The sequence below is a fragment of the Gossypium hirsutum genome, chromosome A02 (assembly GCF_007990345.1).
Source record: "Gossypium hirsutum isolate 1008001.06 chromosome A02, Gossypium_hirsutum_v2.1, whole genome shotgun sequence".
NCBI classification, from domain to species: Eukaryota; Viridiplantae; Streptophyta; class Magnoliopsida; order Malvales; family Malvaceae; genus Gossypium; species Gossypium hirsutum.
In genome coordinates, this window is record NC_053425.1 from 12,863,178 (window position 1) to 12,935,266 (window position 72,089).

Consider the following 72,089-nt stretch of genomic DNA (forward strand, 5'->3'; position numbering starts at 1 on the left):
CGTTTTTCCTCATTTAACCTAAATAACGGAATATTCTTTTAAATCGCAATACGAGTTTTGAAAAAAGCTTATTCTCGGAGATACGAGGTGTTGTGCCCTAACTTACCGGGTATGACATTTTGTTACCTCGGGATAAGATTTTTGTTAACAAAGGCAATATTCGACATTTGGAAATTCGAGATATTGTGCCCCAACTTACTGGGTTTCGATTTTTCTCGTTTACACCAAATAGTCGAATATCCTTTTAAAAAGGGGTTAAAATACACGAATTTCTAAGTAAAAGACAAGCTCATTCTCAAAAGTTCGAGATGCCTTGTCCTAACTCACTGGATGTGACATGTTGTTGCCTCTAGACGAGAATGTCTTTAATGTTCAAATTTTTTTTTACAAAGAAGGATCGTATTTTAGATTCTTTCAAGTTTTCAAATCTTCGATACTAAGACACTAATTAATCAATTAGGTACCAATTTTAGGCGTATCGAGGGTGCTAATCCTTCCTCGTGCATAACCGACTCCCGAACCTATTTTCTTGATTTGCGTGGACCAAAAATCGTTGTTTAAATAAATCAAACTATTTATTAAAAACAACCACTTTATAAGGTGACCCGATCACACCTCATCAAAAAAAGATTGGTGGCGACTCCTCTATTCATTTTCGTTTCTAAAATCAAGTCGATTCCTGTTTTTCAAAAAAATTGTTACGACAAATTGTTAAGATTTTTTTTAAAAATGATCGATGCCTGCAAAAACTTTGACTTGACTTAAATTTTGCTTTAAATTCTTTGTAAAAGAAGCCCCACACATTGTCATGGACTTAGATTTTTCCCACGCGATCCGTGCGGCCTTAGGCAGTTTCTTCGCTCCAAAAACACCTAAGTCAGTCTAACTCGCAACAATTGAAGATTCAACAGAATTCCTCCAAGGCACCCACGAAGAACAGAGGAAGAACGAAATAAGAACGAGCTCGAAAGATGAACAAAAGCCTCAGAAAAGCAAGAACACTTGAGAGAAAAGTTTGAGTGAATACTCTCAAAATTCTATTAATAATTGAATGAATTACAATGAGGGGAAAAAGTCTCTATTTATAGTTGAGCCTCCCCAAAATCAACGGTACGAATCAAAGTACATTAATGGCTCAGATTAAAAGCTATCTAGAAATCAAATCTCTAAGATTACAAAATCGTATCTTCTAAAGATTACATTTATTGTCTAGGATTACATATCCTTGAAGATCACTTTCCATATTTGCCAAGCTTCGTAGATGAGCTTTCAATCTCTCCAAGTAATGGGCCAGTCTGATTGGGCCAAATGATCTCCATTGAATACAATGGAATGCATAGGTGCGTCATGGTTGTGGGCTCCCATGCGTAACCCATGACATTTTCTCCCACTTGTTCTAGTGACGCCCTCAACACGTCCTCCTCATGAAACTGGTCTATCTTTCCTTGGCATTGCCACAATGCCTTGGCTAATGGTACTTTCGTCCATCAACTTTGGCCAGTCTCTTTCTATATTTACAATTGAGGAACTCGAGAAGGCAACAAACAATTACCAAGAAAGCAAAATTTTAGGACAAGGAGGGCAAGGGACAGTGTACTAGGGAATATTAGTTGATAATTAAATAGTTGTCATTAAAAAGTCAATAATTGGAGATTCTAACCAAATTGAACAATTCATTAATGAAATAAGGGTGTTATACCAAATCAACCATAAGAATGTTGTCAAACTCCTCGGATGTTGTTTGGAAACACAAGTTCCACTGTTAATATATGAATATATCACCAATGGAACCAATTGAAATTAACACTTGTTTATAGAGTAAGTGTGAGTAATGAAAGTGTTTATAAATGTGAAATTTATAATAAACTACTTGAAATGAAAATTGCCACGTGTCAAAAAATTGTAATGTGAAAATGTTTATTTCTTTATTTAGTCAAAACCTTGTAATATAAAATATATATGATATGATATAAATAATATATTATAGTATATAAATAATAATTTATATTATATATTATATATAAATAATTTAAATTATAAGTCTTCTCTTATGAAGAAACTCTAAAACAAGCACTAAAATAGTAAAAAAAACACTTATTTATAATATAAGTGTTAGTTATGAAAGTAATTAGAAGTAGATTTATAGTATAACCTTGTAATATGTGCACTATTCATGCAAATCACTTCTGTCTAATTTTTTTTCTCAGGTAATAAAAAACGGGTAAAAAAGAAAGAAAGGAAAGAAAGTTGAAAAAAAGTAAAAAAAAAATGTATGTATATTTTTTTTGTGCGTTTAAAATATTATAAATTTGTATGAATTTTTTATATATTAAGATATGTTTGTGTATTTTTATTTTTAATTATTTCATCAATTTTTTTTACATCCAATATTTTACATAATTAGTTATATTAATTCAGTTTCGAACTCACTTTAATTAATGTATTTAAATTTTAAAGTATAGTTTAAAAAATATTTTAAATGATGGATTTAATTAGTTTTTTTAAAAGAATTATTTTGAATGATGATATATTTAAAGTAGATCATCTATATTTTTACATGGATTGATTTAATATTTCTATTTAACTAGCTCAAAACACTATAATAATAAATAATATATTTAGAATTATTGGTAAACAAAATGATTATGAATTAATTTAAAATACATATCTTATTTTCTATAATTAATAAAAAGTAGCTTAATGTCAAATTTTATATTGAACTTTGATAAATCTTTTAATGTGGTATCAGAACTTTTAAAATGTCAATTTTGGTACTTAAACTTTAACGTAGTTTATCAATATGGTATTTTTGACTAACGGTGTTAGTTTTTTACTTGTTAAGATGCGTGGTCCAATCATAAGGTGTCACATGACATTATTTGTCAGAATTTTTTAAATATTTACATTTATGTTATTTAGGGCCTAAATAAAAATTTTACATTTATGTTATTTTCTTTTCACTTTCTTAATCATAGTATTATTGAAACGTTACAAATTTTGTATTAAAATATTAACAAATAAATATAAAATACTAAAATTTATACTATAACTTAATTTGCGCATCACACGAGATAAAAAACTATTTACATATATGATAAGCTTTAATCAATTTATAAATAAATAATCTTGATTAATGTCTATACTGGTCAAGTCAATCCATACAGAAAATTAAAATTGTAAATTGAATGAAAATAGGTTGTAAAATTGATTAAAGTCTATAAATGCTGCTCAAGTAAACCCATACAAAAAATTAAGATTGTAATTGAATGAAAATAGGTTGTAAAATTGATTAAAGTCTATAAATGTTGATCAAGTCAACCCATACAACCAAACACAAAAACTTTTTCATATTAAAAAAATAGAATTATAGAAAATAAAAACTCTTTAAAATTTTTAAAAAATAAAATTCTAAAAAATTATAGAATTTAGTGTTATCTAAATCGAATCAAACCAGTTGAACCAGAAACTGGTTGGGGTATTGGTTCGGAGAGAGGTAAAAAATTGGTTGACCCTCCGATTTTTGATCTAGCTGGTTCGATTCGATTTTTATAAAATTGATTTTAAACTTTTTAAACTTTTTATTTTAAAGAGTTTTTTGTTCATATTTTTATTTAAAAATTTAATTTAAAAATTTTCTGTTTTTCTTCAAATATTAAAGGGTTTGGACCAAATTGAAAAAAAAATATATTGTAAATGTTGAGTGCTAAAAAAGTTTATAAATTTTAAAATTTGATTGACCCATGAACTGATACAGATTGGTTGACCTAGGCTAAAAAACCATTTGAATTGATAGTTGAATCGATTTTTATAATTTTATAATTTCTAATTTTTTATAATTTATTTATTTTGGACCGGTCAGGCCAGTCATTCTAAGAATAATTGGTTAAACAAATTTAAAATTTATTCAACCACCATTTCAATCATTTTTTTTAGCTCGGTTCGTTACTCGACTAATTTCTAGTTCGACTAGTCTGATATGATTTAAATAACATTAAATTTTAATTTTTTTATATTTTTATTTTTTTTAAAAATGAATTTTTATTTTTTTAAACTATAATTTTAAAACTTTCATCTTTTTTAATATTAAATTTGTTGGGAGGGGGGCTTTGTTCCAATTTGAGTATTAGGAAACTCAAATTTTTTTATTATTCAAAACATATCATTTGAGTATCGATTACACTATAAATTTTAGTAGTGCGAATCTGATCTCATACATCAAATCTTAAAAAGTAAATTTGAAACATTCATTTTTTATCTTGAAACTTGAAATAACCTATTACCATTACAAATTAAATTTCTTTAGGCAATGAACCATGAAAAAGAAGTTTTAAAGAAGTGTGAGAACTAGAGTTGTCCATGGGTCATGTAACAGCCCAAAAAATTGAGTGTTGTTTGTTGAATCTTGTCAATAGTTAAGTTTCTATATATGTGGTTAAGTATTTTGCTTGCGTGTTAGAGGTTAAGGGCTGAAACCTTACTTCGAAACTTTTGTTATTTTGTTTACTTGACCTCTATCCTTGGTCTTTTGACTTAAGTTAAATTCTATGTTAATAATGAGCTTGTTGGTTCACTGATTAAGCTTCTGTATACTTTTTGATTTTGTGTTCGAGTCTCTGCATAAAAGAGAAGGGAACATATTTATTTTTCTTTTGCTTTACAAGGGAAATTAGTTATTTTAAATTATTACAGTTCTTTCCTCTTCCTTCTTCGGTTCTTTTTCTTTCTTTCTATGTTCTTCTTTTCTTTTTCCTTTGTTTTTTTTTGTTTTCCTTTCTTCACTATAATTTTGCCTTTTACTCATCTCTGGGACTTGCTACGGGTTTAATCGGGAGGTTGTGTTTTTTTGTTGTTCAATTGCAAGATTTTTACTGCGAGAATCTCGAGAGGAGCATTCATCTAATGTTGTAGTGCTGATTAATTTTTGTTCATTCATTAGTTACGAGGTTATATCCGTTACTTCTATGTCAAACCCATACTAGGTTTGTAACAAAAATCTGATTTTTTTGTAAATTTCAAATGCTGAAAAACATGGCTGTCGGCACTACACAGTAGTGTGTCAGGTCGTATTACTCACTGCTTGTGAATTAGGGTCACACGGGCCAGGGACACGGGCGTGTGTCCAGGCCATGTAACTCACTATTTGTGAATTAATGTCACACTGGCATGTGTCTAGGCTGTGTGAGAGATATTTTAAGATTGGAGTCATACAAGCGTGTACTTAGCTATGTGTTAGACTGTGTAACTCACTATTTTGAGCTACACGGCCATGTAACAGGTCCTGTGTGACATTAAGAGGGCCAAACGAGCGTGTGCCAGGCCGTGTGGACCATACAGGCCAGACCCTTAGGCTGTGTGACCACACGGACCAGACCCTCACTCCGTGTGAATCCACATGAGCGTGTGCCAGGTCATGTGGACCACATGGGCCAAATACTCAGGCCTGTGAATCCACACAAGTGCATAGGCCAAAATACTTAAAACGTTCAAATCAAACGTAGGCCTTCCGTAGGGTTCGTATAATTTGCATTAAACTGTATAACTTAATATCCAATATTCTGAGGCTGAATAATTGATTATTTGTACGTATAATTAATGTGATAATTGTTAAATGATAATTATCTATATTATCCAATTATGAATTGTATTTGAATAATTGAATGTACATCATTGATATCTGATATATGTAATCTGCATCTGTATTGGGTGGGAATGGTATAAAGAAGGAAGTGTCGGCTGTTTAATGAATCGCGTACTGATCTAACAACTAACCTGTAATCACTCTGAAATGTATCATACTGACACTAATTAGTGTGTAGGGCTAGATGGGTACTTGATACCTTATATGGTGTGCTGGGATGGTCAGAGATCGTGTGTAGCGGATGGGGGTAGGAAACTGCATCTGATTCTGATCTATTCTGCATCTTATCTGAACTGTTACGATAATATTAAGTATCATCTATTTTTTATTTTTATCTGAATTTCGGAAATTACTGTTATATTTATATTGTTGTCTTGCCTTTACATTTGTTACACACATTGAGTTATAAACTCATTCTATTTGTTAATTGAATTGCAGGTAACTCATAAACTTAGAAGGTTCGGTGTGTCAGGAGCTCAGTCATCTCTCTTTTCTAGATATTTTATTGTTTGTTTAAATTTGAGCAAACATATGTTTTATTTCGGACTACGGTTTGTAAGCTCGAATTTTCGTGTTGGTTTAACTGGTTAAATGTTTTCTGTATGACGAATTTTAAAATGCTTAAAGTTGGTTTTCCCTTAAACATTTTGATGTAGCCTCCAAGCTTGGTCTTAACGTCTAAGCGGGGTATGAGGTGTTACAGGTCTGGTTGGGTTTGGGTTGGGCCAAGTAAATAATTAGGCCTGTTTTCTAGGCTCGACCTAGAAAATGGGCCTAAAATTTTACCCATACTTGGCTTAGATAAAAATGTTAAAACCCGAGCCTAACTCGAATAAAAATGTTAAAACCCAAGCTCTGCCCGTCCGTATTAAAATGTTTTCATAATTTTTATATAAAAGTAAAATATAAAAAATATAATACATCATATACACTAAAAACATTAAAATAAATGTTTCCCAACAAATGAAATTTTTTTAAAAAAATACTTAAATAATACAAAGATGTGCTACTTAGCAAACAAAGACCTCTAAAATAATAAAAAAATTAATAATAAAATAAGACTTATACAATATCCAAATAATAACAACAAAAAAATAGCAATATAACAACGAAATACTAGCAAAACAATGAAAAAACAGTGGCAAAATAATAAAAAAATAGCAATAATTTTTATTTTATTTTATTTTTACAAATTTAGGCACAATGAAAAATTGGTCTTATTTTTTTACCCACACCCATTTTTCAAACTTATATTTTTGTTTAAATTCTCTCATTTTTTGAACAGGTCAGGCTCCATGAACAAATCTAGTGGGATCACTTTATTTTTCTATTGATTTTCTCTTACTTAAAAATTGAATAAAAAATTCAAATTTTTATATAAATATTGTTTTTATTAATTTCTGTTTATTTTAAATCATTTTTAAAAATTTTTAAGGTTGTGCCACATGCTAGTGATCTTTTGAGGAAGTATATAAATATTGTTTTCATTTTAAAATTTTTAACTTTGAAAATTATTTCTGAAATATATATTGTTATTATTATTTTAATTTTAAATTATTTTTAAAAATCTCTAGCGTTCTGCCACATGTTAGTGGTAAGGAGGTTAATCCCTTGACAACCAATAAATTTAGCTTTTTGACTTTGTGTTTTTGTTATAGACGTAAACCATAAATTTGTACATAAATTACATTATTATCTCATTTTGGTATCTAAATTTTCTTTTTATCACAAGGGCACCTAAATTACAATTTTTTCCAAGTTGGTACTCTCATTAGTCAAACTGTTAGGTAATAGAGGATTAATCCACAAATTGATACTTAAACTGTGAATTTTTCACATTTTGTACTTAAATATATATATTTTTGGTTACAAGTGATACTTAAAGTATTTTTTTCCAAGTTGATACCTCTATTAATTTAATAGTTAGTTGAACCATTAAGTCTATTTAAAAAACCAATTAAAAACGGGCATGTGGCAAAAAGACAAAAAATATTATTTTCTCTTATATATTTTCTTTTTCTTTTATTTTTTCATTCTTGAGAACTAGACCGGTGGTTTAACTATTCAAGCCACCAATTCTTGATTTGATTAGTTCGATTTATTTGATCAAATAAATTATTAAAAATTCATAAAAATAAAAAAAAATTCAAAATAGAGAAAAACTAATTCAATTGGTTTTATTAGCTTTGTTCAACCGATTTATATCAGTTCGTGGGTTAATCAATTCAACTCCTATGTTTGGACTAGTACCCATGCCAATTCTAAGTCTAGTTTTGAAAACAATGATTTTGATTGATGAAATAATTTTTTCGATCCCGTCAAGTAGAGCAAGCAAACAATGATGTTAAAAAATAGAATTAATTACCAACCTCTCAACCTTTGGAGAGCAAAATTTGAGCATTGCTAGTATTACTAGTTCGACCATTGGTTCAATTCCAAAAACATTGATATTAATGTAAATTATTAGTTTACTATATATTAAGTAAATTTTATTGTAATAAAATATTTTAATTATATTTTCATTAAAATTAAAATTCATTATTGTTGTTAGTATAAAAATTATAAAAACATTTATTATATAAAATCAAGTGTGTTAAATAATTTTATTATAAAATATAACATATTATAAGTTAATTATGTTGATTTTAAAAATAATTAAATAGATGAAGTTGATTTTTAAAAGTTAAAAAAAACTAACAATTGAATTTTAAAAAAAAACTAGCAATTTGAAGAAAAAAAAAGAAAAAGAAAGAAAAAGAGTTCACAAAAAATATATTTAATGATTAATGTTAAAAATTTACTTTTCAAGGTAAAAAGATAAGGTCATTGACCGAGTAAATAACAGATATTGTTGTGAAACAATTCGTGTATGCAACAAGCAAGTAAATAAAGTAGAATCGAAAAAAAACCGAACACATAAAATTTACGTAGAAAAACTCCTTAAATGAGGATAAAAAACTACAAGTAAAAGAAAATTTCACTATAATAAAGGAGAGTACAAAGAATGGAGATAATTAAAGGAAAACCCGAAGCCCCAAAAGGATAAAACGTTCAAAACAAAGAACATAATTCTTTCAATCAAAATAATTTTGTTATATGAAACCTTGAGTAAATAAGACTTATTTATAAGCTGAAATTCATAACATATATGACTAGAATATCTCTAGGTTAATCAAAGTTTAAGTGGGAAACTAGAAAAAGAGTTTAGCTGAGAGAAGAAAGCCAAGAAACTTGTGGTGCACATTGCCACGTCGTTGAGACGAAGGGGTGTTACGTTGTCGAGACGAAGACTCTTTTATTGTCATGATGTCAGTGGTTTGTCAAGACGAAGAACACTTTCTCGTTACGATATCACACAATGTTTGATCTAAAAATGCAAGGCATAACTCCACAAATTTCCACATTTACTCATATTTGATTTAACTCCCTTACCAAGCCCTATCACGGGCCCAATTGAATCTTCATCGAATACTCACCAAGTCCAAGTAATGCTTGAACTTTAAAACCGATAGACTCTTTGTCGACATGTCGACCGGATTGTGTTCTGTATTCTGTGTCAACTTTATGAATTTGAACATCCCTTTGAATGATCACCTCTCGAACAAAGTGATAACAAATGTTTATGTGCTTTATCCTCTCGTGGTGTATCTGATCTTTGGTAAGATATATGACACTTTAACTATAACAATATATTACAGTTGCCTCTTTTTCACTTACCAATTCACTAAACAGGCCTCTTAACCAAATTTATTCTTTTACTACTCCAATAATTGGCATATATTTGTTGGAAAAAATTCAGTTTGAAAATGGTTTTCTTGCACAACGGAAAATTACAAATTTGAAAACTGACTCGGTTTGTGATATTTATAACAATAAATCTTAAACAAATTCATACCTGCATTTTCGGTTTAGCAAATGTTCGTTATTCCCAGCTTTCAACCAAACGACCTTCTTTGCTATTCTTTTACCTCGAACTACTTCGGGTGTAGGCTCAAAACCATTGAATCGAAACATAGAACTAGAAAAAAATCTCTCCTTTTTGGGGTGAAAACAAAAATTCTCTCTTCTTAATAAAAACCAGTAGAATTGTTATTCCAAAAAATATACATAATAATTGAGAATAAATTTTTTATATTTTCTGGCAGAATAAAAATCTCTCAAATTTGTGTAAATAGCTCTACTGGTGCGATGTATTTATAGGAAGGGAAGGTAGAACCCTTGTTGAGTTGTAGTGATTTATTTCAAATGGAAAAAAGAACATCCTACTTAGAATAGGACTAGGGTGGATGACACACCCTAGTATTCCTACTAGGTTTGCCACCCCTTTTATGTCCATTAGGGATTTTTGGGCTTCTCTAACATCGAGTCCAATTACGAGTACTTTTTGGACCTTTTTGACCTAGTACTTTATAATGCGATCCAACTTGATTTAGTTTTTCTATTTTCCAAAATAAACATTAATATTTATATACAAAACAATTTTCTCATCCCTATTTTACCTTGACAAAATTTTGACGATTTTACCTTTGGTAAAATTTAAATGATTTTACTTTTAGTAATATTTTGACGATTTTGCCCATGGTAAAATTTTGAGAAAATGTGTTCATTATTTCACAATTCAACATGTTCACAATGACCGAATGATTTATTTTAATTTTCAGGCTTCAAAACTATCCAAAAACATAAACTCATTCTTCCGATCATTTTTTAAGTAATCAATATAGGATTGTAAATGAATCATGTCAATTTTCATTTCCATTTCAATTTTTGGAAACCTACATTAATTTCTAAATAATTTCATTTCTTCATTTAAAAGAAAACCATAGTCATTCTTGAATGTTTCCCCTTTCACATTTTCTATTTATTCCATTCATTTCTATTCAAACACGTAATTCATTTTTGGTTTCAGCAAGCTAGCGAAGGGATCGATTGAATATATGTAGTTGAGGCTCAAATTATTTATTAAGTTTTGAAATTTCACCTATTAATTATATACTTATTTATTTGTGAATTCATTCTACTATAGTATAATGATTGAGCTCTCCCCAACAGCATACCATTACGAAAACAACTACTTGGTGCTCGTCCAATGACCTTGTTATAAATGTGTTACCCTAATAAGATATCCTTGATCTCTTTAGGATAATATTCATTCCCCCAATATGGTCCTATTTTGTCTCATGGTAACCATTACATCTTCTTTCATAAAAAGTCAATCACTACTGAATAGTGATCAAGTCATCCATCACAAAGATGGACGATCCGTGACCACGTTTACTTTTAATCAACCATGTAATGCCAATGTGAGGATATCATTTACCCATGTTTTGGGCTGTGAATTCCACTGTTGTGAATGACACTACATACTACAGAAATCATACACCTAACCAGTAGCTTTCGGTTCCTTATCTATTTGAACCCTGGCTTTTTCCTATATCGAAGTGTACAAGTCACACATACATAGTCCACCATCCACTCAGGATTTAGGTATGCCACACTATAAATGCCACAAGTGAGTAAATCTATAAACAGATCCAAGATCTATTCTACTTGAGTCTTGTCTAATTTATTATCAGTCTAGTTAGTCACATTTATGTCTCTATCTTCTGGGAGTCATTCATTCTGATGCCTAAGACAAGACATCTCCCTAATTGGACTTGATAGATGGCATATTAGTTTTTCAATCGATTTGCTCATTTATGATTAAACTAAAGATATATTTAGGTTTATCTACTAATATAAATTGTCTTTCCGTACTACGATTCGACCACGTAATACTACTTAGTATTATTTAAATACTAGACAACTAATTAGCAACATTTGCTTCCATTTTTCTTTGCGTGCAAAGTTCATGTGAGGACAATTATACAAAGTATATTAATGTAACCAATGAAGTTTTTTTATTAACATATTGTTCGAAAAACTTACAAGTGTATATTGATGAAAATACTACACTTAGAGAGCACCAGATCTAATAGTATTCCATTTTAGTAGTCGACAAGGCCAATGTAGCTTGAAGTGTAGCTTTCCAACTAATCACACTGATAAACCATAATTTATACATATTTTTATCCCATGCTTAGCACATTCATGGATGAATTCTCCTTAGATTTTTTGATTTCGATGCTCCAAATTCTTTAATTTCATGTTTTATACTTAGGTGAGGATAGGAGAATAAAAAGAGCGAGAAATAGGCCGAAAATGGAGAAAATAAACCCATATGGGAAATCAACATGGCCTGGACTTCTTCATACGGACGTGTCACATGGTCGTGCCCATTCGGCAGGATCAAAGCACGACTTACACGGGTAGACTACACGCCCATGCCTATTCAACAGCCTTGACCACAGGCTGGAGTAATTGCACATGGACGTGTCCCTACCGAGCCCAAGTATAGTCCTATTCAGAAAAGGCCACTTTTGAGGGCTCTTAGGAATTCTAAAGCCTATTTAAACACCTGAGGAGGCACTTAGAAGGAACACACAGAGTAGGAGGCAAGGAATTACTGAAGGAAAGCTGATTGGTCCATTTCAGAAGCCGGATTCATCGTCAAGACTAAAGATCTCCCTTTAATTTCCATTCAGGGGTTTTGGGTTTTCTTTATGTTTTGTATTCACTATTCTTCTGAGATGTTTTCTTTTATAATTATGAACTGAACCCCCTAATACCTAAGGGGAATGAAACCTAAGACGGATCTTGTTATTATTATTTGAATTGTATGATAAATATTTGACTTGTTCTTAATTCTTGTTTTAATATTTCAGGATATTGATTCAAGTTAATGCTCTTATTCAGTGGAAGAATAGACCCTGTCTAAGAGTAAATTTTTCATAACTAAGCAGAGTTGATTGCGCACCTAGAGATATGATGATAAGATTTTACCGGATTAGGGTGAAACCTAATAAGAGGATCCATAGATCGAGTTAATGCAACATTAGGGCATTAATTAGAAAGAGATTTCAATTAATCAACCTAGAGTTAGACGTTATTAGTCTCGAGAGAGATAATAATATAACTTAGGGATTTCTATGGATCAAGTTAAATGAATAAATAGTTTGATTCAGAGTCAAATAACAAGTGAAGTCTAGGTGGATTTTTCCTTAGCTATTGTCTTAATCAATCGAGTTTTCCCAAAAGCTTTTTCCCAATTTTCTCGTTGTGCACCCTTAGTTTAGTTAATTAGTCTAGATAAACAAATCCCTTAATTTTTAGGTTAGATAATAAAAAGAAAGTAATTACTAGTACTCTTGGTTTCTTTGGGTTTGACAATTCGATCTTGCTAAAGCTATACTACTATTTGATAGGTACACTTGCCTTCATCGTGATAATAGTTAGTTCCAAGACGATTAATTATAAATATTTAAAACTTGTCATGAATATCACGTATCAAGTTTTTGGCGCCATTACTGGGGATCTAAGATATTAGGAACACTCGATTTTTATTCCTTTAGCCATTTGACTTTATTTGCAATTTAAATTTTTATTTTCTTTTCTAATTTTTCTTTTATTCGTTCCTAGCAGGTTTTTATAGTGTATGACTAGACCATTACTGTTTGATAGTGAGATCGATCGTATAGTTCGCAGAAACTGAAGAGAAATAAGGCAAGGCTTACGATCACAGAGGAAGAGCAAGAGAACGATATTTCAACCACAATTGAGGAGATGACGGAAAACCAAGAAAATCTGCTACCTCCTGCGATTGCTGCTAATCAGAATCCTGCTCCACGTACTATGTATGATTATGCTAAACCTTCTTTAATAGGAACTGAATCGAGCATAGTTAGGCCTGTTGTTGCTGCAAATAATTTTGAACTAAAACCTAACACTATTCAAATGATCCAATAGTTTGTTCAGTTTGATGGTTTGCAGGATGAGGATCCCAACGCTAACTTGGCAAATTTCTTGGAGTTTTGCGACACTTTTAAAATCAATGGCGTTTCTAATGATGCCATTTGCCTTCGGTTGTTTCCCTTTTCATTGAGGAATAAGGCTAAACAGTGGTTGAACTCATTACCACGAGGGTCAATCACTACTTGGGAACAAATGACAGAAAATTTTTTATTAAAATATTTTCCGCTGGCTAAAACAACCAAAGTATGTAATGATATCTCCTCTTTTGTGCAGATGGATTTAAAAACACTCTATGATGCATGGGAGAGATACAAGGACCTTTTACGAAGATGCCCTCACCATGGGTTACCACTCTGGCTACAGGTTCAAACATTTCACAATGGACTGAATCCTTCGACTTGACAGATGATTGACGCAGCCGCTGGTGGAACTATCAATAATAAGACACCTGAGGATGCTTATGAATTTATAGAAGAGATGTCACTGAATAATTATCAGTGACAAGTTATGAGGACAAAACTAACGAAAACAGTTGGCATTTTTAACGTTCACCCAGTAATGCAGTGCGAAGCAAATGAAGGTGGATCCAGTAATTCAGAATACCCACCCTATGGCCATAACATGGAGAACGAGTAGTTAAATTACATGGGTAATAATCCTCGATCTCAAAATAATCCTTATAGTAATACACAATGTAGGTTGGAGGAACCACCCAAATTTCTCATGGGAAGGCCAAGGGAATCAGAGACCACCACCTCTAGGCTTCCAACAACTACCCTACCAACAAGAGAAAAAGCCGAACCTTGAGGAGATGCTAACAAAATTCATCTCGGTGTTAGAAACTGATTTTTAGAATACCGCGACAGCACTTAAGAACCAACAAGCATCAATCTAAGGGTTCGATACTCAGAGAGGTCAGCTCGCTAAATTGATATTTGAATGACCACAAGGTAGCCTGTCGAGTAACACTGAATTGAATGCAATTACCATTCAAGATAAGGAAGGGTAGTTGCACCTAAACCAGAACTGAGGCAAGAAATTATGGTAAGTAAAGGTAAAGGTGAGGTGGACCACAATGACCAGAAACCGGTAAGTAAAGAGTACAAACCTCGTATGCCATACCCCAACGTGACAAGGAAAGACCGCACAGACGAACAATTCGGTAAATTCCTTAAATTATTAAATAAGTTACATATTAACTTACCGTTTAATGAAGCTCTTTCACAGATGCCAAACACAGTCAAATTCCTAAAGGAGCTTTTAACGAATAAGCGGAAGTTAGATGAGGCGTCACATGTGGAGCTAAATGCTGTTTGCTCAGCCATACTACAGAATAAGTTGGCCAACAAATTAAAAGATCCAGGGAGTTTTACGATTCCCTGTTTAATTGGTAGCCTAGATGTTAATAATGCTTTGGCTAATTTAGGGGCTAGTATCAATGTCATGCCTTACAAAATGTTTAAGTAACTAGGTCTTGGGAAACCCAAACAAACTAGGATGAGTATTCAAGTAGCCGATAAAACAATCTTATTTCCTAGGGGGATTATTGAAGATGTACTCGTTAAACTTGAAAAATTTATATTTCCTGTTGATTTCATTGGTTTAGACATAGAGGAGGAGAGTAACGTTCCTTTAATTTTAGGGAGGCCCTTTTTAGCAACTGTTACAAAAATAATTGACGTTGTCACAGGTGAACTCACATTTCGTGTGGGAGACGAAATAATCATCCTTTAAGCTCGTAATTCGAGTAACACATCGAAAATTGAAGGTGGTGGTATAAATTATCCTACTAAAACTGACCATGTGGTGCAACGTACTTTGCAGGAATGGGTTCGAAGAACATACATGAGCCATGTTCAAGCAACAACAAAGGACCTATCTATGAAGAACGAGTGCTACGAATTGAGGAACTAGATGAATGGCGGACACATAAACCAAAAACACATGACAAACCAAAACCACGCGATGACAAGCTAAAATTTTCCCCAAATAAACTTAAAGTCGGAGACAAAGTGCTATTAGACGCAGTAGACCCTCGTATTACCACTTCTGAACTGAATGAAGAAATCCTTCTTGCGGTACTTAGCATTTTTCTATACGATACAGTCGAGGTAATTCATCCCAAATTCGGCACGTTCAAGGTAAATAGTACTCGTCTTAAACCTTATGTTTATAAAACTGATAGTAGGGATGAGGAGTGTAAACTCCTCGAACCACCATGATCACGTAACAAGAGAGGTAAGTCGAGCTTAAACTATAAATAAGCGCTTTTCAGGAGGCAACCCGAGCACTAACGATGTTAACCTCTTTAAAATTTTAGTTTTTAACATCTAATCACTAACTAAGTCATTGAAACATAGGTTATCTAATCCACACGGCCAGGCACACGGGCGTGCCTTAGGCCGTGCTAACACCAAGGGAGGAGACACGACCGTGGAATACGGCTGTGTAAAAATAGGGCAAAATTTTTCCCAACACGGATGCGATAAGTTGCTACGGCCGTGCGACATGGCCGTGGGCGAAACTGCCAAAACAACACGGGCGTGCGACACACCCGCGTCTTGAGTTGAACCTGAGAATTTAGCACGAGCGTATGACACGCCCGTGCCATTCACCCTTGGTGGACACTGTCAAACTAACACGGGCATGGGAGAAGCGAACGAAGAAGGACACGGTCGTGCGACACGGTCGTGTGCACCCACACGCCCAAGGAACACGGGCGCGGACCGAATGTCAAACGCGCCCAAATTTGAAAATCACGAAACACACGAGAAAAAATTAGGCACGATCGTGTGCCCCAAAATCTATATAAACCCCTCATTATTCATCATTCCCTTCCCCAAAATCCCTAACCCTAGCTACTACAACTTCACACGCCCTCCTCGCCACGCCCGTGCACAGACGACAACTCTCCTCCGACGACCCAAGCTCCTCCTTCCACCAACATATTGCATTTGTTTACTCTTTTCTCTCTATTTTCTTCTACTCATTTACTAATTTTATGATTCTTATGGTGTTACTTGGCTAATTTTTTATGAATATTCATTGTTCTCACTATAGAAATATGCTTTTAGTCTTTCCCATTTTTAGTCAATGCTTTCTAGTACATTCATTCCTTCTTGTGTTCCCATAGAGTCTATTTCATTAATTTCATGTTGAAAATAATCAAACTTTTCTTACGTCATTTGTTATATAAACTTCTATCATCTAGATTAAACCACTGAGTGTTTGACAGTTGGTTGGATTGGTTAGTTTAACTACATTTATGATTACTTCTTGAATTAGTTAGTTTATCGTATACACCTCGTTTGTATTGCAGATACATCATGCAGAATCGTGGTAAGAAAACCACTGTCCCCGCTTCCAAGAAAAAGAAAAGAGCAGCGTCATCCTCAGGTCCTACTGCGGAGATTAGGCACCCGTTCCTCTAAGTTCCCTTGGGACTCTAGGAGGAATTATATCAGATATTACGGGCCTGACCCCTAGGTGTGGGCCGCTGCATTGACTGGGCCACACTTAAACAGATTCAATTGGCTGACGTGGTCCGAGCCCTCCTGACGACTGACCTATGGGGGCTATTCTTTGAGATCATAGAGCCGACGTATCTCAAGTTCACATTGGAACTCTACTCGACGTTCCATCTTCAGACCGTCATGACTAACTTCGATGATCCTGGAACGGTCCAGTTCTGTCTCGGTGGTCTAGTCTGCCAGTTGAGCGTGCCCCACGGCTGTGTGTCCCAAAATCTATAAAAACCCCTCACTATTCATCATCCTCTTCCCCAAAATCCCTAACCCTAGCCACTGCAACTTCACACGCCCTCCTCACCATACCCATACGTAGATGATAGCTCTTCTCTGACGACCCAAACTCCTCCTTCCACCAATAAATTGCGTTTGTTTACTCTTTTCTCTCTATTTTCTTTATCTCTTTTACTAATTTTATGATTCTTATGGTGTTACTTGGCTAATTTTTTATGAATATTTATTGTTCTCACTATAGAAATATGCTTTTAGTCTTTGCCATTTTTAGTCAATGCTTTCTGGTACATTCATTCCTTCTTGTGTTCCCATAGAGTCTATTTCATTAATTTCATGTTGAAAATAATCATACTTTTCTTACGTCATTTGCTATATAAACTTCTATCATATAGATTAAACCACTGAGTGTTTGATAGTTGGTTGGATTGGTTAGTTTAATTACATTCGTGATTACTTCTTAAATTAGTTAGTTTATGGTATACTCCTCCTTTGTCTTGTAGATACATCATGTCCAACGAGATGAGATTTTTCTTTAAGTCGAGTATAAACCTGACATCTAAAAGTGTTTGAATAATTTCTTTGTGCATCCTGATTTGTACGATTCTTATGTCAGTAATCTTTCATGGAGAATTATTCCATATCAACATAACTCTACCTTCAACTGAACTGTATGTGGAGAACTAGTCTCTATTGGGACACATGTGATAAGAGCACCCTGAATTTAAGATCCATTTAGAAGTAAGCTTAAAGCTTTCACTCGTCGACACCAACAAGAAATCATCACCTCTATCGTCAACAACACTAGTATCAGCAAGTTCGTGTTTCTTCTTATCTCTCTCGTAATTTTTGGCATCCCTTTTACTCTTATTCTATAGTTTGTAATATTCTGACTTAATGTGCCCTTTTTCTTGTAGTAGCCACATTCTTTGTCATGATTTCTGGATATAGATCTCGCCCTAGACCTATTTCGATATGGCTTTTTAGATTGTTGTATACCCTTTGAACTAGAATTGAGGCTTGCTCGTTTAACTTTTTTTTGAGCCTAACTCGTTGTCGAGTTTATCCTTGCTTAGTAGATTCTTCTTCACATCCTCAAATGAGAGATGATCTCTCCCATAAATTAGAGTTTCCCTCAAAGTTTTTTAATAAAAGAATAATAAACATAACAATAATATAGCATGATCCTCGTCACTAATTTCTGCTTTAGGATTCTTTAGGTCATTTAAAAAGGTAACAAAATCACTAATATGAGCTCTAATAGACTCACCTTCGGCCATTCTGAATGTGCAGAGACGTTGTTTTAATATTAACATGTTGGCCAAGGATTTCATCATGTACAAGGCTTTCAGTTTCTTCCACAATGTAAACGTTTTTTTTCTCATTCAAAACCTCCTGTAACACATTATTTGTTAAACATAATTGAATTATGGATATAGATTTTTTATCTAACCTATCTCATTCTAACCGTTCCATGTCTGCGGGCTTCTTTTTTGTAAGGATCCTCTCAAGATCGTTCTAAATCAGTATTGCTGACATATAAACTTTCTATAGATTAAAATTTGAGATGCCGTCGAACTTATCAATATCAAACCTTGATACTGTCATTTTTGAACGGGTTAAATGTGGAAATCGAACTAGTTCTAATACCAATTTGTTGGGAAATAACTCGTTTAGGTAACGAACAAGTAAATAAAGTAAAAAAAAAAAGATCAAACACGTAAATTTTATGTATAAAAACTTCTTAAATGAGGATAAAAAGCCACGAGCAAAAGGAGATTTCACTAATAAAGGAGAGTACAAAAAATGGAGAGAATTAAAGGAAAACATGAAGCCCCAAACGAATAAACCCTTCAAAATAAAGAACAAAATTCTCTCAATCTAAATATTTTTGTTATATAAAACTTTAAGTAACTAAGGCCTATCTATATGCTAAAATTTGTAGCATATATGACTAGAATATCTCTAGGTTAATTAGAGTTTAAGTGAGAAACTAAAAATATAGTTTAATTGAGAGAAGAAAGTCAAGAAACTTGTGGTGCACATCGCCACGTTGTGACGTGACATTCACATCATCTGGATGAAGGGGTGTCGTGTTGTTGGGACAAAAACTCTCTTCTTGTCGTGACATCAACGTTTCGTCAAGACGAAGAACAACTCCTTATTACAACGTCATGCACTGTTTGATTTGAAAATGTGAAGCATAACTCCACGAGTATTAAGTTGATATATTTAATTGCTTAGATATATATTTTCATCAATTCAACGAATGATTATTTTGAATTGCACTACTAAAGTTCATATTGTAATTGTCACCCTCATTTGAGTAAATAAAAATTGATCTATATTATTAGAGTAACAAATTATTATTTTAATATTATTTCTGTAAATTTTCCCTCTTGACTCTTTAAAGTAGAGGAGAAAGAGTTGCTAACATCCACGTGAAAATACTGCAGATTCGTGGATTTTTATGTTAACCAATCAATCAGCTTTTAAGTAGAAGTAAACCCTTTAATTATTTGTACTATACTTCATAAAAAAAAAGTTGTGATATTTACTTGGACTAATCAATCACTTGGTATCCTTTTTCAAGTTGTATTTATTGACGTTGCTTTGATTTTTTATTTTGACAAATTCATGTTCCACATTCTTGATTAATGTAGATATAATATTTTAATAACTCTTGAAATCAAAATTAAAAAAATAAATATATTTACTCGATGACATATTTTTATTTAATATTTAATTTTAAATACAATTAAAAATTTTGATTCAGTTCTCTCAAATTCATGAATAAATATGAATAAAACAATGATAATCCTTTACTTAAATAGACGATAGACGATTAATGATTTGTTAAACTACAATCAATGTGAATAACCATCTCCTCAAAATTAGCCTTTAACTAAGTCTTCAATATAGAATAAAGTGGAAGAGATCTTATTGATATAAACTTCCTTAAAAGGTAGATCTCTTCAAATATGGAAACTTCGATCATATTGAAAGTCTTCATAATATTCTTGCTTAACTTGATTTTTCATATTTTATCATCAATAAAGTGTTGCTAAAAATCTTTAAGGACGTGTTAATAAAAGCTCCAACGGTTTTGGCGAAAAGACGTGAACCAAATATAACAAGTTACATTAACCGCGCAAGAGAAAGCTAAGTTGTAACTCAAGATACATTTGAACCATGAACTCACTCATTCTTGTAATTCATTCTTTTAATTACATGTTCTAATTTTGTTACATGTGACCCATGTACTCTCTCTCCTTTTACTTTATTATAGGTTCTAACTTTTTTTTTGTTTTCCAAGGAATTTATTGGAGTGAATCTAGTGACTAATCTCCATATTGATTACAAGTTCTAATTTTATTTGTGAACACAGAAAGTTTGTGGAAAGTGGATAAAACACCCAAAAATATATAGGGTAATAAGAAATAAATAAACAATAAATTACTTAATCTTGATGGTTAAGTAGTTAACATATTCCTTAAAGATCCTAGGTTTTATCCACTCTTCTCCCATTTTCGTTTCTTTTTATTTTTAGTAAATAAGGATGAAAATCACCCTAGAATAAATTTTAAATGAAGTAAAAACTCACCAAGAGTGGGCAGCAACCCAAATTGTTAAAGCATCTACTTTAACCTATGTATTTCCAAGTTCAAGCCATACCAATCTCAAATATTTTGCCTTCTAAATTCAGGAGCATGGGTAAATTATCATACAACCCCTCTAAAATTTGTTAACACTAAGTATTTAGTCCCTTTTTTTCCTAGTTACACAAAGATTGTATTTCTTTTTCCATTCCAACTATAATTTTTCCTTTTTTTTTCTCTATTTCTCTCCCTTTTTTTCTTTTTCATCAAATCTTTTGATAGTCCCTACAAATCTTGAAAACCGCTATTAATTCTTGTGTAAATGTCGTTTGAAGGACTCGATATAGGTAACATAATCAAATTGGAAATGTGAAGAATGTTGCTCGAGATCCCAAAGGCAGGTATGTGTTCTTTTACAAGCAAATCGGGGCAAAGCCATGCCTAGGATAGGGCCACACAGTCTTTCACATGGACATGTGGGTTTAAAATCAAAATTATATAGGGTTTTTCTATATATTTTTACCACCTTTTTACTTAATAAATGTATTTATCTTGATTAATTATTTTTGAAATAAGTAAAATTTACTTAATTAGTAATTCTAGACATGAATTTAGACAGTATGTGAAATTATGCTTAATTACATGATTTTCATGCATATTTTATATTAATTCATGTTAATTTATTAATGTATGTATTTTTCACTTATAGGAGTCCATTGGAGACATGATTTAAATAAATACAACATAGACATGTACAAGTTATCCATGTGGATGGCAAGACCATGTAATTTTGGACATGAGGTTGACTACTTGACCCAATAAAAAAGGTGATGAAAGGTGGACATGTCTGCTAAGTTTTTGGACTGAAGAATCGTCCAACAAGGGAACTAAGAGCCCAAATTCGACATTTAGAGGTGGCTACCCAAAATATGTTTTTGTATAATTAATTGAAGGTCCTTATAATTAGAAAATAATTAAAATTTAGCCCAACAACTTCTTTGTTGAAACCATCCACTCTATAGTTATTTTTAGCTTGAATTTGAAATTCAAATGGAGAAGACTTGGTCATCCCTTGTTCCTTGAAGCATGGTCGGCCACATGAGAGAGGGGAGGAAGGAAATTTAAACCTACTTTTAGTAAACTGAAACCTTTACCTTTACCTATAAATACCTTGCCATCCCTCACTTCTCAATCATCCCTCATCCTTCATCCCTCATCCTTCAACATTCATCTCTCACTCTCACTAGTTTCATCTCAATTCTTTTTCCCTTTTTCCCTTGCATAGTTGTCCATCTCTCCTCCATTATTTAGCCTTAAAAGCTTTGTCAAAAGCACTCCTTAGCTGGCTACCACTTAAACACTTAACAAAAGAAGCATCGAGCAGAACGGAGGAGCACATCCATCAGAATAGATCCAAAAGGTTGATAAACTGAATCAATCAGAATAGATTTGAAAGGTTGCTGAACTAGATAAATTTTACTATTTCCTCTTGTTATTTATTTTAATCATGTTTGTTTTGAGTTTATTGTTTTTGACATCAACAATGTTGTTTTAAATCCTATTTGCTAGGATGATTATGTTGATTCAATAAGATCTATTTTATTCATGTTTAACATGTTTAGGCCTCAGTCAATCATGTTTTCAATTAATATCATGATGCATTTCATTCATAAGTGATTGGGTGCACTTAGATTAGTTGAGCGATCCTAACCAGATGATGGCTAGTAGACGCATAATTGAAAAGTGCAATGCTTAATTTAGGTCATTAAACCCGACTAAGTTGAGGTTTGTAATATCTTTAGTTAGCTCTATTGCCTTGCATAGTTTTTAGGTAATTAAACTGTTGTAAACGTAAATGTCCTTGTGACCTTACATAAATGCTAAAAAACCCTTAGCTAATATGATCAGTAAAATGCATATTTAACTAAGTAAGAGACTCTGAAAGTACTTAATTTGGTTTCAAAACTTACTAAAGATCGAGTTGTCGTGGAAGTATTTTTGAACATTGTTAAGCATGATAAAGTAAATTGAATTGATTAATATAATTATCCTAGCCCATTTAATGTTGATTGTTTTTGTTGCTAAAGCCATTCATTCATACATTTAGGTAGATTGCATCTAGATTAGAATTGCATAGGGATCAATCTTTGCATATAATTAATTTACTTAGTTTAATCATCACCAGTCAAATTATTGAATTTTTACATCAAATTGTGAAGTTATAATTTTACAAATATTTGGTTAAGCTTATACAGTCCCTGTGGAGATGATAACTCATTTTACTTACTTATTACTTGAATGACTATGTACACTTGCACAAACCACATTACAGTGGGCCACACAAGCGTGTGGGCCACACATGTGGACCATAAGGCCCCTTAGACATCCATGTCCCCTTAAAACCCTAAGTTAGTTCGTGAACCACACGACCAAAACCTCTCCACACAACCTACCACACGGTCGTGTCTCCCCTCCACCTTGGTTTTGCAATTTCTATACGGCCTCAGTTTGTTACACGGATTAGCGACACGATCGTGTACCCTTTTCACACAGTCCAGGGAATTCCACATGGTCCATTCACACACTCGTGTGTCCTTTGTACCTCAAATTTTACAGTTTCAACCCAAAATTTCATGTTTTTTTTTGTTTGGTCCCTATATGATTTTTGAACTATTTTTATTGCTTTAAAATATTCAATTGAGCCCTTGATGGTATGAATTATGTTAGAAACCATGATTTGATGGACGAATTTAGTATGATATGTCTATTGTTTCAGAATTTTCAATCGCATGTATGGTATGCCTTATGACACTGTCAAACCGAACACCTAGAAACATGATTTTTGCTACTGAATTGATATGTCACAAGCACATTAATTACTACTGAATCAAATCGATAAAAGCATACTATTTGCTACAATATTGTTTTGTTAAAAGCATATTTAATTCTATTATACTAATATGATGGAATTGTCATATTGCATTGCATGGGGTGGAACGTTATGAATGAAGTATTGGCAATTTATCTGCATTTATTTTGCTATGTATCCACAACCATAAGCAGATTCCACCTTCGATGTTTTTGTTGTGCACCCATAACCATTTGACAGCTATCATATGCAAGTTTGTTGTGCATCCACGACCATTGGCAGATTTTACCTGTATTATTTTGTTGTGTATCCATAGCTATATGCAGATTCCATCTGTGGTGTTTTGTTGTGTGTCCACAACCATTGTTAGTTAATCTACAAATTATTGATGGTTAATCCAAAATTTGGTGTTTAGGGAACTCCTATTGTGGTGTGTAGCGGTAAGGTAGGATCTTTTCTGTTAAACCTAATATTGGATGGCATCTATGAAAGCATGTGTGTACAAACCTTGAATTTCTGGTAGGATATATTTATTACTACATATATGAATGAGTAATCTGTGAAACAATATTTTGATATTGCTTTGTGAATTCTTGATCCTAATGATGGCTAAATTGAAAACTGATATTCGAAACTGCTACTTAATTACGATTATGTTATGCATTATTATCTAATATGTCTTACCCACTGTTACACTGATTTTCTTGTGATTGAACTCACACTGAGCGTCATAGCTCACTCCCCTTAAATTTTCATCATTACAGATAATCCACCAAGTTAGAACGTAGGGGTGATATTCAAAGGTCTCAGCTTAGTTTTGTTAAAAATATTTTGTGATATATTATTTGATATTTTATTATTCAGATATTGTATTATTATTTTATTTCGAACAGTGACATGTGCAACACTCCAAACCCAACCTAGATACTATGGCCGAATCTGGAGATGATACGTAAAATAGTTGTAAATTCAAGTCTGCTTATTTCAAAACATAGTGAACCTTTGTTAATTAAAAGCCCGTTTTATTTCAAAACATTTAAACATAATTATTCAATTACAAACGTTGTTTATTTACATTTTCCAAATACATCAGATGCTTTGCAACGTCAATTCTTAAAACGTTATATTTTGGAAAACTGAGTTTCTTTTCTCGAAAATAGTTGATTTGCAAAAAAAAATATTCATTTTTGAGAAGTCATTTTATCGAGTGTCATGCCAAAAATTCAAAATAAAAGTCCAAATAAAAAATTACCTTAAATATCTAGAGAGTCTAAAATTTACAAAGCTCTCAAACAAGAAGTTTAAATAAGTCAAATTTAAGTAAATGGAGGTTACCAAAATGTGGAAATACCCGAGCTTCTGTTGCACCGATCTACTTAAGTCTGAGGGTTACCTAAAAGTGTCAAACAAATAGAAAGTGAGTTTTTATAACTCAGTGTGCAACTTAGGGTCCGTTTATTTGGGAGGAAAATATTTTCTAGAAAAGCTTTTCAGCCTTTTCCAGCATTTGTTTGGCTGAATATAATTTCCCAAGTAAGATGAATTACAAAACACGGGAAAACAATTTTCCGTAATTTTAGGAAAATGACTTACCATTTTTAGTTCGATAAGACATTTTCAGGAAAAGAAGCAACATGATCTCCCCTTTCCCTTCCCCTTCCCCTTCCCCTTCCCTTTTCCTTCCCCTTCCCCTTCCCCCATCCTTTTCGGTAAGAGTTTGCTTTGATCCGTGATAAATTCCCCTAAGTTTCTCATCAAAATTGAAAATTTTCAATCGTCTTATCTTTAAATTTTTTACATTTACTATCCCTAATTTGAATATATTTTGCTAAAATTTGATAATACATGTAACCTGGTCTGCTTTTCACAGTGTTTTGATTAGTTTCTACTTTTCAGTATGACTGATTACTTATTTCGGGTCATGTTCTTTCTGTTTGCAGGACATTTGGAACAATACATGGTATCCCAAAGCTAAAGATCACATAAATACAGAAAAAACATGGAATGTTGTTGATGCTACGGATAAAATTCTGGGAAGACTAGCATCAACAATTGCCGTGCATATTCATGGAAAGAATTTGGCCACTTATACTCCTAGTATAGATATGGGAGCATTTGTGATAGTGGTATGTGGCTTTTGTGGTCATTAGGTGTCTTTTTAAGACTAAATTTAGGAGTTGTTTTCTTTATAAGAACTCATTTATGTTGTTTTTTGCTAGTTTGGTGTTGAAACTTGAAAAGAGGTTGGACTATAGAGAAACTGTTGGCTGTTCTGAAATTTACATGTTACAATTGCTCATGTTCTTTGGGTTATAATCTGTTCTATGGTGCAAAATTAAAGCTTTTTTTGGTTGACTGTATTTGCTATTAATAGTGCAAGTCTATGGGTCTTGATCGGGGCTTTTGATGTTCTTTGTGTCTACATATAAGTAGTTGATTGAAACGAAACTCAAGCAAATCTGTGTGTAAGCTCATAGGTTTTGGAGTTATATGTTGTGTGTCATTTCTTTTTCCTTTTCTATGGTTGTTTCATAATGTGTTGAGTTTGTTTCTAGTCTTACCAATCACTCAACTGTTATGAAATGCTTTACATCATGGGAAATTCTTTATACTAGAAATTTTGAAGACATGAAATTTGAAGATGCTTCTATACGGTTGATTGAGTGCTTATTTCTATATATCTGGATAATAGTATGATGGCATTGTTTTTCATCATGATAAACTACTTGTCTGAGCAATTTCTTTTACAAGGACCCTAATATAAAAAGTGCTTGTTTTGTTGTTTCTTTGGAAGTTCCTTTCTTAAAAAATTGTGTGCCTTATTGTTAGACCCTAGAAAATGTAACAAAGTTGGATTGAGTGGTATAATTTTTCAGTTTTATTGTATGAACAAATTTTCTCTTCTAGAAACCTGTAGCTATTGGTATGGATCTGGTTGTCTATATATTTTGAAAAAAGATATGGTTGGTTCAAGGATCATAATTCACCTTATAGTAATTTGGCAATTTAGGGGAGGGAGCTTTGATATTACTTTCTGGTTTCTTACAATATATTTATTTTATGTTTTATAAATCCTAAAGTTTTTTTGTCTAATTTGACTCAATATGTAAATGCTGAAAAAGTTGCTGCATCTGGAAAGAAAAGGACACAAAAGCTCTACAGGAGGCATTCAGGAAGACCAGGTGGCATGAAAGTGGAAACATTCAACCAGCTGCAACAGAGAATTCCTGAAAGAATTATTGAGCATGCTGTTCGTGGTATGCTTCCTAAAGGAAGGTAAGTTCATTGGTTTCAAACTAAAGACTAATAATATGTAGATCTATGTTATCTTGACTTGGTTTCTGTATCAGACATAGATATGTGCTAGTTATGCTCAACCTTTTCTAAGTATTTTCCATATATTTGGAATGCTATATCTCTATATCCATGTTTGAATGTGTTATACATAGGTGTAGGACACAAGAGCTTTAGAGAAAACGAAGAATCAAGAACATATAACTTTAAATATGAATTGGTATATGGATATAATTTTTTCCATCCCTTATATCATTAATTTAGCTCACTTATTAAAGGGATAGTAAATCCTCATAACCCTTTGGAATTTATCTATTGGTATCATCGTGTGCCTGGTTTCTTTGCATGTTTGACACTCATTCTACTACTAAGCTTTTCATGCAGTTTAAGCTTACTAGGAATTTTCCAAATATGACTGGACTTCTGGTATCACGTTTTCACTGACTAGATGTTATCAAGAATGAGAAAAAAACTTATTGTGGGCTTTCTATGCCTACTACCTTGAACTTGGTAATTTAGGTACTCTACAAATCACTTTACATTTGTAATAAAGACAACAAAAAGGCCCGTTACAGTCATAGATGATGGAGGAGTCTAAAATGTTCAAGTGCTGAAAGAGTATTAACCCTGAAATCTGAGGAACTCAGTTGATGGTCTATGTAATGTGCAAAGTTCCATGTACCAACCTTTGAAATGAAGAAAATAGGATATGGTAAACAATTTGACATCAGCTAAGTAACCTCAGTTTGCGAATACAATCATGATAATTCTTAGTAGAGTGCATTTGTTGAGGTTTATAAAAGTGAATAAATCTAATTCAAGCCAATAATTACAATGACTTGTATTGGCTTTTACATTGAATCCATTGGTTGCAATCTGTTCCAGAAGTTTACTCCAGGAAACAATATGTTGTTTATTTTGTATACTGCGTACATGATGTTCAACATCAATTATTGCCTAACCCAACACTAATATTTGCTTTCCTCAGCTTGGTAGAGCATTGTTTAACCACCTAAAGGTTTACAAGGGTCCAGACCATCCACATAATGCTCAAAAGTCTATTGAGCTGCTAATACGAGACAAGAGGGTTCAGAAGCAGAGATAATCAAAATATAAAGTAGGGTCTGGCTTGAGAGTGCGCAGGCAGTGCTTCACATCCTGCTTACCATTTACTCATGTTTCTGAAAATAAATCATGTGTCTGATTAAAAATTAATACTAGCTATTAGAGGGTATCTGTAATCATAATATACTTTTATTTATGTAATTGATGAAAAATAATTTCATTTTTAAATTTTTGACATTTACTATCCCTAATTTGAATATATTTTGCTGAAATTTGATAATAGGTTTAATGGAAATCAAATTGTATATGAAAGCTTGTTCTATGCAGTGATTTTGTGCTTGTCTTGGATTGGAGATAAAGTAGATATAATGTGTAGACATGCAGTTGTACCCTTCAAATTCTGTAATGATGTATGATTGTTCGTTATTGACAAAGATGCATTTGAGCAGGTTTGCTAAAATTATGGAGTGGTCCGATCAACCATCGGTGAAGGTGGCAGTCACAATTGATGCATCTGTTGTTCTGAAATTGGTTATGGAGAGGTTGATGGAATGATGATAAGGATGGTTGTATTGTGTAATCAATGTAAATGTTTAAGACTGCACAAGCTTTGTCAGTGGGCTAATTTGTTCTGTTACAATAGCTGTTATTGTTTCAATAAAAGGTAATAATTTTACGCTATTTTTAGTTACTATTGTAATAATTTTATGTTATTTAACACATATTTTATAATTTTTAGATATAAAATAAAGATTAATTAGTACAAATTTAAATATGCAATAATAAAGATAAGTAAAAACTTTTGTAAAAAATAAGACTTATTCAAAATAAGTGAAAAATTTTCCTTTTTTTTCCTCAAGCAAGTCGTATGAATAGCTAAAAGTTACCAATTGTGATTAATTTATAATTAATCAATAATTAAAACATGTGAAAAAAAATAATATTCCATGTGAAAAAGAACTTGAATAGCTAAAGGTTAAGAAGATTTAATAATAAATTCTTAAATATATATTTGTTTTCATTTAAAACAACTTTTATAAAATATTTTCAGGAAATCTGCCAAACAGCAGAAAATATTTTACACAGATTCATCCAAACACAAGAAAAGTAAATCATTTTCCAGAAATTATTTTTAGGAAAATATTTTACTGGCGAACAAACAGAGCCTTAATAGAAAACAAAATTACAGATTTATTTACAAATTTACTACATAGCAGAGTAGATACAGATGTATATCTCATACAGAATTAGAATCATATGCAAATTACAATCCTATCCCTATCCACTACACACCATCTTCGACCATCCCTGCACACCATGTAGGGTCTTAAAGACCCATCTAGCCCTACACACCACTTAGTGACGATATTGCACTTTTTAGAATATTTGTAGCAGTGTTGTCAATATAATGGGCGAGATGTCGCCTTTCACAGAACACTTCCTCCACATAACATATATCCCACCCCAGAATTAGAGATAAGCAGAACATAAAACATGCAAAACAGTTTAGTCACAAATTATGTATATAACATTACTCTCGATTTAACCTATCATATGACAGCTCAGACACATTTGCAAATATCAGAATTTATACTAATTAGATGACCCAATATCATGTTTTATAGTGTATTTAATCACATACCGACCCCATGGATTGCCCATAGTCGATCAGGATGACATGTACGTCCCTAGGGAAAAGATATCAATTTTGGGCCCATATACCTGTGTGGCCCAGACGGCCTATATTGCCTTGCCCGTTTGGCCCACACGACCCAAAATAGCCTAAACAGTGTGTCATGCACGGCCTACCACACGGCTTGGCACACGGCCGTGTGGCGTCGATAGTGCCCAATTTTAGCTTTCGTCATTCGTTGTTTTTTGGGTTTCTCGTCACACACCTAGTTTGATTCTGATGCAAAAACACCTACGAGACTTCCAAAACCTAAACAAAACAATTAACACTAGCCAAATCAGTAATAATTTGTAAAATCCAACCACAATCAACTTGCACACCCCTTCCAAAAGAACATCCACACGCTTACCTTTAATGAACAACCATTACACGAGTCCTACATTGCTGGAGGCACACCAATTGTGCTTTGGGCCTCTCCCAAACATAGCGAAATAATTAGAAAACATAACCAAAATAGAAGGAATACATGAATTTTAAGCCACACTAATGAAATTCTAAAATCCCCAAACGTCCACAAACATTTCCCATACAAAAACAAAATAGAAGTCGATAAAAACCTTACCGTTAAGGGTTGAAATCAACCACCCGAAATACTCACAATCTGAAAGTAACAACTAACTTAAACAAGAAGAAAAGGGACCAATAAATAGGAATTAAAAGGAACAAAAATATTGATGAAAGAAAAAAGTAAAGAAAAGAGAAAGAAGGAAAAAGAAAAACGTGAAACAATGGGGACAAACATGGAGCAAATTTTGGTGTAACCACCTAATATTTAAAAAAACTAAAAAAAATAAAATAAAATAATAAAGAAAACTAAAATTAATATCAAAAGAAAAAGATAATTTCAAAATCCTTTACCAAATCCTACCCACCAATCTGCTAACATATTTAATTTAAAAGAGTTCAAATCTAAATCCAACACACCCACTTGATCAATTAACCCATGCCCAACATAAAAAAATAATTTAATTTACTCACATAGGATCTCAAACCCAAGACCTTAAAGACACCGCTCTAACACTTAACCACTAAAGCAAGTACTAAACTATGTGACAACATTTAGGAAATCACTCAGACAAACTTTAGGGCGTTACAACATGAGGCTTAGGATTTGGGTTGTTTTTATTTTGCATGACACTTAATTTAAATTTTTAGGACCTCATGTTATGATTATTAATTAGTACGCATGAACCCCGATTTTTATTTAAAAAACCAAATAGATATTACTTTTCCCTTGCTAAATCATAATTAAAATTTTGAGAAATAATATATCGGTATGTAACTAAGTTTTCTATAAAAATAAAAAAATGTTTTGAATTGACTATTTTCAGAAAACTCTAATAGCTTACTCGATCACTTCGATGACTAATGTAATCTTTTGAATTCGGGTCTAACGCCTAGACTAGATTGGCGAGGTTACATTTGGTGGTATTAGAGCCTGGGTTTTCTAAACTCGAACTGTGAAAATTTGAATGAGATTGCATGCATGCATTTAAGGGGAATTTTTGGAAAAACCATAAGATTTTTGAAAAATTTGATTTTTTGTAGGAAATTAAATTTGAGACTCCAGTGTCGGTCCTATTTTAGTTACTATTACAACTTTAGATAAACTGTGAACTTTAGATTGTGAACATTTAGGAAGATAACTAATGCTTGAACTTTTGTTTGAAAACTGCAAATATACTTTAGATTTAAAAGTTTCAAAAGATCACTATAAACACTCAAGGTTAACGTTGTAGGGATAGGCCTCGTATCGCTACACCTATAGAGTTACTTATTGTCCAGGGAGAAACCTCAATCTTTAGGCAGGATTATGTTCAGAATTCCACCACCAATGGTGGTGAAGGCTACGAAAAACAATGATGATACAATAACTTAGGCGGTGTTGTGGGTTTTATAAAGGGTTGTTGAAGCCCAAATTAGATTAGGGAGCTGCAAATCTATTACGAAAATACTTTGATCAAATAGGACGAAAACTTTTAAAAGCATTGCTGGTACGACTCCTACGGTGGCCAAATATTGGATGGAGTCAACGGAGAGGATTTTAAAGGGATTAGACTATACTTTGAAGAAACAATTGAAGGGCACTATGTCCTTGCTTAGATAGGAGGCTTACCGTTGGTGGCAAATTGTTGTAAGAGGTACATAAGCTGATCAAATTAGTTGGGAATACTTCCAAGAGGCCTTTCAAAAAAATCATGTGGGCAATAGGTATGTGGAAGCCCGCCTGCTCAAGTTTATCAAGCTAAAACAAGGAGAAAAGACAGTAGCAGAATATGAGGATGAATTTCTAAAGCTTAGCTGTTATGTCCAATGGATGGTTGCCACAGAATAGGACAAGTGTGTGAGGTTTGAAAATGGGTTATGTTTCGACCTTAAGATTCAAATTGCTCCACACCAAAAACGAGTGTTTGAGACCCTAGTGGAGAAAGCCAAAATTGTAGAGGGAATTCAAAAGGTGAATCATGATTAGCAGGAGAAAAGTAAAGATCTAGTCAAAAGAGATTTGGGTTCCACTAGTTCAAACTCTCATATTGTAAAATGAGTTAGAGAGGGTAGACCACAACAAAAAGGCACGGTGGCTAACACTAGGGATGAGGTTTACCAGAATAAATTTTATGAAAGGCGCCACTTGGGAGAGTGTTGGAAGAAGAAGGGCGCTTGTTTAAAATGTGGGTTGATGGAGCATTTGATGAAAGATTATCTTCGGTGGACTAAACAGACACAAGCTGTGGCCTAAAACCAAACCCAAAATTAGAGAAAGGGCCAGTCACCTCTCAGTGATCGTAGGTAGAACAAGATCTCAAACATTATAGCTACCGATGCAAACCGAATAGAGGCTAGACAACTTGCCCTAGTTTATGTTGTTAGGGTACGTGAGGATAGATATGCGTCTGATGTCATCGCAAGTATCTTTACCATTAACTCTGTCCCATACTTTGCCTTGATTGATATATGATCCACCCACTCTTATATGTAACACTCTATATGTGGCTTGGTTGCCGAGGCCAAATATAAAGTTGCCACAATATCGTCTTACCACTTGTACATTACAATGTTCATTTTATTAAAACAGACACATGTTATTCTTCGCATTTGCATAGGTTTTAAGACATACATACATTAATCATTATTAAATCATGCTAGACATACATCAATATAACTAACCATGTTAAAAATTCAGCACTTGGACCATTTAACAAAATTTAAAAGTTAAACACGTAGACATATATCCTGAACTTAGGGTATCGATATTTTCTTTAAGTGGTATTGATACCACCTGGAAAATTGATACCAAACTTGCATTTTGTTTCTCGCACAAAAATCATACTGTCGAAAATTATCGGTACCTGTCATAAGGTATCGATATATTTAGGCTGAGTATTGATACGCGAGCAAAGGTATCGATACCAAATCTCTGTTCTAGCTTTCTTGCACATTCCATGTAACACTCCTAACCCATATCCAATGCCAGAATAGGGTTATGGAGCATTAACCATCTTACAATCAAACAAAAAAAATATTGCATTTACATCTCACATTCAAATCAAAAACTAATCATATAGCCCCTAATACAAGCCCTTGAAGCCCAAAATAGACATTAAAAACAAATCGGGACTAAACCGAGTACTCAAGGAATTTTTTAGAAAGCTTAGAAATTTCTCAAAGATGTAGGGGACACACGCTCGTGTGGCTAGTCTGTGTGACTCACATGGCCAAGAGACACACCCGTGTCTCAGGCCATGTGGGCATTCAAAATAGGGACACACGACGTGTCCCAGCCCATGTCTGTGCCCGTGTAACTCACTGACTTGGATCACACGGCCAAACCACATGCCTGTGTGCCAGGCCGTGTACCCTTCGAAATGACCTCACACGCTTGTGTGCCAGGCTGCGTGAAAACTGAAGGGTATACTGACTTGTGTCACACGGCTAAGCCACACGCCCGTGTGCTAGGCCGTGTGAGACTACTGACTTGTTTTTTTAGATGTTATAGGGGACACACGGTCTTGTTACCTGGCCGTGTGTCTTACACGACTGAGACACACGCCCGTGTGGACAAAAATAGGTCATTTTCCTGGCCATATTTCTCACCCAAATTGGTACCAACCTACACACAACAATTTGCACATGACCATAACATAAATAGGCATTCAAGACCAAGCAACGTCAAGCTTATAACATATTATAACATCACATACGACCATGATACTCATAGGAACCTCAATTTTTCCATTTATAACATGCCAATTATGTCTCCCAAAATCTACCTAAATGGTCAAACACATATATGCACCATTGTAATAGCCCGATTTTGGGCCTAGTTAGAACAATGGTCTCGGGACAAAAAAAATTGACGTAGTAAATTTTTTTATCACATTTTGATGGTCTACAATTTTATGGAATGTGTTTTCGAAAATTTCGTTTGAAAATTTTGACGTTTGAGCACTCAATTTAGCAAAAGGACTAAATTTAAAAGTGCAAAAGCTGAGTTCTACATGCTAGAGGTGTCTAATTGTTATGAAATTTTAAATTGAAGGTCCTTATATGGTAACTAGGGCATTTTACTTTAAGTTGGACAAAAATAGACATGAGGTAAGAGAATTTTAGTGTTTTGAGAAAATGACATTTTTGTCATTTGGTAATTAAATGAATTAAAAACCAAAAATCAAGCGAAAATTTAGTCCATGTTCTTCATGCTTGGGTAAAACTTTCAATGGAGACATAGCTAGGGTTTTGTCACTTTTCAAGCTCGATTGTAAGTCCATTCTTGCCTCGTTTTTAATGCTTTTTACGTTTTTAAAGTCATTATCACCTGACCTATCTATTTCTACCATTAATTTCAGAGATGATTGAGGTCTAGGGTTTGACCTGTGTTATATATTTGTGAATTTTGATGTCTAATGGTAGATTATGCAAGTTTATTGTTGGATTAACAACTTTTTATAGGTGATTTTTGATGAAAATGTCACAAGGACCTATTTGTAAAAAGATTTCAAAATGTGTATAAAAGTGTGATTAATGGAAAATGTGAGCTGTCATAAGCATGAAAGAGGTTCGAGTTGGCTTGGGTCTTGATGAAATTGAATAGATTTCAATTTACGAGCCTAGAGACCAAAGTGTAAATATGTCAAAGTTTAAGGGTAAAATGTAATTTTTCCATAATATGATTTTTGGACTGAATTTAATAATGTGGATAATAAATGAGTTAAAATTTTCTATTATAGATAAAGAGAAACGAGGTTCGGACCTAGATCGAGGGAAAAACAAAGTGTTTGACGATTAGGTCCTATTTCTACTATTTTTGTACCAAGGTAAGTTCTTATGTAAATAATGCATTGTTTTAATTATGTTTTAAATAATTTACTATTGTTTAAATTATGATTGACCATTGAGTGTGTTCGACAAAGTTACGATAAGAGTGAAATCCCGGTTGAACTTTAGGAATAGATAGGATACAAATGTCATGACATTAGGTTACTAAAACTATGTGTAAGACCATATCTGGGATATGGCATCAATATGAGATTTCGTGTAAGACCATATCTGGGATATAGCATCGATGTGAGATTTCGTGTAAGACCATAACTAGGCTATTGGCATCGATACGAGATCCCATGTAAGACCATATTTGAGATATGGCACTGGTATCCTTTAGTATTCCAAGTGGTTCAATAGGTAACTTAACGAGTATGTCAAAGATGAATTGTGTGTAAATCTATTTTGAGATGACTCAGGTATGTATGTAAAACTCATACGAAATGAGCTTGTTATGTGATGAACCCTCGATAAGATTTTGATTGAGTAAGTTATGATTATAAGATTTTATTGATATTTATGCTAATTATCATCATGTTTATTATATGTCAAATGTGTGTTTATAATGCTATTATTTGCATGGGAACTTACTAAGCTTTAAAGCTTACTCCCCATTTTTTTCCCTTGTCTTATAGAGTCACCAAGCTAGGTTGGGGATTGGAGATTTTTGGAGATCCAAACACACTATCAACTTATTATTTTGGGTACCAAAGAATTTAACATTTTGAGTTATGGCATGTATAGGGACTTGTTTATTTGGTTGTGTCATAATTGATTTGGCCTAATGTGTTAGCCTATATTGGTTGATAATTCATTTTGTAAATGGCTATTGAAATTGACTAATATTGGTTTAAGTATATATGCATATGATGATGTTTTCATGGATGTGGAAATTTGCATGGTTTAAGTTGGTTAGTATGTGATATTTGTATGTGGTAAATGGTAGCATGTGAATGATGTGTGGATGTCTTGTTTTTGGCTGAATTGGTTGAATATAATTGCTTGGATTGGTGTTATGTTTTGTTGTGTAGGTGTGTACATAGAAGGGTGACAAAATGCTTGGTAAATAGCCTTGTTTTTGTCCATATGGTAGACACACTGGCTTGTGTCTAGGCCGTGAGTGACACACGGCTTGCCCTATGGGTGTGTGTTCCGACCATGTGTCCTCTACACCTTAATTGTTACAAAACAGAATGCTCAGAATTGAGTACACGGGCAGAGACACGAGCATGTGTCTCATCCGTGTGGATAACACGGCCTCAAGCACGAGCATGTGCCCTGGGCGTGTGAAGTCTACACTTATTTTAAGAAAAATTATGAAAATTATATCGACCACACAGCCTAAGCACACGGGTGTGTGCCTTGGCCGTGTGACTTCAATTTATTCATGGGTGACAAACAGAGAGTTACATGAGTTATGGACACGGGCATGTGTGACCACACGGCCTGCCCACATGGACGTGTCCCAAGCCACACGGGCGTGTGACTCTGTAAACATGAAAAAAAATTTCTAAGTTTTGTGAAATTTTCTGAAGTTCTCAGTTTAGTCCCAAAAACGCTTCCAATGCATGTTTTGGGCCTTATAGGTTCATTATAAGGACAATACGAATGTTCATGGAAATTTTTAAATTTGGATGGAAATTTACGTCTTGGTTTTGTATGATTGCATGTGTATAAGTTCTGTAATGCCTCGTACCCTGTTCCGGCGTCGAATACGGGTAAGGGGTGTTATAATCATTGTGCCTAAAACTTAACATGTAAGTCTTTTATCAAACTCAAATATTTGGTACCAAAAATACCAATTCACAAACAATACATTCATATGACAACTATACACCACATATAATAAGGCCATTTACATATTTACATAACAAAATATGTGTCCACAATACAAGCCAATTCTAATGGCTAAAACACAACAAAACATATAGGCTACTATTAGCCAAAATAACCTATACATGCCATTAAATCCAAATATTTAACCAAAGGTACCAAATTAGCCGATAGATAGTGTGATGAGCTCTCCGACAACTTCCAACCCGAACGAGCTTCTGAACCACTATAAAACACACACAAAAAAAAAAACATAGAGTAAGCATGTAATGCTTACTAAGTTTGTAATTCTAGAATAAAGCTTACCACTTCAAGTTATAAACATAAGAAATTACATACTTTGATTTATTCCACCTTTTCATAGAAAAAAGCACATTACCAATTGAGCACTTACCGTTTCAATGTATTTCATTAAGATTAAACATGATATAATTCAATCACCAACTTGGCACAAGCCTAAGTACCAACAACAACACATGTTAGCATAATTGAATATAATTCATGTGAACTTAACACAAATAATTATTATACTTGAGCATGATTCAATTGGATTTATCATCCTTCATAACATATCATGTTTTCCATGTATTGCCATTTCAATAAATTTCATACAAGCTTGTCTTGGTTCATATTAAAAACTTACCATAGCTACAAGCTAATGATTAAACACATAACTTAGTGATATCATCACATGGTAAGATATAGTACATAAATATAGCATCTCTTAAATCATACCTTTCATATTCATGAATATGCATATTGTAATCATTGGTACATCATACCTTTCCATATTTGTCGTAGTGAAGTCAATCAGAACCCTTACCAGATCTCACACAAAGTGTGCTAAACGATGGTCGAAACCATCCCTTTTCTATAATCGATGAATACTGTGAAGACGATAGAAACCCTAGTACATGTTTCCTTTGTGTCATAGCCTAAATGGTCTTATATATGCATTCCCATGTTTTTACATTTGTAGTGCCATAACCCGGTTATGGTTTTATCATCAGAATGTCATAGCCCACCTATGGTCTTAGATATAAACATTGCCATGGTCCAATCATGGTCTTACGTCCATAGTGCCATAACCCAGTTATGGTCTTATCATCAGAATGCCATAGCCCAGCTATGGTCTTACATAGAAACACTGCCATGGTCCAACCATGGTTTTATGTTTGAATAATTACCATAGCCTCGCTATGGTCTTACGTGCGAATGTAACCTGTCTCCATTGATATCAGAAATTATCATTTTCGTAACTTTTTTCAATTCCTGTTCTATCAAAAAATCAATTTAATATCAATAAGTTTACATAATTTAAACTTTAATATTCATAAACACTTAGAAATATAATCGAGTTCATATTAATGAACTTACAAAGCTAATTTGCAGTAATGGCTTTGAGTTTCTCAATCATTGATCGGTGTATTATCAATTCATTATTTTCATTTTCAATTACACATATCAATATAATCTAATATTATGCAATTAGTTTCATATATTTCACTCACATATAAACTAAAATTAAACCGAACGAACTTACCTCAAACTTGTACGGAGAAAAACGATCAATTAATCTTGTACTTTTTATCTTTCCCGATCTAAATCCGTACGTTGCTTTTCTTGATCTATATAATCAAATTTAACTAATTTAATCCTCATTCTATTCAATTCAATCCAAAAATCATGTTTTGGCAAAATTTCCAATTTGCCTCTATACCTTTGATTTCGTTAGAATTTAGTCTTTAGGCTCGTAAAACGAAATTCATGCAATTTCACTCCTACCCAAGCTTAGCCGAATTTTATACATGCTTATAGCAGTCCATACAATTCACAATTTCACACATTTACCACAATTTTCTTATTTCTCAATTTGACCCTTAATTGACAATTTTATCAAAAATCACTTAACAAAAAGTGTTTAACTCACAACAAAGATTTTATTTTCTTCCATTAAACTTCAAAACCCTAACTTATTCATCAATAGAAAATCTCAAACTATTCACTAGTTTTGCAAATTAGTCTTCGGGTTAGCTAGGTTTAGCTACAATGATCCCAAAAACATAAAAATCACTAAAAACAGGACAAAATTTCATTTACATGCAAGGGATTTCTTGGCTGAAAATTTTCAAGATTCCATAGCTCTTTCTTTGTTGGAACTTTTCGTTGAAAGAGAGAATGAAAGATGATAGCCTTAAGTTTTGTTTATTTTATCTTTAATTACCTAATTTCCAAATTACCCTTACCTAACTTTAAAAATAACAAAATTGCCAAGCCATGCACATCCACTATCACCTTTAATGGTCTAATTACGATATAAGGACTCCACTTTAAAATTATATAGCTATTTAACACCTTTAGCTAATAGAACACAACTTTCGCACTTTATACGATTTAGTCCTTTTCATCAAATGGAGCATACAAACTGTAAAATTCCTTAACGAAATTTTTATACAATAATACTATCATGCTGTAGATCAGAAAAATAATATTAAAATGATTTTTTGACCTCAGATTTGTGGTCCCAAAACTACTATTCTAATTTCACTGAAAATGGGTTGTTACATTCTAGAACACAGAGGTAACGTTTTTAAAAAATGAATATTGATACCTCTACTTTAGACCACAGAAGTATAGCATAGAAAAGTATCTAGAAAATTCCAAATTAGTTCCTAAACATCATGCATCAAATACTTTGATAAATAATCATAAAAATGGCTAAATTTAACAGTTTAAGACATCAGAAGAGTGTGCAAGCAAGAAACGTCATGCTAAGTATATTTGTAACTTATAAACCTCTTAAATAAAAGCAATAACCAACAGAATGCTCAGAACTAACATGGATATAAACAAGTCTACCACATTTCCTTATTCCCCAAAATGTAAATAAATAATAAACACCTACAAAATATTAACAAGCCTTCCTTGGATCACTCCCACAAAAAGAGCACACCGCCCACACCGTGACATCACTAATCTGCATATGTTGAAAGAGTGGGTGAGCTTAAACAAGCTCAATGAATGATTAGAATAACCATTATGCAAACATGTCATCATGCATCCACAACACAACCATATATATATACAATTACAATATTCTTATGTCTAGGGTCATATAATACCTATTCATGCATTATCTATTAGTTCATTTACATAGCATTTGCATACTCATTCAAGTATATATCACATAACACATATTCCATTAATCATGTATCACATTTCATACAATCACATATAATGATAAATTGACATTTGAGGTATGAAACGTAAAGTGGGCACTATCACCACACATGGAATATACGGATCTCCAATCAAACCAAATGACTCATAGAGTCGTACATATCCCATAAGTGAAGCATATAGCTAACACTCTCGTTATTTCCCCTCATAGGTCTCATTGAATGGAGTCTAGCTAATATTCCCTTATCCCTCAAACATGTCCCAGGGCTTCAACACTCAAAATCACTATACATATAGGTGAGTACTCACAATCCTATAACATGCCAACTATATTTACGGTTTCAAGATCACAAGGACAAAATATCTAAAATCAAACACATATAACTTACTGATTATCTATGCACTATCATTGCATATTTGCATTTTTAGCAAAACACTGTCACTAACATTTAACATATACATAACATGTACACATTTTCACTTTCACAACCACATATCACATGTTATAGCATCGTATCTCAATTTACATATTCACAAACACATAAGCACATAGTTCACAAGTTAAAATAGGTATGAGAAAGCTTACACTCGGAATTTAGAATATGGATTCAGGCTACTACTAAATTCCCAAATACACATGACTCATGTCTACAAGTAATGATTCGAAACACTCACCAATTAAGCTTTCGTAAAAAAGTCGAAAGCCCAAACTAGCTTTTCCTTGCCTTTATCTCTACTTGTAGAAGGTCCTATGGATTCCAATGCTTCAACAAAGTAAATCACACAAAAACACAATCAAAATTCAAGAAAGCTTAAAATTTGAATATATTGGTCTATACTTAATTTTTTTGCCTAAACTCAATTCTGTTCATCCAATTGTTTACCTACGACTGATTCTCAACCTTTAAACTACACAAAACTACCCAATTCATGGTATCAAAATTTTTGACATGTTCATGGTAATTTTAATGAAAATTCATTAAAACTCAAGAAATATTTAATGAAACTTCAAGGTAAGTTTAGAAACCTCTTAATCATGTCAAAAATAATTGAAAAACACTTTGAAACCATGTTTTTACTCAAAATCTTGAAATTCTCAATTAACGACTTTATTTTCTACTTTTAATCAAAACATACGATTTAATGGCTAATAATTTAGTTTTAAAGACTAATTAACATTAAAAACTAATGGATAGACGAATGGTTACTTTTGATGGAAGAAAAATGAAGATTTTTCGAAAACCCAGAAAACTCACACGAATGGTTATTTTAAGAAAGGATGTTATGAGACGTAATGTAAATTCATTAATGACATTAATGAATTTACCCATTTCAATATATTTTTTGCCAAAGTCATATACAAACATACCAGAATGGTCACTAAAACATACATCAACTTAACCATTCTAACATCAACCATGAAAGTACCAAAATGCCAAGATATCATCAATCATAAAATACCTATACATGTGCATATGTAACCATTTATCAATTAACTTGTTTCTATATCAAACATATCAAGATGACCTTACAATTGGGACCACTTCTCACATGCATCAAAACCATTAAATGTCATCATTCTAGCCATTTCCAAATGGTTCCAACAACCAACATATATACATACCAAATTATGTCCAAATGGTCATAATTTAAACAAACATACTTGACTAAATTTCATATCAAAACATGCCTTAAATGATCACTTTACAAACATGCCAGCTCTTACCGCTTTGGCCATAAAAACATGCATCAATTGATCTTATACACACCAACCATCAAGGCATCAAATTAACATAAGTTTCACAAGTTCATAATAACATTACATGCCATTATCATCAACTAAAAAATAGACATATTCCACCTATACATGTCATTATAACCATGACTGAAGCATCAAAATCTACCGATAAAATTGATGGATAGTGTGATGGATCACCGACTAGCGTCCAACCCGATCGAGCTTTTGATAATCTGTAAGGTAAAGGAAAATAACTACGTAAGCAATGTATGCTTAGTAAGTTCAAATAAACTTTAAGCATAATATTAAATTTCAATAATTAAATTATAGGTTAAAAATAAATCTATACCAATGCCTCAAGATTTATCAAACTATAATCATCGACTCACAAATGAGTAAATTTATTAATGTCACATATATTTATAATTCATAGTAAGAAAGGATGTTATGAGACGTAATGTATAACCATCAATTTTTCTATAAGATTATACACATTTCAATTTACTTACTTTTATTTCCGTTCCCAATGCTTATCATAAGCCTAAACAATATTATTAATTCTCAATTCAATGTATTTATCCAAGGCATAGATAGATTCATTCAAAGCATAAGTTATTTACTCATATATGAATACATCATTTATTTCATTAAACCTTTTTATAACATCATAATACACCCCAATTACGTACTTACCGTATCATTCCCTTTTCTTACCCGTTTTATATGCATAGTACAAGCATAATCATAGACATCAATCATATCCACAAGCTTGACATAAGTCTAAGCACATCAATAACACATGTTAGTTTATTTAAATACGATTCATATGAATTTGACTCGGATAACCATTATACTTGAGCATAATTCATAGACAATTAAACATGGATAGCCATTATACTTAAACATGATTAATTTGGATTAGTCATCCATTTCAACATAACATATTTTCCCATATAGCTCACCATTTCAAAGTTTTTCATACATACATGTCTTGGTTCATATAGATCGCTTACCATATCTTTGTAAATTCATGGCCGTTGAACCGAATAGAATACCGTTGGATACGTGGGATAGCTCACACGAAGTGTGCTAAAAATATAATCGTAGTTCATCAATTCCTTTACATATATGCTCACATGAGCTGTGAATAAGTATACTTACACGAGCTGTGAAAATGGGCCTGCTCACACGAGGTGTGGGTCAGAAAGTAGTTGCACGTTGCTGCTCACACGAGTTGTGGAGTATCCGCAACACATGTCGGAAAACCCTAATGACATGTCATTTGTATCCTACGAATTCCTAATGTTCAAACGGGGTTCGATAATCATCGTACGTCATTAGATTTACGTCATCTCATAACATGATAAATTGATTCATTTCCAATGAAATCATATATTAACATTCAAATTAATCAACATTATACATAATACAGTTCATAGGAACTTACTTGGCTAAATTGTAAAAATGACAAAGTACATGAGCATTTTGGTAATTTTCTATTCTCGATTTTCCACTCAATTTGATCATGCAAAAATTTGAAGTTGGACAAAACCTAGCTTAACATCCATGGAAGAATTCGGTTGTAAAATGGGGAAGAAGATGACAACCATCCATATTTTACTCATGTTTTTATTTTTATTTTAATTAATTTATCAAATTACCATTTTAACCTTGGTTAATAATTAAATAAAACACCAATGTCATGTCCATATTTGTCCATAACTCCTTAAATGGTCTAATTACCATTTAAGTCCCATTTCCTTTATTCAATTAACCAGTTAATCACTCAAATCGAATAATGATCAAATTTTACATCTTTTACTATTTAGTCCTTTTTAATTAATTAACTATTGAAACGTTAAAATTTTTCAACGGAACTTCAATACTACCTTAATGACACTTCATAAATATTTTTATAAATATTTACGACTCGGTTTATAGAAATGAGGTCCCGATACCTCATTTTCTAAAACCACTTCACATTAGGGTCATATCACTTGAACTTAATAAATCACTTATATAACATAGATTATCAAATAAAAAACCTTTTTAAAATCATATTTGACTCATAAATATTAAATAATAATATTTACGAACTTAATAATTGGATTTGGTGACCCCAAAATCACTATTTCTAACACCACTGAAAAACGGGTTGTGACAGTAGGTCTTGAGTTAGTACAAGAGTCTCAGGGGGAAATCAAATTAATTTAGGAGAGACTGAAAGCAACTTCGGATAGACAGAAGTTCTATGCAGACTTGAAGATAAAAGACAATGAGTACATTGTTGGAGATCAAGTCTTCCTAAAAGTGTCCCCATGGAAAAACGTGCTAAGGTTCGGAAGAAAGGGAAAGTTAAGTCCTAGATTCATTGGGTCTTATAAAATTCTTAAAAGAATCGGTCCAATTGCTTATTAACTAGAATTACGTCCAGAATTGGACCGAATTCATGACGTCATCCATGTCTCCATGTTAAGACGATACCAATCCAACCTTTCTCATATAATTCCAACTGAGGAGATTGAAGTGAGACCAGATTTGTCCTTTGAGAAGAAATTTGTGCAAATTTTAGATCGTGAGTTAAAGGTTTTAAGAAGGAAACAGGTCCCACTTATTAAGGTTCTGGGGTGGAACCATGGCATTAAGGAGGCCACATGGGAGTCGAAGGATGCAATTTGCCAACAGTATCCTCATTTATTTGAACCTGATAAATTTTGATGGCAAAATTTCTTTAAAGAGGGGAGAACTATAACACCATAAAATTTATAGGGTTAGAAGAAATAAATAAGGTAGAAATGACATACTCTTGATGGTTAAGTAGTTAACATATTCCCTAAAGATCCTATGTTCTATCCACTCCTCTCTCATTTTCCATTCTTTTTATTTTGAATAAATAATTATGAAAATGACCCTAGAATAAACTTTAAATGAAGTCAAAACATACCAAGAGTAGGTGTAAACTGAAAAATATATAGGATTTTTTCTATGTAATTTATGACCTTTTTACTTAAATTCATTGTTAAAACTAAGTAATTGTTTAATAAATTAATGAAATATGTGAAAATATGAAATTCAGACATAGAAATTATTAAAATGTGACTTTATACTTTATTATATAGTTTTCATGCAATAAATGACTTATTTTATATTAATTTGAACACATTATATTTTTAAGACATAAAATGGCCAGGCATGATTAAATTAAATAATAAAATATAAAATTATATTTAATAATTCATTTTAAAATATTTCATTAATAAGTTGGGTTTTAATTAATTAATTAAATTGGATAAATTTTATTCTTTGGTCCTCTAATTTATTGATTTATTTTGGACAGGTCTGGTAGCTTTGTTGGATTACAAAACCGTCCAAATTGGAGACCAAGTCAACCCAATTTTTGGCTACACTTGGCTGTCCATATAAACCACTTTTTGGTTTAATTGCACAAGGTCCTTGAAATGTTGAAGAAATTAGAGATTTACCTGAAGATTTGCACTTGATCGAGTCTCAGTCCTGAGTTGTTGTGGCACTTAAATTGAGCAAAAACCAAGCAAAAATCAGCTCAATTTCCTCAATTCATGGCAGGCCACCCATTAAAGATGCTTGAAGAGATGAAATCTCCTATTTTTAGCAGACTATCCTCCTCTCTTCACCTATAAAAAACCTTAATTCATGGACGCATAATTGAAATGTGCATGCTCAATTTAGATCCTAACCTGATTAAATTGTAGGTTGCATAACAACTCTAATCAAGCTTTGTTATCTGCATAGTTTTTAGGTTTGTGTGATTAAACTGTTTCACACCTAACATGTCCCTATTACCTTACACGAATGCTAAGAAACCCTTAGTAAATAAGGATTAGTAAAATGCGTATTTACAAAGTAAAGGATTCCGGAAGGACCTTATGTGGTTTCCAAACTCATGAAAGATCGAGTTGCAATGGAATGTTTTTCCAAATGTTATTAAGCATGTTGATAATAAGTTGAGTTTAATTAAAGTAATTGTCCTAGTTTATTTATGTTATAATTGTTGCAAATTGTGTTTAATTTTGCTAAAATCTATTTCATTCATATAGTTTGCATACGTAGGATAATTTGCATTAGGGATTATTGGATTTAGTTTAATATATTTTAATCATGACTTCTCAACTATATTGTGTTTTTTTATTTACCAAATTGTTAATATAATTTTAAAAATTAAGTGACTTAGCACAAATACAATCCCTGTGGAGACAATAACTTGATACTTACTTATTACTTGAAAACGACTATGTACACTTGCACAGACCTACGCTAATTCGTGATATTCATGACAACTTTTAAGTATTTATAATTAATCATTCTTAGAACTAACTATTATCACAATGAAGGAAAATGTACCTATCGAATAGTAGTATAGCTTTAGCAAGACCGGATTTTCGAACCCAAAGGAACCAAGAGTACTAGTAATTACTTTCTTTTTATTATCTAACCTAAAAATTAAGGGATTCGTTTATCTAGACTAATTAACTAAACTAAGGGTGCACAGCGAGAAAATTGGGAAAAAGCTCTTGGGAAAAATCGATTGATTAAGACAATACCCAAGGAAAAATCGACCTAGACTTCACTTGTTATTTGATTCTGAATCAGATGATTTATTCATTTGATTTGATCTGTAGAAATCCCTAAGTTATATTATTATCTCTTTCGAGACTAATAACGTCTAACCCTCGGTTGATTAATTGAAATCTCTTTCTAATTAACGCCCTAGTGTTGCATTAACTTAATTTATGAATCCCCTTGTTAGGTTTCACCCTAATCCGGCAAAATCTTATCACCTTATCTCTAGGCATGCAATCAACTCCACTTAATTATGACAAATTTACTCTTAGACAGGGTCTATTCCTCCTCTAAATAAGAGCATTAACTTGAATTAATATCCTAAAATATTAAAACAAGAATTAAGAACACATAATTAAGAACAAGTCAAATATTTATCATACAATTCATATAATAATAACAAGATCTGTCTTAGGTTTCATTCCCCTTAGGTATTTAGGGGGTTCAGTTCATAACTATAAAAGAAAACATCTCAGAAGAATAATGAATACAAAATATAAAAAAACACCAAAACCCCTGAATGGAAATTGAAGGGAGATCTTTAGTCTTGATGATGAATCCAACTTCAGAGATGGACCAATCGGCTTTCCTTCAGTACTTCCTTTCCTCCTACTCCGTGTGTCCCTTCTGAGTGCCTTCTCAAGTGTTTAAATAGGCTTTAGAATGCCTATGAGCCCTCAAAAGTGGCCTTTTCCGAATAGGACTATACTTGGACTTGGCAGGGACACACTCGTGTGACACGCTCATGTGCGATTACTTCAGCCCGTGGTCAAGGCTGTTGAATAGGCACGGGCGTGTAGTCTACCCCTGTAAGTCGTGCTTTGATCCTGCCAAATAGACACGACCATGAAGTCCAGGCCGTGTTGATTTCCCATGTGGGTTCATTTTCTCCGTTTTCGGCCCATTTCTTACTCTTTTTATTGTCCTATGCTAACTTCAGTATAAAACATGAAATTAAAGAATTAGGAGCATCGAATTCACAAAATCTAAGTAGAATTCATCCATGAATGTGCTAAGTATGGGTTAAAAATTTGTATAAATTACAGTTTATCAAATACCCCCACATTTAAGCCTTTGCTTGTCCTCAAGTAAAATCCTCAACTCACAATTAAAATAAATTCTTCTCAATTTATAATCCCTATCAATAATATCTCAAAATAACCCATAAGTGATCATACATTGAAAATTCAACTAAAAGTACATCAAAGTTTCAACATTCCAGGTTGTGTATTTTATCAGGAAAACATAGGTGTCCCCCCATCTAAGTAATCACCTTTGATCAAAATATCACAGAGTTTAACATCCTCACTAAAGGTTCACTCAAATTACTCGAGGTGTTTAAGGGCATCAAATAAAGCACTCACTAGTCAATATGAAAAGTTATTACCATAGTCTTGCTTTGAAAATCAAATCTCTACCACTATATATTGAGATGACACATTAATCAAAAAGGTCTTTAGAGGGTTGTAGTGTGGGTTTGGTTAGGGGGTGTGGTCACAAGCTAAAAGAAAAGGTTAGAATCGAGATTGAATTGAAAAATTACCTACCTAGAAAAATAACTAGTCATCAGTTGAATACAAGTGAGCTTCTTCTCAGAATATAAAATTAACACTTAAGCTAAAAAACGATGAATTACTACTAAAATGTATATAAGTTTTGTATTTTTTTTATTTTTTTCGCAGGGTAAATAGCATAGAACTTTGAAGAATAAAACATAGCTAAGCAATTAATTCAAATCAAATCTCGAAAAAAATAGGGATCAAATTAGGGGATTTCAACAATAATGGGTTATGGGTTAATATTGAGGGTAAATCAATTAATGGCTTGTTACGCTCAAAGGGGTTTACTAAGAGTTAATTATGAAGGTAGACTTTTGTAGAGTGAGTGGGTTAAACCTAAGTACCTTTATCATCTCGACATATCAAATCAAATGGTGTGGTCTTGACATGCATAATCAAGCAAGTTCTAGAATAACAAATCAATACTAACGTACTCAAAGCAACAATAAAAGTGAGCATGAAAGAAATAGATGCTCTAAAGGCTCAAGATCTCACAAAAATTATGGCTTTTTGATGTTTATATCTGTGAATTTCAACTCAAGATAATACCTAAACTTGGGGAAAACAACCTAAAAGTTTTAAATTCTCAAAAATCAACTTATCATGCTTGATTCTCTAATGTCTTAGAGTTTAAACGATCAATGCATAAATGCCTATGTTTTAATTCAAGACATGTCCATAAAAATCATAACTTAATCAGAATTCATTCTAATAGTGGTATGAGAAGATCATATGAGAACAAGATAACATTCAGGGATTTCTGATAATGATATAAAATACCCCCCGCACTGAAGATTTATATCGCCCTCAATGTACAAAGTTAGATTCATGACGATATAGATATAAGATCATAAGATAGGGAGAGAAGTGAAACTTCCTGAATGATGAATGGACTCCTTGAAATGGAGTTATAGAGAATAATCGGCCAAGGGTAATGATAAGATTGGAGGAGGATACTTCGGTGGTGGTAGAGGTTGGGTTCCACAACCACAGTGTCTATCGAAGAGGTTATCGTAGTGGTCGGGCAGGACATGGCAGTCGTGGAGAACCTTTTCCAATGGAGTGTCAGGTTCCTAAATGATGGTGAGCTTTGAAGCTCTTAATAACTGTGATAAAACTAAGAACTTTTTTAGGAGATAAATAGGAGCAAAAATACTTGTAAAGAAATAGCTGAAAGCATAATTTGTTCAATATAATTTATAAAACCTAAATAAGAAAAATAAGCTTAAAGAGGAATAAAATAAAAAGTAGTCTTAAAAAGATAAAAGTAAAAACATAATAAATAATAATAAATAAGAGTTTTTAAACATCTTTATCGCTAGATAGTTTGCGAGGTGGGGGTGGCGATGAGATGTAGAAGTGCTGACAAATCTGATGTAGAGTCGCATCAAAGTGATCAAAGCACTGAAACCATTGCTTCTCAAATCGTGTAAGGCGCTTAGAGATGTCAGAAAGTGAAGCCACCTCATGAACTGGACGATGAGGGGGTGGTGGCTGAGTCGAAGAGTCCTCGTGACGTAGAGGGACATCATCAGTAATGTCCTCTGGGTCCTCCTCCTCGGTGGACTGGATGAGGCGGTACTGAGGAGGGTATGTGCCACGTCGTTTCTCGATCATCTTCATATGTAGCATGCTCTGTGGGGACATCTGGTTGATGAGAGTGGGGGAGGACAATTGTGCCACTGTGTTGAGGAGCCCGAAGTGCCGAGCCAATCGAGTCACATAGGGCCCGATCAAGACGACTCCTCTCCTATGTCGCTCTGTCTGATGGAGGATGGCGAGGGCGATGAAATAGGTAGGGTCGACGACGTGCCCATTCGCCATCCACCATAGAAAGTAAGTGTCGTGAGTGTTGACGATGCTAGTGCTCTCTCGTCTCCCTGTCAGAGTGTGAGCCAAGATGGCGTGTAGGTACCTCAAGGATGGAGGGAGAGCCAATGCCTTGGAGTGGCTAGGATTGTAGGTGGCCGAGGCAGGGACGAGGGCGTTCTAGCACTTTGAGGGAGAGTAGTGGATACGGCAATGGAGGCTGTCGAAGTCTTCTTCATCCATGAACTTCTCCGTGTATAGGCCCAATGTGATACCAAACTCGGGGACACTCAACTAGCAGACTAGACCACCGAGACAGAACTGGAACATTCTAGGATCATCGAAGTTGGTCATGACGGTCTAAAGATGGAACATCGAGTAGAGTTCCAATGTGAACTCGAGATGCGTCGGCTCAACGATCTCAAAGAAGAGCCCCCATGGGTCAGTCGTCAGGAGGGCTCAGGCCGCGTCAGCCAATTGAATCTGTTCAAGTACAGCCCAGTTAATGCAGTGGCCCACACCTAGGGATCGAGCCCGTAATATCTGATATAATTCCTCCTAGGGTCCCAAAGGAACCTGGAGGAATGGGTGCCTAATCTCCGCAATAGGACTCGAGGATGACGCCGCTCTTTTCCTTTTATTGGAAGCGGGGACAACGGTTTTCTTACCACTATTTGACATGATGTATCTGCAAGACAAATGAGGAGTATACCATAAACTAACTAATTCAAGAAGTAATCATGAATGTAGTTAAACTAACCAATCCAACCAACTGTCAAACATTCAATGGCTTAATCTAGATGATAGAAGTTTATATAGCAAATGACGTAAGAAAAGTATGATTATTTTCAACATGAAATGAATGAAATGACGTAATAACCCAAATTTACTCGGGCCTTAAAATCAGAAACAAAAAAATGAATAAATATTTATTTAACAGTCCACAGTCCATTTATAGCCAAGGCCCGTTAAGCCCAAATACCTTAGACCTATTACCCTATACCAGTTACAACCTTAACCCAAATAACTTACAAACCCAAACTTAACCTATAGCAGACCCAAACCCGAAGGCCAAAATAGTAGGGGCCCAAATGACTTTCAAATAGGGATAGAAACCCTAGCTCTCCTTCTCCTCGAGCCGCCACTAATTCTAGAAGGTTCAGGGAGCATCTGTCCAGCTCCCGAATCGAGGCCACCATTCAAGGCTCTGCCTCTGTAATCAGCACCTCACTGTCACCACGAATCCTCACCACCAGACTTCAGGCCTCCATCAATGCCAGCAGCCCTTGAATCACCGAGATCCTCGCGGTCACCTGCAAGAAAAGGAAAGAAATCAAAGCAAGATTGCAGTAAATAGATTAGAACAGAGTTTGGAAAGAAATCTTTCGATTTCTTTCCAAAATAGGCAGTAAATCAAGGCTATAAAGCCTTTTCTCAAATCTGTAAAAAGGGAGGCTAATACACAGGGAGATAGGGAAAAACACACCACAAAAGCATTGTACACCAAACATTTGCAATAATATTTCAGAAGGTAATTATTTTTTCATACCTTGTTTTCTTTTCTCTTTTACGAACATATAAATCATTTTTTTTAAAAAAAAGTAACGTTCGAAAGAAAAGGGAGTTACCTGTGGAAGGACGAAGGTTTTAGACCCTCAGACCACCGTGTACGACGGCGCGTGGGGCACATGTAGGACCGATGACCGGAGCGTGGCCTACGGAGGCCAAACTCGGAGCTCCTCTCCTCTCCCCTCTTTTAGAGGAAATTTTAAAGTTTTTTTAACTCGGGTTTCAAATGAATATAAAACTAAAAATTTGGCTTATATAGCCTTAACAAAACGACGCCTTTTTAGCTTAATCCAATAAGCTTAAAATGACGTCGTATTAAGACTAAGGATCCGCGTGTTGACCCGATTACCCTGGAAGGATCCGCGTGTTTTTTAGGATTCGGTTAATTACTCAATCAGTCCTTCCACCTTTTTTGTGTTTATAATTATGTTTTATTTTATTTATGATCTAGCCCTAATATTTTGTTTCAGTTTTGATTTAGTCTCTGCCATAGCTATTTTAAGTCCAGAGTTAAAACGTTGCCGTTTTGGGAATAGGGTGTTTTGCCCAATGAGTCCCTTTCGTTTTACGTACGTTTTAATTAGGACCTTAATTCAGCTTTATTTTTTAAAAAAATTCGCCCCTGTAATTTTATTGAATTTCAAATCTAACCCTATATATTTATTTCTATTATTATATAGATATAAATTGTTTTTATTATTATTTGTTTTATTTTTAACCTTATTTTTATATTATATATTATATAATTATTTTATTATATATTATTTATATTATTATTATTTATTATATATTACTCTTCACGAAATATTATTATTTTACATTATTATTTATATATTATTATTATATTTTTACTTGTATAATATATTTATTAATTATTTATATATATTATATTATTTTTACATATATACTTTCATATTATATTATAATTATTTTATATTATATTTATACTATTATATATATTTTTATCTATATATTATTATCATTAAAGGTTTTAACTTGTATTATATACTTATTTTTATTTATATGTTAATAATTATTTTACTTATATTCTATTATTATACATTTTGAAGATATTATAATATTATAATTTGTATAATACGTATATTTCATCATTAATTACTTATTTTATATTATTCTAAACTTATATTTATATATATTATATAATTATTTTATTATAAATATAAATTTTTTTACATATTTGGTATTTTATACATTATTTTTCTAAACCAATATATTTTTTTATTTTATATATAATTATTATTCTTTTATAAATTTTTGTTATTATATATTATATATTGTATATTAAATACTACTTTAAAATTATTATTAAATATCATATTTTATTTGTATTATATGTATATCTTGTTAACAATTACTCACTTTATTTTATATTTTTATATATACTAACTCTTTTATATTTTTATATTGTATATATCATTTAGGTATTAAATGTTATTTTATAATTACTATTTGATGTTATATTTTATGAATGTGTATATTGATACTATATTACCCTTTTTTATATATATATTCAATTGTATATCATGCATTTTTTAATTATTACTTTGTATGTTTTGCTTATTCATCTTCAATATATGCTATGTATATCTTTGTATGTATGTTGTTAAGATTTGCTATATTTATTATTTTTTTATACGTATGTATCTAATGCATGATCTTTATATTATTGCTATCATTTTGTTTAAATACATGTTTTATTTACCTATTACGATAATATGTTATCATGCATGATTTATAATGTAATGTGATTCCTCATGCATCAATTTTCCAAGTTTTCGAAAAATATAAAGGCAATGCTTGGTGTTTGGAAATTTCGAGAAAAATAGTGCCCTAACTTATTGGATTGCAACTTTTCTCGTTGAGTTCGAATAGTTAAGCACCCTTCTAAGTTTTAAAAGTTCTCAAAGTGCAAGCGACTGTCTTGGAATTTCAAGGCGATGTGTCCTAACTTACTGGATATGACGCTTTGTTGTTTCAAGATAGGGATTTCCAGAAAGGCTAGCTTGGTATCAATATTTTGATACAAGTGAACCCCAATTTTCAAAATCAAAATATTTTAAAGAGGACTGCATCTTAAAATTTTTAAATTTTCGACATTAGAGACACTTGATAATCAATTAGGTACCAATTTTTGGGCGTTACGAGGGTGCTAACCCTTCCTCGTATGTAACCGACTCCCGAATCCGTTTTCTCGACTTTCGTAGACCAAAACTAATGATTTTAAAACAAAATTTTTTAAAGGTGATCCAATCACACCTAAAAAGATTGGTGGCGACTCCCGTTTTTGTTTTTCTTAAAGTCGATACCCATTTTCCAAAACTCGATCTAAAAATAGTTTCGACAGCTTGGCAACTCCGCTGGGGACAATAAGAGAGTCAGGCCGTGTAATTGATTATCTCTTGTCTTAATGTCAGAAATTAAAAATTTTAAAATTTAATCATCTTTGTATTACATTTGTTTGTATTATTGCATGTGTTGCTATAATCTGATACGCATTGCATTTGCATGACCGTTGTGGTCACACCCTTAAGTGGGAGTGAGAAGCTACGCCTTCGTGAGGTTTTCGCCTCCGTGCAGGATAGTGGATCACTTTCGGGATACATTCGTACCTATGGTTTCGTGAGATTTTCATCTCTGTGTAGCCATAGGGAAATGTATTCCCCTGAACTAAACTCGATTCAAATGAGCCTATAATGGGTGAGAATCGAGGAATCTGCTGGTTCGGGTACCTCAAACTTTAGAAACAACCTCATATAGAAAAATCGTAAGAGCCCAACTTAGTTAGAGTTAAATTTTAGATATTACCCTTATAAACTATCGTTGAGATTTATTGATATCGTGTGATACTGACTATTTCTTTTCTTTTGTTTGTATATCATTTTGCATTTACAAAGGTATCGATTCACAGTCAGTTTCTAAGTTAGGAAGTTTTATTATGGCGAATAGACTTCTTGATAGAGTGGAGGGCAACGCTAATGTCCATAGATGGTCTGAGCAAACTCAACTAGAAAAGGGGGATAGTATAGCTGTGGGGTATATGTCAGAGCTGTCAGACTACACTCGCATCAGTGTTACACAGAATAATCTGCAGGAGCTTAAGGAGATTTGGGATTAGTGGGGCAATGAGACTAAATAGTCATTCTACGGTAATCACGGAGATTTACCTCACTTACTTGATATTCAGATTGATGAGCACTTGTTTCGAGCTCTCGCTCAGTTTTGGAACCCTCCATACAGTTGTTTTACCTTTGGGGAGGTGGATTTAGTGCCTACTGTGGAGGAGTACACCGCCTTACTTCGGTGTCCTAGATTTCAGTGTGATAGGATTTATTCTTGAGCTGCTTGTGTCCCAGCCTTTGGTAAGAAGCTGATGACCATTACGGGGATGAGTGAGCAGTGTATCTTGGCTAGAATCAAGGAAAAGGGTGAGGGTAAGTGCATTCCATAGGAGGCTCTGAAAGAACTGATCCAGACGCATCCAGACGAGGCGAAGAGGCTAGACATTTTTTGCCTTAAGCATTGATGGTTTTCCCTAGGGCCTTGGGATATGTAGACGAGGCGACCACGGATCTCTTCCATCGACTTAGCAAACAGGTCACTTCTGTTCCTGCAATCTTGGCAGAGACATTCAGGTCCTTGAATGCATGTAGGAGGGCTAGTGCAGGCAGGTTTGTTGGTTGTGCTCAGTTACTTTTAGCTTGGTTCTATAGTCACTTCCGATTGATAGACAAAGTGGTTTGTCGGGTCTTCTTCGAGGATTACTCACCGTAAAAAGATATAGTAGCCTCATCTAGGAAAGTGGATGTGCCGGAAGAGAATTGGATAGCTCTACTTCAGAACCTTCAGTCAAAAGATGTTGAGTGGAGGGTTTCGTGGATGATTCCTGGTGAGATTCTATACCGATGCGGCAGTTTTGATTGGGTTCCTCTGTTGGGAATTTGGGGTGCCATTGGTTATGCCCCTTTGCTTGTGTTGAGGCAGCTTGGATTGAGGCAGTTCGTACCAGCAACTTATGGGCTGGCTCAAAGTGAGTTCGTGTGTAGAGGAGCTGACTACAAGAGGAAAGTCAATGAGATCTTTAGTGCTTGGAATAAGACTTGTCGATTAAAAGGAGTAGCTATTAGCCCTGCTACGACTCTAGAGTATGTTGAATGGAGAGGCAGAAGGATTAATGATAACATCCCTAAGCCAAGCGTGGAAGGAGCTCGACCGATAGAGGAATATTTGCAAGTGATGCCCTCGGAGTTAGAAATTATGAAGCAAGAGTTCGAGAGAAAGAACTTGGAGCTCGAAAAGAAGATAGCAAAGCTTGAAGAAGAAAAGATGTACTTGAGCTTAGACGTCAATGTTCAAAGGATAGAGGTCGAGAAAGAGAGAAAAGAAAAGAGGAAGATTGAGGAAGATCGAGATGATCTAAAGGAGCATTACAAAAAGGCACAAGTATCCTTGAGGAGAGCGAGAGTAGGAGGGTCTTCAGATCAGTTGAAGAAAGAGGTCCAAGAGGAAAAAGCAAGAGCCGAGTATTGGGAGAGGAAGTTCCAAGAGATGCGGTCGCAGAATTTGGCATTAGAGGAAGAGAATAAAGGGTTGAAGACTAAGGTAACTGAGCTTGGAAGATCCCTTCGTTGGCATCGAAACCATGATCCTATGATCGAGTTAAAAGAGCTAAGAAGTAAGGTTGAAGATTTGGAAGTGGCATTGCATGATGGTGAACTTTGGATTGAGCGGCTCGAGGCACGAGAAGATTATCTAAAGGGAGAGCTTCAGTAGTCTAGAGGACAAGTCAGAGAAAGGGATCACGTCATTAGTGAAGCCTTAGCCCAGATTCGAGAGGTTGCTGAATATGTTCGAGACTTAGTAGTACGAGCTGATGCTTTGAGTATGATGTATGAGTTAGCGTCTGATAAAGGTCGAGAGTTAGCCCTTTTGTTAGATAAAGTTAGAACTTTGGGCATTAGGGCAAAGGCGTATGTGTAATCCATTTATATGTAAAGATATTCTTTTTCTAAATAAAGTTTTCTAAATGAGATTGAATCGAGATCGATGCCTTTTTGCATTCATGCATTTGCATTACATCATATCATATGCATTCAAAGTTATAGAAAGACCCTAATTAGTTAAATTTTACTTTCAGAAAGGTAGAAAAGAAAATCTGGAAATCACATATCCTTACGGCACTCACACTAAAACTAAGAGTATGGATCAAAGGTTCGAACAATTGCAAAAGGATATGTAAGACCAATTACAAGAACAATTGGCCAAAATACAGAATGACATGAGGGAGCAAATGCTAGAGGCTCAGAGGAATATGATGGCTGAAATGGCTCAGCTGTTAAGGGCCACTAATAAAGGAAAAGCTCTCATGGCAATCACTGAAGAGGAGAATGAGGGTCCTCCTCCTCTGAGGCACCTCCTAGAAGGCTATCTATTACTGTGAGACCTCAACATAGGCTAGTTGATACTGGAATCCCCGTGAATTTCCTATCTGGGTCGAGAAATAATTTAGGCGATAGCCCGATCAACCCTATCACTCCTGACCTAGATCTGATGGAGAAGGAAAGAATGGCAACCGAATCCTCAAAACAGTTGGAGGATCGTTGCAAGTGGTTAGAGAAGAAGTTTAGGGTTTTGGAAGGCGCTGGCAATCATCATGGGATTGATGCCAAAGACCTAGTTTGGTTCCAGACTTGGTACTTCCTCACAAATTCAAGATGCTGGAGTTTGAAAAGGACAACGGGACTACTTGCCCAGAGGCACACATAACAATGTTTTGTAGGAGAATGACTGGGTATGTGAACAATGATCAACTATTGATCCATTGTTTTCAAGATAGCTTAATAGGAGCAGTGGCTAGGTGGTACAATTAGTTGAGCCGTGCAAGAATCAGTTCATGAAGAGATCTTGCACAAGCCTTCATGCAACAGTACAACCATGTGACTGATATGACGCCAGACAGGATCACGCTTCAAAACATGGAGAAAAAGCCTAATGAAAGTTTTAGGCAATACGCACAACGATGGAGAGAGGTGGCAATGCAAGTACAACCACCACTGTTAGAAAAGGAGACCACCATGTTATTTATCAACACTTTGAATGTGCCGTTCATCACTCACATGATTGGAAGCACCATGAAAAGTTTCGCGGATATAGTTATGGCAGGAGAGATGATTGAGAATGCCATAAGGGGCGGTAAAATTGAGGGGGAAATGGCTAAAAGATCGGCCCGAAGGAGAAAGGACAACGAGGTGAATAACATGAATAGTACCAACTCGAGGGCAATCAGAGTTGGTCAACCCAAAGCAGCTGCGGTCGAACAGCAAAGTACTCGAAGACATGAATCGGGCACAAGACAGAATTCGGAAAGGATGCAATTCACGCATATCCCTGTGACGTATCGTGAGCTTTATCAAAGCTTATACGATGCACATGCCATTGCTCTATTTCACTTGAAACCGCTACAGCCACCGTACCCCAAATGGTATGATGCAAATGCTAATTGCGAATATCATGTAGGAATACCGGGGCATTCGATTGAAAACTGCACCGGATTCAAGAAGGCTGTGGAGAGGCTTATCACGATGGGGGTTATGAAATTCGACAGTACCCCTAATGCTGAAAATCAATTACCAGATCATGGCAATCAAGGAGTGAATGCCATTAATGAAACCAGGGAAGAAAGAATCAAGGAAGATGTTGCTAAGGTGAAGACACCCATGAAAGTAATATGGGAGGAGATAGTGAAGAGAGGTATGTTGACCTCTGGAAAAGGTAGAGAAAGAATGGGGAACTATTGTGAATTCCATGGAGAGGTGGGTCATATGATCCAAAATTGTGAAGAGTTCAAGGCCATGGTACAAGGCCTTATGGTTAACAAAGAGCTACGGATTTTTTAGGATAGTTCTTGCAAAAGACAAATATGTGTGCTGGAAAATGAATGACAAGGAACCAACCGACCAAGAATTATTATTTCCTTGCCAAGGAATAATGAAGTGGGGGCACAAACCGGGCCCAAGGTCGTCATCCATAAACCCACTCCTTTCTCTTACAAGGATGACAAGAGGGTGCCATGGAGCTATGACTGCAGTGTAATAGTACCTGAAGGAGAGAGTATAGCTAGTGCGTCTAGGGGCGTGCAAAATAAAGGTTCACATACACGAAGTGGGAAGCATTATGATGAGGGGGGCATCAGAATGGAGCCCACGAAAACAAAGGATGTTGACGTTGAGAAGGAGAAAGAGACTGAAGTACCCATCAATGCGCCGGTAAAGGAGGAGGAGGCTAAAGAGTTTCTAAAGTTCTTTAAGCATAGCGAGTATAGTATGGTCGAGCAGTTGTGTAAGCAGCTAGCATGTATATCAATATTAGCCCTACTTCTGAGTTCTAAAGTGCATAGGGATGCATTAATGAAAGTGCTCAATGAAACATATGTCACACACGACATATCCGTTAACAAATTGGACCGGTTGGTAAATAACATCAGTACTGACAATTTCATCTACTTCAATGATGATGAAATTCCACCTGGGGGCATAGGGTCAACCCAGGCCTTGCACATCACTACTCGGTGTAAGGGATACACGCTTCCAAGTGTACTCATTGATAACGGGTTTGCTTTGAACGTCCTTCCATTATCCACATTAAACAGATTACCCATTGACAGTTCACATATGAAAACGTGTCACAATGTGGTAAGAGCCTTCGATGGAACCGAAAGAAAAGTGATGGGACGAATTGACATCCCTTTGGAAATTGGGCCAAATATATATGAAGTTGATTTCTTGGTAATGGATATCAAGCCCTCCTATAATTGTTTATTAGGGAGACCATGGATACACTCGGCAGGAGCGATGCCCTCCTCATTGCACCAAAAATTGAAGTTAGTGACAGATGGACGGTTAATAACCATCAATGTGGAGGAGGACATTATAGCAGCAGTCACTAGCAAGGCCCCTTATGTCGAGGCTAATGAAGAGGCTATTTAGTGTTCTTTCCGCTCTTTAGAAATCATCAATACAACCTTCATTTTGGAAGGAACTGAGGTGCCGGTACCCAAAATGTCTAGAGCCACAAGGATTGCCCTGCAAATGATGATGGGGAGGGAGCATTGCCAGGAAAAGGACTAGGAAGACAGTTGCAAGGAGGGGTTCAAATCCCAAAACTGATTGAGAAGAAAGATCGCTTTGGTTTGGGCTTCAAGCCAGACCATAAGTACCAGAGGCAAGAGATTGAGAAGCGCCAAGCGAGAAGAAAGGCGCGTTTGAACGGAGGAGAAGTGGAGTGGGAACCGATGACATTCCCACCTATATCCAAATCCTTTAAGTCAGGAGGGTTACTAATAGAAGAAAGTCATCAGATTAATGATGTACACAATGAGGGATTGGAGCAAGGAAGCCTCGAGGGTATTCGCCCTTACGAACCGGGGAGCTCTCTGAACAATTGGACTGCGGAGGACCTTCCTGTGGTCTTTAGGAATTTTTCAAAGTAATTCTCAAAACATGTCTGTTACTCTAGGGCCTAGGAGTAGTAAGATTACGCTTGTGAAAAAGGCTTATGATCATCTATTATTATTTTAATAAAACATAACTTTATTATCAATTTGGACAAATATGGTTTCTTTTTATCAATTAATATTTCGTTAAACTTTCGCAATTCTCATTCTTTCATTCATAGCACATAAACAATCATTCTTAGATTCATTCATTCTTTGTATATTCTTTCATACCCCTACAAGTCCCTAGATATCAATGATATGAGCACTGATACTGTAACCCCTGATTTCTCTTGTGAGCAAGACATGTGTTTAGAGGAATCTCAGGATTTTGAAGATGTTCAAGATTGTGATGTGTCTCCTGATCTGTTAAGAATGGTAAAACAGGAGGAAAAATGAATTATGCCGCATGAAAAAGAGGCAATAGAAAATGTAGCCCTAGAGGAAGGGAAAGAGTTGAAAATTGGAACACTGATTACTAAGGACACAAGGCATGGTCTGGTTGAATTGCTTCGAGAGTTCAAGGATATCTTCGCATGGTCATATCAGGATATGCCTAGATTGAGTATCGATATTGTAGTACATCGTCTTCCTATAAGACAGGATTGCAAACTAGTCCAACAGAAGTTGCGGAGAATGCGACCAGACCTTATTCTAAAAATAAAAGATGAGGTTAAGAAACAGTTCGATGCAGGATTCTTACAAGAGGTCAAGTATTCCGAATGGGTAGCTAATATTATGCCAGTCTCTAAGAAGGACGGGAAGGTACGAATATGTGTTGATTATAGAGATTTAAATAAAGCTAGCCCCAAAGATAATTTCCCTCTGCCACACATAGACACTTTGGTGGACAACACAGTAGGATATTTGTTGTTCTCCTTCATGGATGGTTTCTCAGGATACAATCAGATAAAGATGCATCCTGAGGACATGGATAAAACCACATTCATAACATTGTGGGGAACTTTTTGTTACAAGGTAATGCCTTTTGGATTGAAAAATGCAGGGGCAATGTACCACCGGGCCACGGTGAACTTGTTTCACGACATGATGCATAAGGATATTGAGGTGTATGTTGATGATATGATTGCAAAGTCACGTACAGAAAAAGAGCACATTGAGGTCTTGAGAAGATTGTTCTTGAGATTGAGAAAATTCCAGTTGAAGCTCAATCCAGCAAAGTGTACCTTTGGAGCCCGATCGGGAAAGCTATTGGGTTTCGTAGTCAGTGAAAAGGGAATAGAAGTTGATTCAGATAAAGTCAGAGAAATACGAGAATTGCCTCCTCCACAAACTCAAAAAGAAGTTCGAGGATTCCTAGGAAGGTTGAATTACATCGCTCGGTTCATTTCACAACTAATTGAGAAATGTGATCCTATCTTTCGCCTCATCAGAAAACACAATCAAGGTACTTGGGATGAGGAATGCCAGAATGCTTTTGAAAAGGTCAAGCAGTATTTGTTGAATGCTCCGGTATTATCTCCACCTAGCCCAGATAAACCGTTAATACTGTACTTGTCAGTGTTCAGTAATTCTATGGGATGTGTGCTTGGTCAGCATGAAGAATCAGGGAAAAAGGAGAAGGCAATTTATTATCTCAGTAAGAAATTCACTGACTGTGAGATGAGATATTCACCGATTGAAAAGTTGTGCTGTACACTAATTTGGACAACTTGGAGATTAAGAGAGTACATTCTATACTATACCACTTGGCTTATCTCAAAGCTTGATCCATTAAAATACATGATGGAGTTAACGGCTCTAAATGGGAGAATGGCGAGATGGCAAATTTTGCTTTCAGAGTTTGATATAGTCTACATAAGTCAGAAGGCTATAAAAGGAAGTGCAGTAGCAGACTTCTTGGCCAGTAGGGCTCTAGAGGATTATGAGCCATTGAATTTTGATTTTCCAAATGAGGAGTTAATGTGTATAGCAACGACCAAAGATTCTCCTTGGAAGCTAAATTTTGATGGGGCTTCTAATGCAGTCAGAAATGGAATTGGGGTAGTCTTGGTATCCCTGAATGGCGATCATTACCCGTTTATGTGCAAGTTGGACTTTGATTGCACGAATAATATGGCTGAGTATGAAGCACGCATCATGGGACTTCAAGCAGCTATAGAGCGAGGTATAAAAACCCTAGAAGTATATGGAGATTCAGCATTGGTAATTTATCAGCTTAGAGGTGAATGGGAGACAAGGGACCCTAAATTGATCAATTATCGAAAGATAGTTTTGGGGTTACTTAAGGAGTTCGATGACATCACCTTCGATTATCTCCCACGAGACGAAAATCAGATGGCAGATGCTTTAGCAACCTTGGCCTCAATGATTAAGGCGAATAAAGAGGAAGAGATGAGACCAATGCAAATGAGTGTCTATGAGGTTCTAGCTCATTGTTGTAATATTGAGAAGGAAGAAAAGGACGATAACGCTTGGTATCAGGATATATTACGATATGTGAGAGATCATAAATACCCTGAACAGGTCAATGAAAATGACAAACGAACTTTGAAAAGGTTGGCTTGCGACTATGTCTTGGATGGGGATATCCTGTACAAGAGAAGGAAAGACCAAGTGCTTTTGAGATGTGTTGATGCTGTGGAAGCTAAGCTGATTTTAGAAGAAGTTCATGAAGGTGTATGTGGGACGCATGTAAATGGGTTCACGATGGCAAGGCAAATCATGAGGTTTGGTTATTATTAGGCCACTATAGAAGGGGACTGTATCAACTATACCAAGAAATGACATAAGTGTAAGATTTATGGGGACAAAATTCATGTACCACCTTCACCTTTGCATGTTATGACCTTTCCATGGCCCTTCTCCATGTAGGGCATGGATGTCATTGGACCAATATCACCGAAAGCTTTGAATGAGCATCGTTTTATCTTCGTGGTAATTGACTACTTTACAAAATGGGTAGAGGCCACTTCTTATGCGAATGTTACTAAGTCAGCTGTGAGTCGATTCTTAAAGAAGGAGATCATTTGTCGGTATGGAATGCCTGAAAGGATCATATCCAACAATGCATTGAACTTGAATAACAAAACAATAACAGAGGTCTGCGACCAGTTCAAGATCAAGCATCACAATTCTTCTCCTTATCGTCCAAAAATGAATGGGGCAGTAGAGGCTGCCAACAAGAACATTAGGAAAATAGTGGGGAAGATGACTGAGACCTATAGAGATTGGCATGAGAAGTTACCGTTTGCACTCCTGGCCTATCGAACATCTGTTAGAACCTCTACTGGGGCAACCCCATTCTCATTGGTTTATGGGATGGAAGCAGTGTTACCTATTGAAGTAGAAATACCTTCTCTTTGGATTTTGAAGGAGATAAGGTTAGATGAAGCTGAATGGGTTCAATCCCGATATGACTAGTTGAACTTGATTGAGGAAAAGAGGCTAAGAGCCATTCGACATGGTTAGATGTATCAGAAGTGAATGATGCGAGCTTATGATAAGAAAGTTCGATCAAGAGAGTTTCACGAGGGGGACCTTGTGCTAAAAAAGATTCTTCCTATTCAGAAGGATTTTAGAGGGAAATGGATGCCGAATTGGGAGGGGCCGTACGTCGTGAAGAAAGCTTTCTCTGGCGGTGGATTGATCTTAACGGAAATGGATAGGAAAAGTTTACCCAATCCAATGAACTCAGACTCAGTTAAAAAATACTTTGTCTAAAGGAGAAGAGAATCCAAGGTGAAAACCCGCAAAGGGCGCCTTGAGATTTAAAAAAAAAATGGAGAGGCCAAGGTGAAATCCCGCAAAGGACACCTTGTGACCGAAGGGGTTTTGAGTTGAAAACCCGAAAGGGCAGCTCAAATTTTGAAGAGTACACGGTAATCTTGCTAGATCTGATTCAACAAGGAGCAAAGCACGTTGCATTTTAGGGCATCAACAAAGTACTTTATATCTTTTAAACACATGTTGAACTTAAGAAAGACTTCATGGAGCTGGTGTATAGACACTCAAGCGGCGATATCTTGGGCATCTAACTTTTATCCTGTCTGCTATCTTTAGATTCTATTTCTTCTTAAAGATAGGCTTTCAGAATAATTTCCTTTGTATCTTTTTTTTATAATTCATTCAAATCCAATTATTATTAAAAGTTTATTCATCTTCCATTATTCTTTAAAGTATGTTCTTTAAAGTATGTTGCATCGAAATAATGATAGATGAACTAAATATGTTCACAAACAAAGTTTTGCGCATTACTTTGGAATTTCTAGATAATACAAGAAACTAAAGTAGGACAATTGTTCAAGAAATTCACGTAAGTAAGGGATGATGGAACTCGAGGAATTTCTTTCTTCCAGTCCAAAAGGAAAATAGACAAAACCAACGATTCAATTCTGAGGAAAAATTATCTTACAGTGGATCGTAGCATTTTGAGGAAGGGTACAGGCCTATCAGGCTGAGCAAGAATAATACTTTAAGAAAAGAAAAGACAAATGAAGGAATGAGTGGTGACGTCTAGGATAGGGGTCATGTTCACAACATTTTGTATTATAATATGTTAAATTAGGAACATTCGACTCACTTCGATTATAGCATTCTAATCATCAGGCATAATCATTCTACAGGTTATCACAGACGACGCGCCATAATCCCCTAAGCAGTAGGGTAATAGGTCGTAGCATAGCAGATCTGGCTGAAGCAATATCCAAGATGGTTCGGCATCCTTGTGCTTACAAGGAGAAAATCGAAGACATAGCTGATTTGGTTTTCGCGTGCTTACGCTGAAGCAAATCTAAGATGATTTGGCATCTCTGTATTGTCAAAGAACAAATTGAAGTCCGGCATCTCTGCTTCGACGGAGGGCAGACACATAGCAGATCCAACCTTCAGATGTTTATACTGAAGTAGATCCAAGATGGTTTGGCATCCTTGTGCTTACAAGGAGCAAATCGAAGACATAGCTGATTTGGCTTTCACGTGCTTACGTTGAAGCAAATCTAAGATGATTTGGCATCTCTATATTGTCAGAGAACAAATCGAAGTCTGGCATCTCCACTTCGACGGAGGGCAGACACATAGCAGATCCAACCTTCAGATGTTTATACTAAAGTAGATCCAAGATGGTTTGGTATCCTTGTGATTACAAGGAACAAATCAAAGACATAGTTGATTTGGTTTTCGCGTGCTTACGCTGAAGCAAGTCTAAGATGATTTGGCATCTCTGTATTGTCAGAGAACAAATCGAAGTTTGGGGTCTCCATATTCGACAGAGGGCAGACACATAACAGATCTAACCTTCAGATGATTAGACTAAAGCAGATCCAAGATGGTTTGGTATCCTTGTGCTTACAAGGAACAAATCGAAGACATAGTTGATTTGACTTTCACGTGCTTACGATGAAGCAAATCTAAGATGATTTGGCATCTCTGTATTGTCAGAAAACAAATTGAAGAAGCAGATTTGGAGTCTCTGTGTTCGACGGAGAGCAGATCGAAGATATCGACATTCTTGTGTTTGCAATGAGCAGATCAAGGACCATGATCCGATAAGGACCGGCAAATTTGGTCTTTCTATGAGTCTTTGCTTGATTCCTATTACATAGCAATGAGCAAAGAGGGGCAGCTGTAATAACCCAAATTTACCCGGGCCTTAAAATCAGAAAAAAAAATAAATATTTATTTAACAGTCCACAGTCCATTTAAAGCCAAGGCCCGTTAAGCCCAAATACCTTAGACCCATTACCCTATACCAGTTACAACCTTAACCCAAATAACTTACAAACCCAAACTTAACCTACAGCAGACCCAAACCCGAAGGCCAAAATAGTAAGGGCCTAAATGACTTTCAAATAGGGATAGAAACCCTAGCTCTCCTTCTCCTCGAGCCGCCACTAATTCTAGAAGGTTTAGGGAGCGTCTGTCCAGCTCCTGAATCGAGGCCACCATTCAAGGCTCTGCCTCCGTAATTAATGCCTCACCGTCACCACAAATCTTCACCACCAGACTTCAGGCCTCCATCAACGCCAGTAGCCCTTGAATCACCGAGATCCTCGCGGTCACCTGCAAGAAAAGGAAAGAAATCAAAGCAAGATTGCAGTAAATAGATTAGAACAGAGTTTGGAAAGAAATCTTTCGATTTCTTTCCAAAATAGGCAGTAAATCAAGGCTATAAAGCCTTTTCTCAAATCTGTAAAAAGGGAGGCTAATACACAGGGAGATAGGGAAAAACACACCACAAAAGCATTGTACACCAAACATTTGCAATAATATTTCAGAAGGGGTTTATTTTTTCATACCTTGTTTTCTTTTCTCTTTTACGAACATATAAATCCTTTTTTTTTAAAAAAAAGTAACGTTTGAAAGAAAAGGGAGTTACTTGTGGAAGGACGAAGGTTTTAGACCCTCAGACCACCGTGTACGTCGGCGCATGGGGCGCATGTAGGACCAATGACCGGAGCGTGGCCTACGGAGGCCAAACTCGGAGCTCCTCTCCTCTCCCCTCTTTCAGAGGAAATTTTAAAGTTTTTTTTTAACTCGGGTTTCAAATGAATATAAAACTAAAAATTTGGCTTATATAGCCTTAACAGAACGACGTCGTTTTAGCTTAATCCAATAAGCTTAAAACGACATCGTATTAAGACTAAGGATCCGCGCGTTGAGCCGATTACCCGGGAAGGATCCGCGTGTTTTTGAGGATTGGGTTAATTACTCAATCAGTCCTTCCACCTTTTTTGTGTTTATAATTTTGTTTTATTTTATTTATGATCTAGCCCTAATATTTTGTTTCAGTTTTGATTTAGTCTCTGCCATAGCTATTTTAAGTCCAAAGTTAAAACATTGCCGTTTTGGGAATAGGGCGTTTTTCCCAATGAGTCCCTTTCGTTTTACGTACGTTTTAATTAGGACCTTAATTCAGCTTTATCTTTTTAAAAAATTCGCCTCTGTAATTTTATTGAATTTCAAATCTAACCCTATATATTTATTTCTATTATTATATAGATATAAATTTTATTATTATTATTATTTGTTTTATTTTTAACCTTATTTTTATATTATATATTATATAATTATTTTATTATATATTATTTATATTATTATTATTTATTATATATTACTTTTCACGAAATATTATTATTTTACATTATTATTTATATATTATTATTATATTTTTACTTGTATAATATATTTATTAATTATTTATATATATTATATATTATTTTTACATATATACTTTCATATTATATTATAATTATTTTATATTATATTTATACTATTATATATTTTTTTATCTATATATTATTATCATTAAAGGTTTTAACTTGTATTATATACTTATTTTTATTTATATGTTAATAATTACTTTACTTATATTCTATTATTATACATTTTGAAGATATTATAATATTATAATTTGTATAATACGTATATTTCATCATTAATTACTTATTTTATATTATTCTAAACTTATATTTATATATATTATATAATTATTTTATTATAAATATAAATTTTTTTACATATTTGGTATTTTATACATTATTTTTCTAAACCAATATATTTTTTATTTTATATATAATTATTATTCTTTTATAAATTTTTGTTATTATATATTATATATTGTATATTAAATACTACTTTAAAATTATTATTAAATATCATATTTTATTTGGGTCAAAATTGGGCTATTACAACTCTCCCCCCTTAGGGATTTTCGTCCCCGAAAAATCTTACCGATGAATAGGTTTGGATAACGTTCTTTCATCGAATCCTCAAGCTCTCAAGTTGCTTCCTGAACCCCATGCTTATGCCATAGCACTTTCACCAATGAGATTTTCTTATTTCTCAACTCTTTCACTTCGCGAGTCAGAATACAGATCGGTTCTTCCTCATAAGTTAAATCGGACTGAATCTCAATCTCAGATGGACTAATCACATGAGAAGGATCGGGTCTATATCGTCGGAGTATCGAAACATGAAAAACATTGTGAATCTTTTCTAGCTCAGGTGGCAACAGTAATCTATACGCAACAGTAATCTATACGCAACCGGCCCAATCCGAATTACAATCTCATACGGTCCAATAAATCTCGAACTCAACTTGCCTCTGCGACCAAACCTAAGAACTTTCTTCCACGGTGAGACTTTCAAAAATACTCGGTCACCTATCTGAAATTCTATGTCTTTAAGCTTCAAATCCGCATATGATTTTCGACGATCTGACGCTGCTTTCAAACTTTCACGGATCACTTTTACTTTCTCTTTCACCAAATCAACCCCGTATATCTTGTTCTCACTGAGCTCGGTCTAGTGCAAAGGTGTACGACATTTACGACCGTACAAAGCTTCATAAGGTGCCATCTTGATACTCGACTGAAAGCTATTATTGTACGCAAATTCAATCAGGAACAAGTATCTTTCCCACGTACCCTCGAACTTGAGAACACAACATCTCAACATATCCTCAAGTATTTGAATGATTCGTTCGGACTGACCATCCGTTTGAGGATGGAAAGTAGTGCTAAAATGTAATTTAGTACCTAATGCATCTTGCAGTTTCTTCCAAAACCGTGATGTAAACCTTGGATCTCTATCCGAAACAATAGAAATAGTAATGTAAAATTCAGCTAGCTTATCGAGCAAGTAATCTGTACGGACCGGAATAAAGTGAGCTGACTTTGTCAATTTATCAACAATAACCTAGATTGCATCTTTCTTGCTCGGTGTTAACGGTAAACCAGATACGAAATCCATCATGACTCGATCCCATTTCCATTCAGGTATCATAATCGGCTGAAGTAATCCCGATGGTACCTGATGCTCGGCTTTCACTTGCTGACATATCAAACATTTCGACACAAAGTCTGAAATATCTCTTTTCATACCATGCCACCAATAGTACTGTTTCAGATCAATATACATCTTCGTGCTACCCAGGTGAATAGACAACCTACTATTATGAGCTTCATTACAAATCATCCGAATCAACTCAGGATCCTTTGGTACACATATTCGGTTTTTGAACTGCAAACATCCCTCAGCATCAACATAAAACTTCGAGTCAGCATTCGAATCACAGTGATTCCTTTTTGCTATCAAGCCTTTATCAACACTTTGAGCTTCGTAAATCTACTGAAAAAATAACTGTCTCGCTTTTAATTATGCTATAATCGCACCACCGTCAGTCATAGCCATATCTGTATTCATTGCACGCAGAGCAAACAATGATTTTCGGCTTAGGGCATCAGTAACCACATTAGCCTTTCCTGGGTGATAATCAATCACAAGCTCGTAATCTTTAAGCAACTCTAACCATCTTCGCTGTCTCAAATTCAAATCTTTTTGAGTCATCAAATATTTGAGACTTTTGTGATCAGAATAAACATGACATTTTTCACCGAACAAATAATGACGCCATATCTTCAAAGCAAACACTATAGCGGCCAATTCGAGATCGTGTCTCGGATAGTTCTTTTCGTGCCGCTTTAACTGTCTTGAGGCATAAGCTACAACTTTGCCTTCCTGCATTAGGACGCAGCCCAAACCATTCAAGGATGCATTACTAAAGATAATGAATTCTTTACCCGATTCCGGTTGAACAAGCACTGGAGCTTCAGTCAACAAAGTTTTCAATTGGTCGCAGCTTTTTTGACACCTTTCTGTCCACTCAAATTTAATATCTTTTTGAAGTAGCTTTGTCATTGGAGTTGCAATCATCGAGAAACCTTTTACAAATCGCCCGTAGTAACTAGCAAGTCCTAGAAAACTCCGAACTTCTAAAACATTTCTCAGGGGTTTCCAATCAAGTATAGCTGAAATCTTACCGGATCAACTCGTATTCCCAATGCCGAAACCACATGCCCCAAAAATCTAACCTCGTGTAACCAGAAATCACATTTAGTGAAGTTTGCATACAACTATTTATCTCGCAAAGTTTGTAATACCAATCTCAAGTGCTCGGCATGCTCGATTTCATCACGAGAGTAGATCAATATATCATCAATAAACACAACCACAAACCGATCTAAATACTATCTGAATATCTTATTCATTAAATCCATGAAAACAGAAGGTGCATTAGTAAGTTCGAACGGCATCACCAAAAAATCATAATGTTCGTATCTCATTCGGAAAGCAGTCTTAGGCACATTAGAATCTCTAACTCGCAACTGATAGTAACCCGATCTCAAATCTACTTTCGAAAACACCGAAGCCCCCTTTAGCTGATTGAACAAATCATCAATACGTGGCAACGAATATTTATTCTTTATGGTCACTTTATTGAGTTGTCGATAATCAATACACATTCTCATAGTTCCATCATTCTTTTTCACAAATAGAATTGGTGCACCCTATGGAGAGAAACTCGGTCGCGCAAAACCTCTATCTGTCAGCTCCTGTAACTGGGCTTTCAATTCTTTTAACTCAGTAGGTGCCATTTAGTATGGAGCAATCGAAATCAGAGTTGTCCCCGGTACTAACTCAATGCCAAACTCTACCTCTCGAATAGGCAGCAATCTCGGCAATTCTTCAGGGAACACATCCAGATACTCGTACAGCACTGTTACATATTCAATCTTCTTTTCAGTTACTTTACTATCAAGCACATACACAAGGTAAGCTTCGTAACCCTTTCTCACATACTTCTGAGCCCATACAGAATATATCACTGCTGGTAAACCATTCAGATCAGTAGGATCAATCCGGATTATCTCATCATTCTGGCACCACAAATCAATAGTCTTTCTTTTACAATTCACCACTGCATCATGTACTGTTAACCAATCCATTCCCAGAATTATATCAAACTCATCAAACGACAATAGCATTAAATCAACTGGGAAACACGAATCTCGAATCATCAGGGGGCAATTCTTACACACTTTATCAACTAACACACATCGGCCCAGGGGGTTTGACTCTCGAATCACAAACTCAGTAGACTCAACAGGCAAAGTCTTACTGGATACTAATGTTTCACACACATAAGAATGAGTTGAACTGGGATCAATTAAAGCAATCACACTAATATTATAGAGAGTGAATATATCGGTAATAACATCAGGGGATGAGGCCTCCTCTCGAGTGCGAATGGCATATGCTCTGGCAGGTGCACGAGTCTCGGATTGAACTGCTATACCCGAAGCCCCTCTCTGAGTAGCACTCCTACCTCTCGTGTTCTTGGGTGGTCTACCTCTAGCTATAGCGCCACTCGGTCTTACATTCTGAACATTATCTTTCTTAACTGGCTCCGGGCAATCCCGAATAAAATGATCTCATGAACCACATCTATAACAAACTCTATTGTTATAATTGCCCCAACATTTACCCACATGTCATCTTCCACAATGCTGACACTCGGGTTTATTCGATCGAGTATTACCAACACTGGCAATCGAAGTGGCTTGTGAACTCATTGGTGGTTGATCTCGTATAGAAAGCCCGACAGTAGTCTTAGATCGGTTGCTATCATCTTGAAACTTCTTTGATGTTGACTGAAAAGTCTTACTCGTTGATCTCTTATGGGAATCTCTAGCTTTGAACTCAGCTTTTCTTTTCTCTTTCCCAAGCTCTTCAGCTTTGCAAGCTCGCTCGACAAGTACTACGAACTCTTTTATTTCAAGTATGCCAACAAGCAATTTTATGTCTTCATTCAGCCCTTCTTCAAATCTTTTACACATAGCAGCTTCAGTTGAAACACACTCTCGGGCATATTGATTAAGTGTCACAAATTTTTGCTCGTATTTAGTGACAGTCATATGGCCTTATTTAAGCTCGAGAAACTCTTTACATTTCTGATCTATGAATCTCTGGCTGAAATATTTCTTATGAAATTCAGTCTGAAAAAATTCCCAGGTGACCTATTCTTTCGACACAATTGAAACCAAAGTATTCCACCAATGATAGGCAGAATCACGTAACAAAGACATGGCACATTTTAGACACTCATCAGGAGTACATGATAGTTCTTCAAATACTCGGATAGTGTTATCGAGCCAAAATTCAGCCCTCTCAGCATCGTCATCATTTGTGGCCTTAAATTCTTGGGCCCCGTATTTTCGAATTTTATCAACAGGGGGCTTATTTAATTTCACAGGATCAATAGTCGGAGGTACCACAGGCATTGGAGGTGGGTTATTCAGGTTCGGTGGTTGTTGAACAGTCGGATTTGTCCGAATATATTGAGTAAACCACTCGTTCATCATATTATAAAAGGCTTCTTTAGCCCCATCATCATGGTTACTTACA

The 72,089-nt window shown here is 34.6% G+C and overlaps 1 protein-coding gene and 1 non-coding gene across 6 annotated transcripts; one reads left to right on the top strand and one right to left on the bottom strand.

Annotated features, from left to right (window-relative positions):
* Positions 1–13,725: 13,725 nt before the first annotated feature.
* Positions 13,726–13,836, bottom strand: LOC121217351 (small nucleolar RNA R71). The gene has a single exon (XR_005913441.1). It is a non-coding gene; the product is annotated as a small nucleolar RNA R71 (small nucleolar RNA).
* An 11,435-nt stretch (positions 13,837–25,271) lies between these two features.
* LOC107951499 (50S ribosomal protein L13, chloroplastic) lies at positions 25,272–28,755 on the top strand. 5 transcript variants are annotated; one of them, XR_001698464.2, is made up of 5 exons: positions 25,272–25,424; positions 25,656–25,841; positions 26,838–26,991; positions 27,998–28,126; positions 28,524–28,755. XR_001698464.2 is itself a non-coding variant. In XM_016886569.2 (4 exons), the coding sequence occupies exons 1-3, from the start codon at positions 25,350–25,352 to the stop codon at positions 26,904–26,906; spliced, it is 330 nt and encodes a 109-aa protein (XP_016742058.1). In that variant the 5' UTR covers positions 25,272–25,349; the 3' UTR covers positions 26,907–26,991; positions 28,524–28,755. The 5 variants fall into 5 exon arrangements, 1 of the variants encoding a protein (XP_016742058.1); XR_005912084.1 differs by having other exon boundaries at positions 27,998–28,755; XM_016886569.2 differs by lacking the exon at positions 27,998–28,126.
* The last annotated feature ends 43,334 nt before the right edge of the window (positions 28,756–72,089 follow it).

Coding starts and splice junctions, on each gene's coding strand:
- LOC107951499 (XM_016886569.2), top strand. CDS start 25,350: ATGATCTCCCCTTTCCCTTCCCCTTCCCCTTCCCCTTCCCTTTTCCTT. Junction 25,425..25,655: donor CCCTTCCCCCATCCTTTTCG/GTAAGAGTTTGC, acceptor TTCTGTTTGCAG/GACATTTGGAACAATACATG. Junction 25,842..26,837: donor TGGGAGCATTTGTGATAGTG/GTATGTGGCTTT, acceptor ATGCTGAAAAAG/TTGCTGCATCTGGAAAGAAA.